Source organism: Zingiber officinale, chromosome 8B (assembly GCF_018446385.1).
Source record: "Zingiber officinale cultivar Zhangliang chromosome 8B, Zo_v1.1, whole genome shotgun sequence".
Taxonomy (NCBI): Eukaryota; Viridiplantae; Streptophyta; class Magnoliopsida; order Zingiberales; family Zingiberaceae; genus Zingiber; species Zingiber officinale.
In genome coordinates this window covers 49,233,339-49,305,427 of record NC_056001.1, presented here as the reverse complement: position 1 = coordinate 49,305,427, position 72,089 = coordinate 49,233,339, and the positions used below count along the sequence as shown (strand labels likewise).

At 35.7% G+C, this 72,089-nt stretch overlaps 1 protein-coding gene across 1 annotated transcript; it reads left to right on the top strand.

Moving 5' to 3' along the window:
* Positions 1–17,816: 17,816 nt before the first annotated feature.
* On the top strand, positions 17,817–69,806 carry LOC122017836 (probable inactive ATP-dependent zinc metalloprotease FTSHI 4, chloroplastic). Its single transcript, XM_042575542.1, has 17 exons — positions 17,817–18,189; positions 18,992–19,247; positions 25,750–26,125; positions 26,478–26,736; positions 27,920–28,051; positions 37,352–37,426; positions 37,486–37,611; positions 37,704–37,813; positions 37,891–37,969; positions 38,075–38,212; positions 38,439–38,550; positions 51,805–51,968; positions 52,074–52,179; positions 52,384–52,460; positions 68,484–68,627; positions 68,717–68,884; positions 69,530–69,806. Exons 1-16 carry the CDS (start codon positions 17,926–17,928, stop codon positions 68,858–68,860), a joined length of 2,562 nt encoding a protein of 853 aa, XP_042431476.1. The 5' UTR covers positions 17,817–17,925; the 3' UTR covers positions 68,861–68,884; positions 69,530–69,806.
* The last annotated feature ends 2,283 nt before the right edge of the window (positions 69,807–72,089 follow it).

Below are 72,089 nucleotides of genomic sequence, written 5' to 3'. Positions count from 1 at the left end.
AGGCCACGGGTTGGAAAACCCCGCCTACCAGTCGACTGCCAAAACATGCAGTCGACTGCCCTTCGTGGAAATTCTACCGTTGCAGTCCAACGGCCCGATACCAGCCCTCTGTTCGCTCCCAGTAGACTGCACCAGTCGACTGATGAAACCACCAGTCGACTGCTACAGTAAACCCTAATTCTATGATTTTGCCCCGAGTACATTCACTCAGCGCTCGTTCTCGTCCGACCAACCTAGACCTAGCCTTCTAGCCTCCTCCATCAGCCTTGCGTTCCTCAGATGCCTCCCCATCCTTCACGTCTTGCCTTCTGGAGCTTACATCGGCCTTGTCATTGTTGTCGGGTCTTCATTTGCCAAGAGGTTGCACCTCCGGGACTTCGTCCATTGACAAGTCACACTTGGACTTACGTTGCCAAGACTACATACTTGGACTTACACCGCCAAGACTCATCCTTGGACTTTCCTCCTTTGCCAAGATCACACTTGGACTTTCCTTGTTGTACCTGTATCCTGCACACTCATAATGCATATCAAATACAACAATAATTCTAACTTAAACTTTTGCCCAAACATCAAAACCTAGGGTCACTAGATTGCTCCAACAATCTCCCCCTTTTTGATGTTTGACAACCCGTTTAAGTTAGAGAAACATTATATCAATAATAATGCAAATAAATATGCAATCTACACATGCATAAATCATGGAACCTAATCATAGGCTCCCCCTTCACCTAAGCTCCCCCTTGAGCTAGGATTTATTGCAAAGGTAAACTTCTCTCCCTTTGCTAATAAATGAGCAATCACTCCCCCTTCACCTAAGCTCCCCTTTGAGCTAGGATTTCTTGCAAAGGTATGTAGGTTTCCCACTTAAACCTAAATTTTTCCCCCTTTGCCATACATCAAAAAGAGCTCCAACAATATCCCAATTATTGGACTCTTTGACCTCTAATGACCATAAACATCATGTATTAATCCCCCATAAGATTACATACATGTTCACCACTCTTTTGATCATTTTCTAATGTTGAAAAATATTTTTAGACCATATCAGTCGACTGCTATAAGTATCAGTCGACTGTCATCGTCAAAATGAGCTTACAGAGACATTCTGTGCTCATGAACAGTGTTACCAGTCGACTGGTAAAACCAGAAGTTGACTGGTAAAACCAGAAGTTGACTGGCCTCGTCAAAATGAGCTTACAGAGGTCCTCTGTGCTGAAAATTACTGTTACCAGTCGACTGGTAACTGTACCAGTCGACTGGTACTCTTTTTGGGCAAAAATCAGCCTTTTTTACCCACTTTCAGAAATGTGCCAAAAATTTCACAGACCTCTAAAAAATCCCAAATTTTGTGGAGAGGTCTATTTTATCCATGTCTACTTGGAAAAAATATATATAAAAATATATTTATCACAGATACCAAGATTGACATAAAATTTAACACTAGCTAAATGGTTCAATTGAACCTTGACCTAAAGTCCTAGTTTTGACTTCCTCTTGATGTATCTGCCCATACTAAACCATAATGCATCCCTAGCATTAGTTTATATGGCATATATACATCAAAAACTAATTTTCATGCAATATGAACCCAATTCATATTTCTATGCACGAAACATATCTCAATTGTGCCAACCCACTAGGTTAGAGGCTTAAGTCTGTCTCCTAACCATTTGACGCATTTGATAACCCATCTACCATGGGTCCCAAAGGCTCTTCCTAACCTTAGGAATCTTAACCTTAGTCACCTCCCTTAGTGACTCATCCACTATGGCTAGGCCACTTCGGTGCATCTCGGGTGACACTTGGCCTACAAAACTCACCTTCTTAACCTTAGACACATTGTCTTTGGTTAATTTCTTCTTGTCCTTAACTTTGGACATCTCATCCTTGCCATAATTATATGTCACCCTGGCATATTCCTTCTTATTGGCCTTAGATGACTCTCCATTATCCTTGGTCACACCTCCCTTACTAATGTCATGTACTACCTTAGCACTTGACCTCTTTTTGGTCTTGGAGGGACCTAATTTGATATTTTTGGGTCTTTGACCACCCAAATATATGTCAAGTCCTTTAGGTCCAATAATGAACCTCTCTAGGACTTTCTCCATTTCCTCAAGCTTTGTCTTCAAGGCTTGATTTTCCAATTCTAGGATTCTAACCCTAGAATCAACATGTCCATCATGGACATTCCTAGACCTACCCTTCCTAGGCATGTGTCTCCCCTTCTTGGGATTAATGCTTAGGTTTTCACCCACTTTCCTTCCCTTAGGCAAAGTGGTTTGGGTCTTATTAGGTCTACCCTTAGTGTATGATTTCTTAGGGTTATCTACCATGTTAACCTTATTTCTATCATTATACCTAAATTCATGATTATGCTTAGGTAAATAATCTACATTATTTCTAACAAGCATATAAGAATTGGAGATTGGATTAAACTTCAAAATAGGGATTACCTGTAAGACCGATAGGTTCGATAGAGGGGGGGGGTGAATATCGATTCGAAAATATAGAGTATTAGCGCAGCGGAAAAGTAAAGTAGACACAGTTGTTTTTTACTTCGTTCGGAGCCTGTGACGACTCCTACTCGAAGGCCCGTGGTCCTTGACCACTTTCGTTGGGCAATCACTAGCAATTCGAATATGATTACAGAATGAATACAGGAAATGCTTAATGAAACAAAGTAATACCGACAAGAAAATTAACCAAAAACGAAGAAGCACTTTGTCGGAGCTTTGTTAGCGTCGCAGGAACGTAGAGCAGTGGGACCAGCAGTCGAAAGTTCTCAGTTGATGATTGATTCTGAAGCTCCTGCCTGGGGCTTCTTTTATATGCTGTCCCGGGCGCCTGGAATGTGACGTAGCTGCACAAACCATGATGCTTCCGTGGCGCCCGGATGCCCTCCGGGCGCCCGGACCCTCTTCTCCAGAAAGTCCTTCTCCTGCAAGAAAAGGTTAGTCCGAGGCAAATGTACCCTGCAGCAAAGAATGTTAGCACAGTTTTATAGATGAGCAAAGTATGACTTAGATTCCGTCTTTCCGAGACCGGAATCTAGTCACGATCTCGACTTAGATATCCGAAATGGATCTAAGTCGGATCGACGCCTAATGTTCCCTACCCAGAACGTCCTCGCAGATCACTCCTCCGTGACTTACCTCACTTACCGCAGACGCTCTTGACTCTCCTTTGACCCCCTAGGTCGGTCAGCCCGTCGACCCGCTTGGACTTCTCGCCAGCTATCCGGTCAGCCCGTCGACCTAGCTGGACTTCTCGCCAAGCGTCCGGTCAGCCCGTCGACCCGCTTGGACTTCTCGCCAGCTATCCGATCAGCCCGTCGACCTAGCTGGACTTTTCCTGCACACTTGATAAAAGTGTCAGACAACAACAAACCTAACTTAACCTGATTTGTCATTCATCAAAACCTGAGTTAGACCGTTAGTGCTAACCGCACCAACAATCTCCCCCTTTTTGATGGAATGACAGCCTGGTTAAGTTAGTGATAAAAAGTATGCAAAAAATCAAGCATGATTTTTGAGGTTTTTAAGGTTTAAGTTAGTTTTTTTTGAGTTTGCATTTAGTTGCCCTAACTTAACCAACCTAACTCTCCCCCTTTGGCATTCATCAAACAACAAGGGTAAACAATCATAGCGAGAAATACTGAAAACAATAATACCTTGAACAATAACTGAGTTTTTAAATCCAAGAGAAGATCAAATTGACTTGGGGGGGTATAAAGTTTTGAAAATTTGTTGAAAGCATTAGCTTTTAGCTTTTAGAAAAAAATGCTAAGTTTAGATAGGTTAATTTTCAAACATAAGTGTATAAGGTCTAAAAAAAATTTATCAAAACAAGTTTCAACTTTGAAATGCTACTTAAACATAAGTTTTTCAAAACCAAAATCCCAAAGCTAAGTTTGAAAAGTCTATTTTTCAAAACTAATTGAAATTTATTTTTCAACACTAAGTGTACAAGATTCAATTTTCAAAACAAGGAAAATAACTTTGAGAAGCTTAGTTTGTAAATTAAATTTTGTAAAATTTATCCTTCAAATTAAATTGTCAAAATTAAGTAAAGTCAAATCTTTAAGAAGTAGACTCAGGACAATTTTCAAAGTAAAATTAAGTTTAAATCTTTACTTTTAGTTTTCAAAATCTTTCAAATTAAGGAGTATTGGTAAACGTAAGATGAAATTTGTTTTTTAAAATCAAATTTTTCAAAGTTTAAAAGTATTAGATTCAAAACCATGGTTTAAACTACTTGAAAAGTTAAAAAAATTTGTGAGTTTAAAAATTTCACAATTTTAACCTACTTATTTTTAAACTTTGATTTTCAAAATTAAGTTTAAAATTCAATTTGGAAAAATAAATAGTTATATTTCTCCCCCTGAATTTGATATTTAACTTCAACCAGCTGTCTAACCAATTAGGTACTAACTATCTATTAGAAAATAGTAGCTTTCACTTGGTTAGTCAGATTAAGTTAATTATAATCAGTCAGTGTTTGACTCGACTGATGAACTTTAATCTGATTAATATTTGAATTGTATTTAACGTCCAGACTTATACTGATGCACTGAAATAAGCATCTTAAGTCCAGACAGATGGCCTATGCATCTCACCCCTTTCTATGTTTATCAACCACAAGCAAGGTAAACCTAAGGTGTTGGTGAGATGCTCAAGAACTAAACCTATGGGTACATGCTTTCTAAGGATGTAAGACTAGTCTAAGGCCAAAACTGTTTTTGAAAGTCTAAAAATGGAAATTTTGAGAACAAACAAGTTTAGCCTATAAGTTGATAAAGTCAGTTTTGAAAATATTTTTGAAGGATCCTAGTCTATTGAGCAAGAACATATTCAATGTAAATTTGAAATGTCACTAGATAAATCCAAAATATTTTACAAATAGTGTAGCTATAGAAGTAGGTCATCACTAAAGCTACTGAGATGATGAAGGGGGTGGTCCAGATCCCAAGGATCGAAGAAGTGTCATCAGCTCAGTGTGGCGGGTGTTCCCGGCAGCTCGTAACTCGGCAACCTCTCGCCGTATGTCCCGATGAAAATCTGAGTTCTCCTGTTGGAGACTCGCCATGGCTCTCTCTAGTCCGGTCATACGGTCGGCTAGAGTGCGGGAAGCGTGTCGTGGTGCTCGAGCTGGGGGTGGTGGTGGAGCCGGTTCGGCTTCCTCCGGAAATAGTGCGAGCATGAACTCGCCCATCCGTCGGATCGGGCCGGTGTCCCCCTCCGCTAGTCATAGTCCCGCCATCTCTATCTACCGGATGCCGCTTAGGAAAAGTTCAGAGGATATAACATCGAACTCGGTCATATGGGCCACGTCTCCTCTAGTGACATCAATGTGCAGTGAGGACATATAGGCTGTCAGAATGTGACCAAATGGCATATGGACACGACTGTCAGTCACGTATCCGGCTGCGTAAATGATGGTGGAGAAGATATGTAGGCTAATGTCAATCTCCAATCTATGAATCAGGGCATAAAGTAGGAATGAATGGAATGGGCGCATCACAGCGATGTCCCGAGTGGTCAGTGGTAAAATGCAAAGAACTACAACCCTATAAAGGGCGTAGTCCTGGACTCTAAGTTCTACTGACCTAAACTGTGTCACAGTGGGATCTCTCTCTCCCAAAAAATACGAATACATCGTATCGAGAGTAATATGTGAGTAGGGATCGTCGAACGGTAGATCCCTCGGAGGATAGCACAAAAAGGGGCAAGTAGAAGGACACAACTCTAAAAACTCTCGGATAGTCGTAGGGGTAAATATGATATCAGTGCCTGCTGCCCTAGTGGTATAGGTGAAGTCATCTATTTTTACTAAGTTATTGCAAAATTCGGCACATAGACTTATGTTTATTGGACTGGTACATTCTACAAGGTTGCTTAAATTGTAGTGGCCTATAACCTCTAAGGCAGGAGGACATGACCTTAAGAAGAATGCTCTATCTATGCACGTAGTCCTAATGGCCTTATAGATGGTGGACTCAAATTTAATCCTAAGTTCGTCTGTGGGAAACCTAGGGTCTGCACTAGCATTGGAGGGTCCAGCACCAGTATTTGTTCGTTTCTTACTGTATATAAATAATATATAAAAAAAATTTTAGAAGACAACAACAAAAAATATTTTAGAGAGGGGAAGAATATTTTACCGAGGAGCCATCGAAAAAATATAGATTTGACGACCTCGGTTGAATCGCAACAGCGTCTTTACCGCACGAAAATTTTAATTTAGAGTACTTTCGCACTGAGGTTCAAAGTGAACCTTGGCAAAAGTGAGAATGAGTGGGGCAGAGGTTGGGGGCGCCTGCTGCCCCTTATTTATAGGGCACTCCGGGCGCCCGGACTCTTTCCGGGCGCCCGGGGTTGCTGGGGCGGGGCGCCCGGGACCCCTTCCGGGCGCCCCCGACGAGAATACCAGGGGCGCCCGCCCCTGGTTTTTGACCCTCCTTTTTTTTTTTTTTTTTTTTTTTAAGTTAAAATTTTGAAAATACTTTTTAAGTTTAAAAAATTTAAGTTAAAATTTGAAAATAATTTTTAAGTTTAAAATTACAATTTTTAAGTTTAAAATTTTGGAAATAATTTTTAAGTTTAAAATTAAAATTTTGAAAATAATTAAAATTTTTGAAAATAATTATTAAAATTAAAATTTTTGAAAATAATTTTTAAGTTTAAAATTTTGAAAATAATTTTTAAGTTTAAAATTTTGAAAATAATTTTTAAGTTTAAAATTTTGAAAATAATTTTTAAGTTTAAAATTAAAATTTTTGAAAATAATTTTTAAGTTTAAAATTTTGAAAATAATTTTTAAGTTTAAAATTAAAATTTTGAAAATAATTTTTAAGTTTAAAATTAAAATTTTGAAAATAATTTTTAAGTTTAAAATTAAAATTTTGAAAATAATTTTTAAGTTTAAAATTAAAATTTTGAAAATAATTTTTAAGTTTAAAATTTTGAAAATAATTTTTAAGTTTAAAATTAAAATTTTGAAATTAATTTTTAAGTTTAAAATTAAAATTTTGAAAATAATTTTTAAGTTTAAAATTAAAATTTTGAAATTAATTTTTAAGTTTAAAATTAAAATTTTGAAAATAATTTTTAAGTTTAAAATTAAAATTTTGAAAATAATTTTGAAAATAATTTTGAAAATAATTTTTAAGTTTAAAATTTTGAAAATAATTTTTAAGTTTAAAATTAAAATTTTGAAAATAATTTTTAAGTTTAAAATTAAAATTTTTGAAAATTTAAAATTAAGTTAAGCCTTATTCATCTCACCCGATCTATATTATCAATCAGGGAATCCTATGATTTTGTGAGATGAAATTGGTTTGATTACAGACTTTTGGTTTAACTTGTGTTAGATTCAGATTTAGTTTTGGTTTCCACAAATAGGCATTCTTCGGATAAACTTCTAAGCTTGGTGAGTCACAGGGACATCATTAGAAGTAACCAACCTTTCGAAGTTTTCCGAATAGTCCTATCCACGGAACTTAGTACTAAATCTTGGTCTAACTGGTTAGGATTCGTTTAAGGGTAGCTTCGGTCAGTTCCACTTGGCCAAATGCACCAGATCGAAGCCATATCTTTCTAGACATGCGATGCCCAAGCTTCCCTAACGTACTATCATCCAAAAACTTCACCAGTACCATGAGTCAAGTTAACTTCGGTCTCTTTTTAACCAATCTTGATTACCCTGTCGGGTTATGTTAGTTTTGGAGGTGCCAGCTATTCTGGAGCCTCTTCCTGAATTATTGGCCATTAATTTAGATTTTTGGGTTTGTGTCGATTCTTTTTATAGTTATAGTCAACTTGGTGATAGTCTAAATTTTGAGTTTTGAATTTTGATTTTAAGTTAAATTTATTTTTTAGGTTTTGATCTGATTTATTCAAGTTTATATAATGTATTTTATCTTTAGGTATATAGAATTGATTAAGTCCTACTTGCGTGGTTAAGCACGCTTTCGGGACCCAAGCTTGTTTAGTTGCTTTGTGTTGGGTTAATAATGATTTAAAGGTTTTGTTTGATTTTGACTTATATCCAAGTCCGGTTTTATTATAGCATGCCTTTTGGTTATTTAGAATTAAATCTAAATTTTTAGATCTTGTTGTGAATTTTTCCAACAATTCTTTTAACTTATTAATTTCACTTTTTAATGATAAATTCTCCTCCTCAAGTGTTCGGTCTTGAGTTGAATTCGAATTTTTTAATTGTTCCTTGAGGTTTTGATTTTCCTCAAGAAGCGATTTATTTTCATTTTCCAATTTAACTAATTTTTTATTTAAACACGAGATAATTCTAAAGAATTTATGATTTAAGTTTCGGTATACCTCTTCGGAACCTTCGGAAACGAGTGCGGACTCGTGGCTCGATTCGGGTTCGGACCCGTCTTCCGATTCCTCTGATTCGTCTTCCGTTTCAGCTTCGCGAGCCATCAGCGCGAGGTGACTTTGGTGCTTTTGCCTTTCTCCCTCCGATTCGTCTGAGGAGGAATCGTCCCATGTTGCTTTGAGGGCTTTCTTCTTTGTTGACTTTGGTTTGTCAAGTTTCAATCTTGGGCATTCGTTCTTGTAGTGCCCCTTTTTGTTACACCCGAAACATGTGACATTTCTTGAGTCGGCTGGCGAACTGATCTTCTGAAGATCCTGTTTGTTGAAGCTTCTCTTTTTCCTGGTGAACATCTTCCTTACCAGGTTCACCAGGTGTTCTTCGTCCTCAGAGTCTTGATCGGAATCTTCTTCAGATTCGGGCTTGTTCTTCTTTTCTTTAGAGGAACCTGCAATTAAAGCTACACCTTTCTCGACCCCGGCGTTAGTTTGCTCATGAAGTTCTAATTCACAAAAGAGTTCATCCAATTTTAATTTAGATAGATTTTTTGAAATTTTGTAAGCATCTACAATTGATGCCCACAAATTATTTCGCGGAAAAGCATTTAACGCGTACCTTATTAAGTCTCGGTTCTCCATTTGGTGTCCTATCGCGTGGAGACCGTTGAGGATATCTTTGATCCTCGCGTGGAGCTGACTTGCCGTTTCACCTTCCTGCATTTTTATATTAAAAATTTTATTTAACAGCAAATCTCTTTTTGTTACCTTCGCGTCGCTTGTTCCTTCGTGCAGCTCGATCAGTTTATCCCAGAGCTCCTTAGCGTTTTCATGCGGTCCGACCCGGTTCAGTTCTTCTCGTGTTAGTCCGTAGTGTAGAGTGTTGATGGCTTTGTTCTCCATTGATGCCTTTTTCTTTAAATCATTTGTCCATTCTTCAGGGTCTATTATTTTCCCGGAGTTGTCTACTGGAATTTTATAAGCCTTTGTGACACTCATCCATTGGTCGTAGTCTGTCTTCATGTAGACCTCCATTCTTCTCTTCCAGTACGAAAAATCATCCCCGTTGAATAGGGGAGGACGAACTGTGCTGAAGCCTTCTTGTTGAGACATCTTATCCTGCACACACTAAATTAACTAGAAAAAAAATTCCAAGACTTCGTCTTGGATTAGCAGTGCGGGAAAAAAAATAGAAACTCTAAGTGTAACGAAAAAAATCTTCCAAAAAGATAATAATATCAGTTTGGAATTAAAAAACCCCTTCCTCGATTGGTGGTTGCACCAAATCGAGCGACTGCTCCGATACCACTTGTAAGACCGATAGGTTCGATAGAGGGGTGAATATCGATTCAAAATATAGTATTAGCGCAGAGAAAAGTAAAGTAGACACAGCGTTTTTTACTGCGTTCGGAGCCTGATCCTACTCGAAGGCCCGTGGTCCTGACCACTTCGTTGAGCAATCACTAGCAATTCGAATATGATTACGAAAAGAATACAGAAATGCTTAATGAAACAAAGTAATACCGACAAGAAAATTAACCAAAACGAAGAAGCACTTTGTCGAGCTTTGTTAGCGTCGCAGAACGTAGAGCAAGGGGACCAGCAATGAAAGTTCTCGATTGATGATTGATTCAAGCTCCTGCACGGGCTTCTTTTATCCGTCCGGCGCTGAATCCCCGGCGCTGAATGTGACGAGTTGCACAAACCATGATGCTCCACGTGGCGACGACTCATGGATGAAATTTGCCTTCCGGCGCCGGATCCTTCCGGCGCCTCGCGCCGGATCCTCCGGCGCCGGACCCTCTTCTCCGAAAATCCTTCTCCGCAAGAAAAGGTTAGTCCGAGGCAAATGTACCCTGCAGCAAAAGAATGTTAGCACAGTTTTATAGATGAGCAAAGTATGACTTAGATTCCGTCTTTCCGAGACCGGAATCTAGTCACGATCTCGACTTAGATATCCGAAATGGATCTAAGTCGGATCGACGCCTAATGTTCCCTACCCGGGAACGCGTCCTCGCAGTCACTCCCCTCCAGTGACTTACCTCACTTACCTGCCAGACGTCCGGTCAGCCCGTCGACCCGTCTGGACTTCTCGCCAAGCGTCCGGTCAGCCCGTCGACCCGCTTGGACTTCTCGCCAGCTATCCGGTCAGCCCGTCGACCTAGCTGGACTTCTCGCCAAGCGTCCGGTCAGCCCGTCGACCCGCTTGGACTTCTCGCCAGCTATCCGATCAGCCCGTCGACCTAGCTGGACTTTTCCTGCACACTTGATAAAAGTGTCAGACAACAACAAACCTAACTTAACCTGATTTGTCATTCATCAAAACCTGAGTTAGACCGTTAGTGCTAACCGCACCAACATTACCTTCCCTTTTACCTTTGAAGCTCCCCCTTGACTTGTGCTCCTCTTCTTTTCCCATTTCTTTAAGTGTGCCAATTTCTTGAGCTCTCCTCTCCTTGGGCACTTTGTGTGGTAGTGACCCCACTCACCACATGTAAAGCACCTAATGTGCTTCTTCTCCTTCTTCTTCCTACAACTCATATTAGTTTCCAAATTAACTTTAGTGAGTTTAGGGTTTACCTCCTTTACCTTCTTGAGCAAAGGACACCTACTCTTGTAGTGCCCCATCTTACCACACTCAAAGCATTTGATGTGATCCTTTGTGCTCTTCTTGGTAGTTGAGGTGGAGGGTTGAGCTTCCAAGATCTCCTCTTCCTTGGATTGCACTTCTTCCTCTTCACTTGAAGATGTGGACGATTCCACTTCTTCCTCCCTTGAAGATGTGGATGATACGTCCTCATCTTCCTTCTCCTCCTCGGATGTTGAGCTCGTGTCAACATTCGATTGATCCTTCTCTTCTTGGACCAATGAGTCCTTCTCCTTGGGTTCCTCCTCTTCTTGGATTTGTGTAAGACTCTCATGAAGCACAATTACCTTTTTCCAAAGGGCACTTGCATTCTCGTATTCACCTATATTCAATATCGCATTAGGAGGTAATAAATTAATTAAAATTCTAGTTACCTCCTTGTCCGTCTCCAATTTCTCTCTTTGCTCATCGGTCCAATATCGACGTCGGAGACACTTTCCCTTCTTGTCCGTTGGAGCTTTAAACGATTCCTCCAACGCAATCCATTGGTTCCAATTCATTTGGAACCACATCTCCATGCGCTTCCTCCAATAGTCGAAGTCCTCGCGCTCGTATGGAGGTGGGATTCGGATGTACCATCCGAGAGGTCCCTCCGACTCCATCTTCTTCCTCTAGCCACTCTCTTGGCGATTAGTCCAACAAGAGCTCACCTAGCTCTGATACCACTTGTTGGGACCTTGACATCCGCTAGAGGGGGGTGAATAGCGTCTCACCCAAATCGTCACTTCCTACGCTTGTTAGTGCACAGCGGAAACAAAAATACTAACAAACAAAAGGAAAGCTAACCCAATGACACGTTGTTTAACGTGGTTCGGAGATGAAGCTCCTACTCCACGGCTGTCCGTAAGGTGGACGATCCCGATCCGTCCGTGGATGACTCCTCAGAAAACCTCTGGCTAGCTCGTGTAGCTCCTTGTGGGTGGAGAAACCTCGCCACAACCTTGTACAAGCACGTTAGATCACTTGGGCACTGGGAGACTCTAATTAGGGTTAACCACCACTAATTTCGTCAACTTTAACCAAACTTCCAATGTTTGGTTATATAGGCCACGGATTGGAAAACCCCGCCTACAAGTCGACTGCCAAAACATGCAGTCGACTGCCCTTCGTGGAAATTCGACCGTTGCAGTCCAACGGCTCGATACCAGCCCTCTGTTCGCTCCCAGTCGACTGCACCAGCCGACTGATGAAACCACCAGTCGACTGCTACAGTAACGCTACAGTACTGCTACAGTAAACCCTAATTCTATGATTTTGCCCCGAGTACATTCACTCAGCGCTCGTTCTCGTCCGACCAACCTAGACCTAGCCTTCTAGCCTCCTCCATCAGCCTTGCGTTCCTCAAATGCCTCCCCATCCTTCACGTCTTGCCTTCTGGAGCTTCCATCGGCCTTGTCATTGTTGTCGGGTCTTCATTTGCCAAGAGGTTGCACCTCCGGGACTTCGTCCATTGCCAAGTCACACTTGGACTTACGTTGCCAAGACTACATACTTGGACTTATACTGCCAAGACTCATCCTTGGACTTTCCTCCTTTGCCAAGATAACACTTGGACTTTCTTTGTTGTACCTGTATCCTGCACACTCATAATGCATATCAAATACAACAATAATCCTAACTTAAACTTTTGCCCAAATATCAAAACCTAGGGTCACTAGATTGCTCCAACAATAACTTCATGTAGGAGGCTTAGAACCAGGGTTGCACACCATATCTACCATCTATACACTCCTTTATTCCACTCCATGTCTAAGTTTCAGAATCTTAAATATTCTAGGTCCATCAATGAGTTTCGGCTAAAATCCATTGATGACTTTAGCTAGTTTTGATGAGACCCAATCCAAGTTCTATAGATTTTTATAGTGCTTCTCACTCTCATCGTGCCTTAAAGTCTCAGATTCAAAGCCTTTCTGCATAGTATATTTTCAAAAATTCAACCTAGTCCTAAGGTGATGCTTTGATGAAATCAACACCAAAATGGTGATGCGATAACAAAATCAGTATAAAGGTGGTGATACTTTGAAGAATTTAATACTAAAGTAATGATGTTTTTTTCAAAAATCAACACGGTGTTTTAACAAAATTAACACATCAAGATGGTGATGTTTTAATGAAATCAATATCTAGGTGGTAATATTTTAATAGTTAATTAATTTTTAATATATATATATAGTAAATTGTCTTTAGGAAAAATAATTACCCGACAACAACCTACTACTTATAATTTTCTTACATACAAGATCCAAGACTTCATTCCAAATGGATCTACGAACAAAGACACAAATTGAAAGTTTTTCTGGATTATCACAAACTTAAGACAACCAAATAGAAACTTATCCGTGATTCCCAGAAGGTCATCATCAAATATTGCTACTTATCAATTAGAAGAACTTATAGACATTGAACATAATTTAGATACCTTTTCTAACGAACAACTAAATACCCTAAATCCAAGGAGAATATATAATCAAGGACTATTATCTTTTTCTACATCACTCTATAGACATCACAGGACACAACCACTTCATCTACCAGATGGAGGTGAAGAAAGATTTATACTTATAACCGAAGAATCGGCACGAACACTTTTATAAAGAAAACACCACTACAGACATCTAGGACTAATAGTATTTGGCCTAAGAGGACTTACTAGAAAGAGTATAGGAGCCAAAGTATTTTTAGTTCTTTACAACTCAAGATTTTCTAACAATGATAAGGCAGTTATTGGACTCAATGAAGTAGATATAAATAGCAATTTGGGAATTACCTACTTCTGTCCAAACTTCAATATGACAATCCCAAACATTATAGAACATATTAAAATTTCAGTACAGGCCAAAGGGTATGGAGATTTTTTAAGACATAATATCCAAATAGACATAATCTTTCTAGGAAAAATAATGACAAATATTAACAATAGTTTTAAAGTCCAAATTATTAATATCATTGAGACCCTTACTACAAAAGACATTTATTTCCTCAAACCTATGGACTTTTCATCTACTTTACTTGCCAGATTAGATTGGACTCTTAATTTAGAGCTAAGCACTAAACCACAAACTTTACAACAAACGGAATCCATTATTTATAAAGATAGACACGGTAGCTCCAATGTAAGATTTCATAATTACAAACCCTCAACATCACAAGAAGAAGATCATGAAGAAGATTAAACTAATATGAACTTAATGAACATAGAATATATAAACAACAGTGATGAGAATAATTATTTATTTTATGATGACCTAAATAAATATGTTTACATCCTATTTGAAATAGCTACCTATTTCACTAAAGAAGATTTATAACAATTAGAAACCTTTGACCTTCTACACCATAAATTAGAGCCTGATTGGATGTTATATTTTGATGAGGACCATAATATAATCGCTAAAAAGCAAGATTACTTTTCAACAGTAAATCTAATTAATCCAGCCGAATCTAGTAGTACTAGTAATTTCAGACCATAACCATTACAAGTAAGATACACCCTGAAAGCTCTATGAGAATTATGGATTATGGAGAAGGACATCCTCCAAGAATAAAGATTACCCCATATACTAATAATAATCTTTTGTTGAGAACAATCGAAAGAAGGAGACCATCTAAAATTACTTATTTTGGCAAAAATTTGGTCCCATTAAATATTGGAGAATACAATGATCCACAACTTTATGATACTTATTTAGAATAATGGATAGTCTCTGTTAAAAGAGATTATCAAGCCAGACACGAACTAGACATAGAAATAGGAGAAGACATGATAAGGGTAGGGGAAAATTAGTTAAGCGATATTGCCAGGGCAACATGGGAAGCTTATAAAACTACATATCCTGAGAAAGTAGTCAGGATGGCCTCACAAGGAAATAACATACTCATTTTTTGCTATACAATTCATAGGTTATTTACCGCCAGAGACGCTAATGCTGGATTAGATATAAGACAAAGAGAAGCTATGAGTGATTTAGAATCATTACAACTCTTTAGTTGGAACTGGATTAAACATTTTTGTAATGACTTCTTAGCATTAACAATGGTATCAGGAAACTATTGTAACCCAGAACTAGGAGAAAGACTCTTTAGCAAACTTCCAGGAGACTTAGGAAAGGAAATACATAAGGTCTGGACAGATATGAATGTAGCACCGCAATACGATAACATTGGAGTAAGAATCCAACACATTATTTTCATACTTAAAGAAAAATGTACCTATATCCACATACAAAAACAACTCAAAAATCAATAATATGGATTTTGTAGCCAAATATATACCCCTCAACAATATGGTCTCACCCAACCTAGACCAAAACTAAATCATTCATCAAGAACACCCAAAAGATCGGTATCAAGGCCCAAGGCAATAAAACCCAAAAAGACCTACTATGTTAGAAAAAAGTAGAGAAAAGAAACTCTATCTAAATAAAGAAAAACATGTGCGAAAATTCAAACCAAATAAGACGTATGCTAATACCATCACATGTTTCGCTTGTAATGAACCAAGTCACTTATCTTTTGCCTGCCCAAATAAAAAAAATTTATATACCAGAGAAGCAAAACTAGTTACCTGTACAAATTTTGATTCAGTAGAAGTACAATCAGATGTTTCTGACACATCCTCCGTCTACTCTATTGTTTTTGTAGATGACGTAGAAGAAGTTATTCCCCCTTCTAACTATAGTCTTGTAAACTCCTTCTTGCAACCTTCATACCAGCAGTATAACTTGCATCCTGAAAGTCGAAATTACATACCTTATGATACACTAGACAGTCTAGAAGAATTATGGGATGAAGTTCCGTTTCTAGACATTAATTTAATGTTTAAACAACACAGTACAAAGCCTACAGAAGAACTTAACTGTCCACATGAGTGGATACTTAAAACAGGAACTGATAACATTCCTTGTTTCTTTTGTAGCTATTATCCATCTTTAGATAAGAGATATACCTGTAAGTTATGTAAGAAACAAACCTGTAATCTTTATCTTCAACAATTGTTCTCGATTACAATATCCATAAGCCAGCTCTCTAAAGGAGGTACTCAAAAATTTTTTATTAGAGACAAGAGTCTTTGTATTAGAAACTCGTATTTTATATATATATATATATATATATAGAGGTTTAGTTGATTCATTCAATTTAAATAAAAAATAGGCTAAATAGTTTTAAGCCCCCTATATTTTCTATTAAAGTAGTAGTTTGTCCTCCTGTATTTAAAAAATAACACTTAACTCCCTTTGCCCTGAAGTTAAAAAGGAAAAAAAAGAGTAAATGATCAAAATAACCCATTACTTTGCTGACCTAAATCTTAATTCTGAATGTTGAAATTATTCTGACTGAAACATCTTTACTGAAAAATAACCTCAGACTTCTAGATAAAAAATGGAAAAAAAATCCAATAGGACTGTTGAAAGCTTAACCTTAACCTGAATGTTTTGGAAGGTGAAGTTGTTGAAGTCTTGTGCTTCTTTTTCTATTTCATCCATCCACCAGAAGAACCCACTTCCATCATTTTTCTATATGCAAATAGTAGTTGACATCTATTAGATGTTAGTGATTTTGGATTAATGTGGTATATTAAGATGTTTGAGCACTAATCTTATTGCCACAATAGCCTATAAACTTTCTTTCTGAATTTTGTAATATCTTTGATGTGCGTATTGGTGTAATTTTGCCACACTAATACTTTACTTCTACTCAATTGTATGCCACATTTGATGATGAGAAGATTTTTAATGAACTTTATTTTATCTTCATTTGATTCTGGTTCATTAATTTAATAAAAATGACACTTTTTTGATTTGATGAGGGTGGTGGAATGAGTTTTTGCATGGTTATCTTGTTTATAGTTGCTGTTTTTTTATTGTTTATATTAGTATATGTATGAATTTTGTGAGATTTTTTTTTTCACAAGTGAGATTTTTGACCTAAACATAGATCATGTTTGGTTAAGGTTAAGCTTTCAACCGTCAAATGAGTTTTTTTAATTTATTTTTCAATTTTTATCTGAGATTATCTTTTAGTAAGGGTCTTTCAATTAGAATAATTTTAACATTCAAAATTAAAGTTTAGGTTAACAAAGTAATGAGTTGCTTTGATCATTTACTATTTTTTATTTTTAATAAAAATTAAATATTATTTTTTAAATATAGAGAGACAACCTGTTATTTGATAGAAAATAGAGAGGACTTAAAAGTTATTTAGCCTAAAAAATATATCTTTTACTTTAATTTACGGAGGAATATTTTTAAAATTAAGCAGGCTCTATGATAAATTTGAAATATGGGCCTTTTGGACATTTTAGAATTTTTAATATGCCTTTTGTAAAAAGCCTTCTTATAAAAGTCAAGTACATTCAACAAAATCTTTATTTGAACCAACTATCAACAGCAACTACGTATTATCCCATTAAACGGGGTGATGAATTTCACACTAAGCTAAATAAATTGAATTTCTATTTAAGTTCTTGTAATAGTTTAAAAGACTATGATAAATCAGACACATTAAATTTGTGTAAAAAAATAAACACTTATATATCTTATTTTTTTATTTTCATTTTATTATGTAAATCAGAAAACATTTGTAACGGATGATTAATCAGTCTTGATTTTGAGATCAACTCTCTATTAAAAAAAAATATCTATTAATCGATCGAAAATTAAGATTCGATCCATGCAAATTGAAAGGACGCTTGTATGTGATACATTGACAAGAGAACTGACAATTGTTATGTCTATTATTTATTTATTTATTTTTTTTCACGCAGGTAACAAGTATGCCATAACTATTGTGCTCAGGCCGACGTGAGTAAAAATGGGTCAACTTAGTCCATGCCCTATCTGAGCGCCCGCCCTCCTGTTAAACTGGCCCAAGGCAGAGAGATAAACAAACCCTGCTGGGCCTGGTATCGCCGTCTCAGGTCGCGGCGGATAAGCCGGCGACGCGATGGCTTCTTGGTCGCCGACACTGCCTTCTGCCTCATGCTTCTCGCCTTCCTCTTCTATGTTCCTTCCTTCCTACCGCCTGCTGACGACCAATCTCCGGCGCCAGACACTGAAGAAGCACCTATCTGTTACCGTCCCGGTGGATGTTGCTCATTTCCGTGTTCGAAGCTTGGAGACGAACATAACTCCTACAGGTGATGGTGAACTACCGGTTAACGAAGCAGCAACAGAGGGAGAGAATCTCGAGTTGCAGCAGGTTTTCGAGGTGCCGTAAGAAGAATGCTTTTACGTTCAACTGTAATTTCCCCCCTCTTCACCTCGAGCGTCAAACTCATGACGAAGTAGGAAGTGAAGAGCACTTGAAAACACCTTGGCTTCCAATTTTCGGTTTCTTTTCCTTTCAAATTTGGATTGGAAAGCCATTGTTTCCATAAGTTCAATTGTTGCCAGATGTTTATGATGATGTTGAATTGATCAGAGAGGCAGGGCGTTTATATTAGGTCGTCTAAAGTCTAACCAAATTGAAATTTATCATTTTTCTTCTGTAGGTTCAAAGTGCGGCATACATCCTTGTGCAAAAAACGGGGCTTATGCTATTTAATTTATTGTACTCTTTAAATCGTCTAGTGATTATTTATATACTGCAAGTTATAACTGTATGCCACTTTCGATCACATATGCCAACCTACTTGAAGAAATTACAATCGTTTGCTGCTTAGGAATATGCACTTGCGTTACTTAAGTTTGGACATTGAGAAGTTATGGCTTAGATTCTAGTTGAAACCTTCTACAAATAAAGAAAAACAATGATTGGACTGTTAGAATTCTGCCTAGCAAAATAGTCTGATCTTGTTCTACAGATCCTGAGACTTGGTTGTTTAACAACAAGCAGAGTGAACATACAAAATCTAGATACCTTGAACAGCCTAATGGAAGCTCTGTTAACAGATAGAGTTTGCCAGAATAATGTTTTTTTGTGTATTTTTTGAATCTGTGAGATTATTTGTCCTCTCAAGCTGTTGATATCTTATGCTTACTACTCAGAATATTTTGGAACAATTTTTCAGAAGTTGAAGGATTCAGAGCGACAACGCGTTGACAAGTTGGAAAAGTTTGAGAATAAAGCAAATGTGCAACTTGAGAGGCAGCTTGTATTGGCTTCCTCTTGGAGTAGGTCTTTACTGACTTTGCAGGGAAAATTGAAAGGAACAGAATGGGATCCAGTGAACTCTCACAGTATCGAATATAGTGAGTTTTTGAAGCTACTTAATTCAAACAATGTCCAATTCATGGAGTATTCAAATTTTGGACAGACCGTCTCTGGTATGAAATTTATCCTATTTGGTTTCTATCTTTTCGTTGTATTTTGAGGCTGGAAGAGTCATTCTTAGCTTATTTTTCCCCATTATTTACTTGAGATAGTAGATTCATTTTCATTTTGGATCTTGAGACATTTTCTTCCCTAATCATGCTAGATAAATGTTAATATAGGTTAACCCTTGTGTTATTTTTTAATGGCTTTCTCTTTGGCTTAAGTGATGATTTTGTTAATTATGCCATTAATGCATCCCCTGCTTGTTGGGGTTGCAATGTTGCAAACATAGTCCCATATTGAAAACACATGGGAAAGATCACGGGTTTATAAGAAAAAGATATCTCCATTGGCATGGGGCCTTTTGGGTAGAGCTCAAGAGCAAAACCATGAGGGCTTAGGCCCAAAGTGGACAATATCATACCGTTGTGGAGATATCTAAATTCTTTTCGATCCTACAATTGGTATCAGAGCCCGGACTACCAGAAGGTTTAATCGTCGACTGTGCAAAAGAGCTATGGTCTGATTGAGTCATGTGGATACAATATTGACCTCGAATAAAGAAAGTGAGGGCTCCTATGTTCGGATCAAGAGGACCAGATACCAGGCAGGAAGTTTTAGTTGTGGCTAGGCAAGGAAGTCCTAGTAGGTCGGGTGGACCGAGAGGCAGGAAGACCTGGTGGGTCGAGGATCGGACGTGGGAAGCATGTGGTCCTTTGTTTGAGGGGGGGGATTGTTGGGGTTGCAAGGTTGCAAACATAGTCCCACATTGAAAACACATGGGAAAGATCATGAGTTTATAAGAAAAAGATATCTTCATTGACATGAAGCTTTTTGGATAGAGCCCAAGAGCAAAACCATGAGGGCTTAGGCTTAAAGTGGACAATATCATATCATTGTGGAGATATCTAAATTCTTTTCGATCCTACACTGCTTCTGCTAATAGTCAACTTCATGTGATTTGTTATTTTTTCCTGAAAAAAATGTGTTCTGTTAGTTCAATATCAAATGTAAAGTCTTAATAATTTTAACTTTTTACGGTTGTTAAATATGTCTCTTCACCTTATTCTTGTTAATGATGCTGTTAAATATATCTCTTCACCTTATTCTTGTTAATGTCGTTTGTCATTAAGTTTATGATCTTTTGTGGAATTTACTAAAATCTATTTATCTATTCCCGGATTTGAGTTAGGTCACATTTTCGTACTAATGTGTCATTAGTTAAATATGTCTTCACTTTGTTCTTGTTAATGTTATTTGTCACTAAGCTTCTGATCTTTTATGGAATTTGCTAAAATCTGTTTGTCTATTCCTGGCTAGGTCACATTTTCTTACCGTGTGTCAGTAGTTAAATATATCTTCACCTTGTTCTTGTTAATGTCATTTGTTACTAAGTTTTAGATCTTTTGTGGAATTTATTAAAATCTATTTATCTATTCCCTGATTTGAGTTCAGTCACATTTTCTTACCAGTGTGTCAGTAGTTAAATATATCTTCACCTTGTTCTTGTTAATGTTATTTGTCACTAAGTTTCTGATCTCTTGTGGAATTTACTAAAATCTATTTATTTATTCCTTGATTTGAGTTTGGTCACATTTTCTTACGAGATCTTCACCTTGTTCTTGTTAATGTCATTTGTCACTAATTTTTTGATCTTTTGTGGAATTTATTAAAATCTGTTTATCTATTCCTTGATTTGAGTTTGGTCACATTTTCTTACCAGTGTGTCAGCAATTAAATAGATCTTCACCTTGTTCTTGTTAATGTTATTTATCACTAAGTTTCTTATCTTTTGTGGAATTTACTAAATTCTGTTTATCTATTCCTTGATTTGAGTTCGGTCACATTTTCTTACTGCCTGTCAGTAGTTAAATATATCATCACCTTGTTCTTGTTAATCTCATTTGTCACTAAATTTTTGATCTTTTGTGGAATTCATTAAAATCTGTTTGTCTATTCTCTGATTTGAGTTCGGTCACATTTTCTTACTAGTGTGCCAGTAGTTAAATATATATTCACCTTGCTATTGTTAATGTCATTTGTCACTAAGTGCTTGATCTTTTGTGGAATTCAGTAAAATCTGTTTATCTATTCCCTGATTTGAGTTCAGTCACATTTTCTGACCAGTGTGTCAGTAGTTAAATATCTCTTCACCTTATTCTTGTTAATGTCATTTGCCATTAAGTTTCTGATCTTTTGTGGAATTTACTAAAATCTGTATATTTATTCCCTGATTTGAGTTTGGTCACATTTTCTTACCAGTGTGTTAGTTAAATATATCTTTATCTTGTTCTTGTTAATGCCATTTGTCACTATGTTTATGATCTTTTGTGGAATTTACTATAATCTGTTTATCTATTCCCCGATTTGAGTTGGGTTACATTTTCTTAATAGGGTGTCACTGGCATAGTTGTCAAAGATCAGATGACATAGATATGGATCACCTGTATTTTCTTGGTATGGGCAAAAGCTTATACGATCTTTATAAGGAGATTGGTTATCCCATTGAAATTGTTGGATAAGTTTGGACAAACTCAAGATTCAGATTAAATTACTTAGAGATCAGTTATATTCCTCAAGGAAATAGATGGAAACAATTGAAAATTGGCCATATTGAGAGTGAAAATGGATGCGGTTGGTTGATATTTGAGTGTCTTAGGGTGACTAATAAACCTGGTGTTTTAGCAAGAAGTTTTATCCTGTTTAATCCTAGTAAACATGCATGAGAAGGCAGTAGAATCTTTCTCACTCTCTTTAATTTGAAGTTAAATTTTCAACCTCACCATGCTTAAGTTTTTCATGATATCAATAATTTAACCTTTTTAATGCTCCTAAACAATATTAGAGATCTAATATGTATAATCTACTATTACCTAGTAGTTTTAAAATATTATTTTTTCAAATAATGATAAAAATAATAATATGATAATATTAATGGATAATAATAATATGACATTACTAATAGTTTGAAAGTATATGTATTATTAGTTCTAATATTTATTATTGATATTTAGTGATATTTATTATATGATATTTGATGAATGCACCTCCTTATTATGATTGAACACAATTTGTTATCTCATTTGAAATTATTTTATTTATTTTTCTTAATGATTCCTATTTTACCAATCCTACCTATCCAGATGACCCATAATTATGTATGTTGACCATTGGCTCCAGATACATATACCAATTTTGACAAACAAGCTCAGTAGGCCATGAAGATAAAAGTAAAAATTTCCCTTTGTTTTATCTTTTATCTGAACTAACTAGCAGTAACTGAAAGTGCACATATGGACATGCCTGTCTTATCTTTTTGCTGATTGAACTGATACATCTATCTCAACGTTGTATTTTGTTAAGTATATGTCATAAACTGTATTTTTTACTTGATTTGGCAAAATGAGTACAGGAATAATGTCCAGGGCATGAGATTAAAGAAGAAAAAAAATAAGCCAATAGTATGGAACACTATACAGAATAACTATATTATATGAATGAAATGAACAAAAAAGATTTGGTTATTTTACAAGGTTCTTGGCATGAGATTTTTGGAATATGCTCCTACAGCTACCAAAACTCTTAAATTATTATCTTTCTCATAAACTTTCCAAGTTTACTAAAGGCAGCAGATTATTGCTAAGGTTTCAAAGGAAATGAGACTGTGATTGTACTGATGGAATTCTAACTGACAGCATATATTGGATATGCAATAAATGTTGGTGTGCTATATTAGATCATGCAGTTAGTTGTCTCTTAATTACCAACGTTCTAGAGATAAGATTCATGCAGAATTTGACATAGGAGTCTCCTGGTTGTTGATTCTTCTCTTAGTGGGTGAACATAGTGTGGGCATAGTCCTTCATCAAAGTTGAGAATTGGCAACCAAAATTGGCCTTTGGACAGGTTAAGAGTATGATTTATAGTGATTTGGGTAGAATTATCCATTTAACTTTCAAGTCATGGAACACTTCCATTGATACCTCCCATGTAACAAGATAGTAGTCAAAGGATGTAATGCTCATTGTTGATACTATGATCAATGAGTGAGGGCTGTGCGACCACCTAACCAATTGCTTAATGTCAAAAAGGAAGAAGCTTGAGTTAGAGTCTAATGGGAGGACACATGAACTTTAATTGATAACTAGGTGCAACCCTCAAGGCCTATAATCCATCACTTGGAGGATGCACTCAAATACTTGAAGTCACACTACAATGAGTTAAGAAAGGACGCTCCAAGTTTAATCTTTCTTGTATATAATGGCTTCACAATCTTTTGGTGAAATCTCATCATTGCATATCACGTTTACTTTAGTTCTTTTTGACTTAGATTTTTTTATATTTAATAAGACTATATCACTTAGATAACTAAATTAAAAATGTTTTTCACTCATTTTTGCTTCAATGTGTCTTAATTATTGGAATGATGTGTCATTTAATTGTCTCGCCTGGTGAAATAATGATTCAATCTAAGTTGATCTTGGTATGCTTCGGCATCAACCAAAGTGTGCCAAGTGTTGACATAGTGCGGTATTGAAATTGTATCATTCCATCAGAGGGCAAATTCTAGCATGGATCAATACTTTAGAATTGGCCAACACGATCCAATTTATTGGTTTTGAGCCAAATTAATTTATTCAGGAACATTTTCATGTATAAAATTTGGTTACGCACAAATGACAGGTTATATCATTTATCTAAATCAAAAGAATGACTGAGAATTTTAGGAGCTAACAACTTGTAATTTATTTACATTAAATTACCAATCTTGCTTGTCATTTTTGAAACATTTTCCTGATGCTTCATGTTTTACTTATTGCTACTAGCTAGTATATTAGATTTTAGTTGAATATATTTATTAGGAATGAGAGCCTTGGTATAATAGTAAAGTTGCTGCCATGTGACTTAGAAGAGTCTCAGAAACAACCTCTTATAAAGAATGGTAGGCTATGTACAATAGGCCCTTCCTAGGGACTGCATTAGCCGAAGCTTCGTGCACCGGGCTGTCTTATTTTTTTTTAATATATTTATTAGGTAAAGACATAAGTATTGTTACTAACAATATTTATGTTTCTTAAGAAATATGGCCATTATATTCTATCATGATAATTAATTGACATGCTTATTTAACATATGATGCCCTAAACATGGTCTCAGTGCCTCAATAACAGGTGGATTTTTAAAATATTGATAATTTTTTAGTTTTAAATAAATTAAATGCATCAAAGAAACAAACTTGCAAATATGGTATGCCATAAGCCTATTAAGTTGTTGCCACTAAATAGGGCAAAAGGTCATGGGTTCGAATCATGGAAACAGCCTCTTGCAAAAAGCAGGGTAAGGCTGCGTATAATGAATCCTTCCCCAGGACCCGCAGAGCGGGAGCTTCGTACACCGGACTGCCTTTTTTTTTATAAGCCTTTTTAGTCTCGTTACTTGTGCTGATGTGTTGCCACTTGTGACTGATGTGTTAAGCCATATCAATGCAGAAAATTGTTACTGAAGGATTTACTGACACAAATAATCGTCCTTTATAACCTTTTTTGTGCTATGCAGACCAGACCAAAAAGCTGTTTCGAATAATTTCTGAATACTTGGTTAAAAACCTTCGTCAAGCCTTAGTTTAATCCATTTTCGTATACTACACATGGCTATCAGAAACTTTGAACACAAATCTTCTCCTATGATTATGGTAGTAGATAGGGCTGAAATAGGTGAACTGAAAGTTTTAATTGACCGAATGCATATAACTGCGATACAACCAACGACACAACTTCTTATAGACTCCAATACAGACACTAGCTTTTGGAGTAGATCTTTGAAAGCTTCCTTTTTTAACCATGTGAACCTTAAAGGCTGTGTCAGATACACAGAATACCTCCCTTCTTTTCATAGTCCTTGTGGCTTCCAAATTATGTGTTGCATTGCTCAGTGCCTGCCTGATATGCTTTTATGGGTCATTAAGCGTCTGTTGAAGTGGTGATCCAATCAAATTTTACTTGGAAAAGATTAGACTTTTCCTAACATCTTAAGCTTTGGGGATGACGTCACTGATAAAATTAATAGTCCTTGAGAATTTGCTAATGTTATTCCTGTTGCACATAGGCGTTTTCGGGTGGTTGCATGCACATTTAAATAAAAGATTATAACTAGTCTTTTTATTGTTATGAAGGGATATTAAGGACAGGGAGCCTCTTCCATATCTTCCTTTTTGCCATCAATTTATTGGTTGACTTAGATTCTTATTTATACGGTTTCTTTGATACCTCTTCATGTCACAATTTCAGATTAGCCTCTCCCTTCTTCAGCACAATAACTTGTTATATGTCACAGTTCTCCTATATCTAGGCCTTTGATCACATATCCATTTTGATTCAGTATTATTTTTAATATTTATGCTAAGTTTTGCTTTATGAAGAAGGTGCATTCTTTCTGCTATATCTAAACCCTAAATATACTTGCATATATCTTTGTTTTGTTTTTTTAATTGGTTATGGTGCATTCTTTCTGCAGTGATTTTACCTTATAACAAAGACAAAAGAGATGGGAAAGAAAGTTCAGACAGAGAAATTGTGTATCAGCGCCATATTGTTGATCGGATGCCAATTGATGGGTGGAACACTATATGGAATAAATTGCATCAGCAACTTGTAAATGTAGATGTCATTAATGTGGATTCTTTATCCTCTGAAGTCTACTCGACCATAGCGACTGCTGTTGTGTGGTCTATGCGTTTTGCCCTTTCAATTGCTGTATATCAGTGGGTTGATAGTGTGACGAGACCAGTTTATTCAAAGTTGATTCCTTGTGATCTTGGTAAACCACAAAAAAGAGCTAGACCTTTGTTGCCCCGTAGGCACAGTGCATTAGGATCTTTGGGCAAAAGTCGGTAAGTGGAAACATGTTTATTCCTTTTAGTATCACGTGTACTGATAAACATAGATGGCCAAGTCACTAGAACTTTTGGAAGATTGTTTTTGCAAATAAAGACATGCTAAGATCATCTCCCTTTTATTGAATAATTATGATTTATTGAAGTGTCAATTCCTAGAATTAGCAGACATGCTACTTATGACATTTGAAAACAATAACTTAGTTATCGAGCTCTAATTTTAAAAAAAAAGTTTACATTATGAAGATTTTTGTTAAGTCCTGTTAATACTTATGGTGTTACATGAAGTGCAAGTTCTTATTTACTGAAAATCAAATCTTGATTAGATACATCTTTACTCATTTTTCAGGGCAAAATTTATATCAGCTGAAGAGACTACAGGTGTCACATTCAATGATTTTGCTGGACAGGAATATATAAAGATGGAATTACAAGAAATTGTGCGAATCCTTAAAAATGATGAGGCATTTCAAGATAAGGGTATATATTGCCCGAAGGGGGTTTTACTACATGGACCACCTGGAACAGGAAAAACTCTGCTGGCTAAAGCTATTGCAGGTGAAGCAGGTCTCCCATTCTTTGCAGCCAATGGAACTGATTTTGTTGAGGTGATGTCTGATTCTTTATTTTGTTGTTTGCATGTACCAAAACCATATCGGCACGGCACGATACGGTACCTAAACCGTATCGTTCCTGTCATAAACTGAAACTCCGATACAGTTCGAGATTTTAAACCATGGACTGACCTATTGGTTGACTAACTTGTTGGTCGGCCAGATGTCCCAATCTAGTTGACTAGCTTTGACTAATTCTTCCATGACTCCTACCTTCCACTTGCATTAGTCACATACATTAATTTTCTAGTCGACTCTTTCAATCAGCTGTTATATTCAAGTATAAATAATCTCTTCCAGTTTTCCCCATTGTTTTTATATGACCATTTATTTTTCTTGAGGGGTATAAAAACTTATGTCATTTAGGATCTCTCTTTTTTTTTTTCCCTAAGCTCAACATTAGTACCATAGCTCCCAATGATGTAGAAGAATCCCATATAGCTTATCCCACTGAGTGGCATAAAGGCTTGGTTGTTGTAGTTATTTTTGTAACCTTAACACCACAGCTCTATCTACTAAATCTTCATCTTCTAATCATGAACTAACATTTTTATGTGCTGCCACACAACAATGAAGAATCTTTTGTTATTTTTCATGGTATTTATCTGGTGTGATGATGGTCACTTGATCTCCTAGCCTAGCCTTGCAAATTGGGATACCTGTGTGTTGTTGGCTTCCACATGATTTGTAGGTGATGATCTAGCCTTATAACAAATATGATTTAATCCAGACTCATGCATGATACAATTTTACATGGTTTCAAGATCTATTCTAAACCTTAACCTTTTCATTGAGTTTGGATCCCTCATTGGAGGTTTTAGACTATACAACCGCTTGTTGCAAAAGCTTAATCTCTTATTGAAAAATATCTGCTTAAGCCTTTTTTGTTTTCAGCAACTATATTGTACAAGACACGACAGTGATTGATCAGACCTCAAGTGCTCCTATGCTCCTGTCATGACTATTTTCTTGACATGTTTTCTAGCCTTGCTCATGAGAAAGTGTTTCTCGTTGCCTCTTGTTGCCAACTTGCTTCACATTGTTTTGGTCATTGGTTTGCCTATGCTTCTCCTTCATGTTTAGATTCAGTTGTCAGTTATTACTCTGTTTTCCTTCCCCAAGTACCAGGTCCAATTCATGCTTAAGTAGCTTGCACTCAACATTTCTACGTTGGCAGATGTTTGTAGGTGTCGCAGCAGCTCGTGTGAAGGATCTCTTTACAACTGCCAGATCATATGCACCATCAATAATCTTTATTGATGAAATTGATGCGATAGGCAGTAAACGTGGTGGACCTGATATTGGAGGGGTAAAATGTTCTTTTCTCCTAATTCTTTTATAACATATTTTCCCTTAACTTGCCTTTTCATGCAAGGATGGCTGTGTTATGATGTTGCTGGGGTGTTAATTACTCTCAAGTTTCTCTATCTCACAGGATTTTGCACTTTAGCATTCCTGGATTTTTCAATTACATTCACCTTTTATTTATTAATTGTTTGGTTATACAGTTTAAACTTTAATGCTGGGCAGATCACTAATTTAATCAATATGTTGAAATTGATTGGGGGTGGATCTTGCATGCATGCATTAATTATTTGTGTGATAATTTTGCTTTGGGCCATTTTTTCCTAAAAACAAGTAAACATGCTGAGTATGCGGAGTGTGTACTGTTTGAATACTTCAAGTGCATGAAGAGAGAGGAGTAAAAAAGGATAAGGAGAAGGAAATGTTGGAATAGATAATTTTTAGAAGAGGAACATATTTGGTACTGAGAGAGATAGAGACCACCTGAAAGAAAAAATGAAAAAAAAACATAGACATAGGGATTGAGAGAGTAATTCACATGTTTTTTTTTGTCTCTCCTTTTTGTACCTTGTTACATGAGCAGAGTTTAACTAACTTGATTGCTTATCCAAAATATCAATCTAAGATCTTTGTACTTTGAAGATCTGGTGTAGGTCAACTATGAAAAATTGCTAGATCTTTAGAAGAAAAGAAGCTCATTGTGAGAATACTTCACAAGTGATGTAACACGATGGATGGATAAGCAAATGAACCTCACATAGAGGAACTCTAACATAGAGTAAAGCTAGTGAGAAGTTTGCAAGATGGCAATTACATGGACTATGGACCTCTTTTGTAGACCCAAATAATCTAAATTAGGGAAAGAGACACTGGAACATAATTAATAATACAATTGTCTCCTAATTAATTACCAAAAGAGATCAAGGTGATTGAAAATCAATTTGGATTTATACCTAAGGTTGGTGATAAAAGCTATACATCTTCTTAAATAAATGATTGAAAAGTATCTGGAAAAGAAGCAACATGTATACATGATATTTATTATCCTAAAAAATGTCTATGGCAAAGTTCCGAGAGAAATTATGTGAAGAATTTTAGAAAGAAAGGTGTTAATGTAATGCATATTGAGACAATAAGGATATATATGAGGATTTAATGATAAGAGTGAACACTCTGGTGGATTAATCGAAACAATTCTTATAAAAATAAGGTTACATTAAGGAATAACTCTAAGTCCATATCTTTTTACATTAGGTATGGATAAACTCACTTAACACATCCAAGATACATTATCATGGTGTATGCTATTTATAGATGATATTATTCTGGTTGATGAGACACGTGAAGAAGTAAATGCTAAGTTTGAATATTAGCAGAAGGCATTAGAAGTTAAAGATTGTAAGCTTAATAGAGTAAAGATAAAATAATGGTATTTAAGTTTAATAGTAGTAGACATAACAAGATAATTGTTAAGATAGGAGATGATGAGTTAGTCATAATTGAAAATTTTTAAGTATTTAAGATCCGTTTTGTAAAAGGATGGAGGAGTTGATAGAGATGTTTTCATATAATATAAGTATGATGATTAAAATGGATGAGGGCGTTAGTAAGGTATCTCTTAAACTTAAAGAGAAATTTTATAAAATGACGGTTGGATCTACTATATTATATGAAATTGAATGTTGTGCTGTGAAGTGAGTTCACGAGTAGAAGATGAGAGTTGCAGAGATGAGAATATTAAGAGGAATGTATGAATATACGAGGATAGATAAGAAATCAGAATATTAGAGAGAAAGTAGGGGTTGCACTAAAACTCTCATAGACATGTTTAAGATGGTATAAATATGCACTTAAGTGCCCAATATATACCCCAATTAGGCTATGTGGGAGCATGATAAATGCACACATTAATCAAGAACGAGGGAGACTAAAAAAGACTTGGTTAGTAACTATAAAACAATATAAAATGCATCTAAATATAGATGAAGATATAGTAGAGATCAAATCTATTGGTGTAGGAGGATCTATATAGCTGAGTTAGCAGGATAAAGGCATCTTAATTTATTCTCCATTTTTTTTCTTAAATTGAAAATGTCTTAATCTCAAATTATTCTCCAATTTGTTTAATTCCTTTTCAGCATTATTCTCCTATATTAAGAACACAACTTCAGATGAGTTGTCGGCTTTTCTTCTTGGATTGTCATTTCCAAGCATAGGGATAATTGCTTTACTATGTTTAGTAATGTTTCTTAGTTATTTTGTTTTTTTACTTTTCTTCTAACGGGCAAGAAATCAATACAGTTTGCTCCTCTTTTGCGCTTTGTGTTATTCCTTTTTGGTTGCTCTTTTTAATGTATAAGAAAACATCTGAGATTGTTATAAGGTAAGAATATTGGATGTGAACATGGTAACACTAAGGATGATTCCACAAATTGTGACAAAGTCAACATATAAAGAAGGATACTTAATTTCTCCTAGCAAATTAGTATACCCCTATTTAAAAAATTTGACTTATGGTTAAGTAAGTTGGCAAGATAAACAAATGAGCATTGTAATCAATCTTATATGTGTCCAAATAAAGCAGTTATGAAAGTAATAAGTGCCCTAACATAGGCCAAATAAAGTAGATATGAAGGTAATAAATGCCTCTAAAATAGATGTTATTAGAAAATTCAAATATGCAATATGAAAAATTATTGTATCACTTGGAACTTTATAATAATGATTTTGTTACTAATACTAACAGTATTGGTAGATATAACTCTCATATGCAAAGTGAGACTGAGACTTTCAGTTTGGTAGATAAAAGAAAATAAGAAATCTAACTCAGCTAGTCGACGTATATTAAAGTTACAAGTAACTATGAAATTAATCGTGTCAAGTAATATAAAAATTTTAAGGTGATATTGTTCATGATGTTTGTTTTGTTTTAGTTTCCTCTTATGATTTCTTTGGATAACATGAATGAGCTATGGTTTGAAAGACTAAGACATGGTTACTATCGGGTTGTTAGGTCTTTTTAGCTTGCATTGTTAATGAGCTCATTTAAGTGTCATTAGAAGACTTTTAAAATGTTATTAGAGAATTTTCCTAGTGTCGAATTATCAACTTTTTTAGCACAATTCTTTCATTTCAATCAATTGTCATTTCAATTGAGTGTAAGTGAAGTGGAGTATGAGGATATTGCCTTTGAGTGTAATTCTTTCAAGAAGATTGTTTTGTATATACATATTGGGTAGTTGTTTGATTTTTTTTCCCTTTTTTTCTTCATTTTTTTTGTTGTTCCTATTGTAGCAGTAATAATAATTTCTTTTTCTTTTTCTTTTTCTTTTTCTGGTGTTGAGGGTGGAGGAACTTTGTAATGGAATTTGAAAGAAATAATGATGTAGATATAAAAGTGGTGGACGAGTGGATGCATAACAAGGAGTTACGTCATTAGGTAACTAGTACTAAGAATGAACCACTTGGTTTTGGCTTTGATACTAATCGATGTAGCACTGTGAACAAATAGGCAAACGAACCTCCGATAGAGGAAATTCTCACACAGAAAAGTGAAAAATTATTATTGATTGCAAGATCACAATTACATGACTTTGGACTTCGTTTATATACTTTATTCTAGTGAATTAGAAATAATAATCCTAAATTAGGAACAATTCGCAAGACCATAATTGGGAATATTAATTACCAAAACGAAAAATATAAATTTCCTAAATTACCAAAGAATTCAATAATTTATGAATTGATAAACGTCAATTTAAAATTTAATTGAAAATGTGCCAATCTTAAATTATTCTCCAATTTTATTTCTTTCAATTAAAGATGCACCAATCTCAAATTATTCTCCAATTTGTTTATTTCTTTTTCTGCATTAACAAGTCTTTTGAAAATTAAGCAATGTATTGTGAGGTATTTTATAGTCTTCATTGAGCTTGTCTTTTGGTACATAACAATGTTTTTGAGACTTTGAAGTTCTAGTTTTCTTGTGTACTTAGTTTGACATCCCTGATGTGACTAGTGGGCATGTCTAATAGGTACAGTATCTTTTTTGGCAAATAGTTTTGACTTTCAAGATCTAGTTTGGGCACCTACTTGGCTTGGCATCAAACCTATGTCAATTGGCCGGCATAGGTCCCACAGGTCTAGCTAGGTTTATGACTGCCCCATCTCCTTTTGTCTTGTTTACCTGCAAAAATACATATGAAATATTAAAGAACCTAAATGACAAAACTATATTATTGTATCAAATAAGTTAATGGTAGAACCTCTTTTGTAAGTAAAATCAATAACAAATCAGTAGCTACATAATTCTTAGAAGTGTTATAAACTAAATGTGTCTTTTTCATCAGAGTTGTAATCTATAGGTAATGTCTCCTACCCATATTTTCCAAAAAAATTGGCTACCTAACAAGATTAACTAATTACAGATTCAAAGAAAAAATGCAAAAAAATGAATTAAATTGCACTTAAAAATGGTTAAATCAATTAACTTTGTAAGTTCTGAGTGAATCTGCAGGAGTTAATAAAAACCTCATATGGGCAGTACCTATTCTTATAATTAGTGTAGTGCCAATAAAGCTCCAATGAAAGGAGTGTAGCCACCACAGACTACTTACTCGGGAGTAGATGTTTGGGGGAGGCTGGTATGATCTTTGCCATATGCTCTAGTTAGACCTGACCACGGTTCGGAACCGACGGTTCGACGGTTCGGAACCGCCGGTTCGACGGTTCCAGGCAGGTCGACCCTTAACCTTAACCGCCCAAGACGGTTACGGTTCATGGTTCAGAACCGCCGGTTCACGGTTCGGTTTACGGTTCGTCACGGTTCGTCACGGTTCAAGATTAATATGTTAATAAAAATTAAAAATTAAAAATTAAACATTAAACATTAAAAATTAGAAATTAAAATTTATTAAAAAAGGGCTTGCACTTATTTAAGTTGCCTACGTATCCCTTTAGGGGAATCAAAGCCCACGTAGTTCTTTTACATTTTTATCCTTTTACATTTTCATTCACTTCCATTTCCTGTTCCTGTCGTATTTGTTCCTTCAGTATCAAAATCTCCAACTTCGTCATTTGAAAGTTGCACTCCTTGGATTCTTTTCTCCGCTCTGGTCCAATCGTCCAATAATGATTGGGCTTCCAATGAGTCGGGAGACAAAGTTGATCGTCGTTCATCTAATATGTTGTCGCCGGCACTGAACGTCTGCTCCACAGCAACAGTTGACACTGGACTAAAATTTCTTTGCGATCACGGAGAGAACGGGAAAGCTTTGAGCCTTCAGTGACCACCACTTTAAGATATCGAAGTTTTCGCTATCTGCTTCATTAAAATCAAAAGAAGTCGTAAAATAATTCTCAAGTTCCTGTGTGGAACTTGAGGATCCTCGTGGACGTTTTGTCCGTTCTTTTAATAAGAGTTGTGCTTTTGTAAGTTTTAAATTACTACTAGTAGTTTGTTGAATTTCAGAAATATTAATTTGTGTTCCATATTTTGCATAATATTGATTATAAATATCATATAAATAAATTCTAACATTATATATAATATTAACTGGATCAGGGGAAGAAGAATCTTTAATTGGAATTAAAGCGTCATAATATAAAGTTAACATTTCTTGTAAAACTTCTAATTTAAATCTAGGATCTAAAGCAAATGCAATTAAATAAATTTCAGGAATTAAATAAAAATATTTTTCCCATTTAGTTTTCATAGCTAAGATGAAGGAGATAAAGATTCATTATTAATATGTTCATTTAAAACTAATACTATATTAGAAAAATTTTCTAAAACTAATTGGCAAGGGGATAATAAACACCGGAAAGTTGTTCGGTTGCATCATTAAATACTTTTAAAATTTCACAAATACTACTACAAATATTCCATTGTTGTGAAAATAAATATATATTAGCATTAGTGTTTTGAAAAATGAACATAATAATTCTTTATATTGAAATGAATCTTGTAATAATTGGTATGTTGAATTCCAGCGTGTTGGTACATCACGTGAAATTTTTAGGTCTCATTCCATTAATTTTACAAAACCTACCCCATTGTTTCATTATAGATGGATGAGACCATAAATAAGAAATTGCAATTCTAATTGGTTTAATATAACTTTCTAAAATTTTTAAACCATCTTGAACACATAAATTTAAAACATGGCATACACAACGAATATGAAAAAATAAACCTCCAATAATAGGTTGACAAACAAATTTTAGATCATCTATACAAGCGGTATTAGAACTAGCATTATCTAATGATATTGAAAATATTTTATGAGTTAAACCATATTCTTCTAAAATTAAACATAATAATTGTGCGATATTATGAGCATTATGTGATTCATCAAAAACTCTATAAGCTAATAATTTTTTGGAGATTCCAAGAGTTATCGATCCAATGGCAAGTCACACCCATATACGAATGTGTTTGCCAATGATCACTCCAAATATCGAACATAAAGAAACTTTATTATCTAATTTACTAAATTCATCAATTAAATTCTTTTTCCTTGTTTTACTAATTTTTAAATTATACGAGTAAGTGTAGTCCTAGGAACACGTTTAGCACATGGATTAAGAGATTCTTTACAAAAATCTTCAAATGTGCATTTAGATCCAAAACTAAAAGAAAGATGTTCTACGGAAACAAATTTAGCTAATGATTCTCTTAATTTATTATCCGAATATAAAAATAAACCGGAATCGGTACTACCGCTAGTTGAAGAAAATCTTGATAATTGTGTTTGAGAACGGTCGAGTCCATATTCCATCGGGTGCTTCGTTTCTACATGTCGTTTCAACGACCCATAGCCGTTTGTAGGAAGCATTGCAGTGCTTACATTTTGCACGCATTTCTCCCGACGGAAGAGTGACCTTCTCAAAATGTTTAGTAAAAATAGAAGATTTTAGAGGAGGAAGTTCCCGAACCTTAGAAGTAATTGCATCGGTACTTCCTTGTGTGTCGGGTGTCGGATTCGGAAGATGCTCGATCTCATCATCGGTGGATTGAATGTTGGGGTCCTCCTCCCGCGGATTCATTATTTGCTTTCCCTTCCGAGCTCGAGATGATGCACCTCCGCGGCCTCCTTCCATTGTAATTGAAAACGAAAGCGTGTAGAGATTAGAGAATACGAAAATGAGATTAAGAGTAGAGAAGATGTGTGTGAAAAATGATGAAATAAGCTCTCTATTTATAGAGTTTTGATAGTAACGGACACTAAATCATAGCCATTGATCAAAAAACGGTCAAATGATCCTAACCGTTGAAAAAAAATACCTAAAAAACCCTCCCAACGGCTACGAACCGCCGGTTAACCGGCGGTTCCAACGGCTATGAACCGCCGGTTAACCGGCGGTTCAAGCCGTTTAAAAAAAAAAAAAAAAAAAAATTCTGCGGCTGAACCGCCGGTTCAACCCGCCGGTTAACCGGCGGTTCGCCGGTTTTACATCCAATGAACCGGAACCGGCCCGGCAACTTGCCGGGCCGGTTCCGGTTCGACCCGGCGAACCGGGTCAACGGGCAACCGGCCCGTTGACCCGGTTACGGGCCCGGGCCGGGTCCGGGCCAGACCCGGCCCGGGGTCGGGTCTAGCTCTAGTCAATGGTTTAGTGGACGCCAAATGAGATGCTCCTCATCCTCACCTACGGATTTTGGTGAACAATGCCCTGCAGCTTTCCTCTTTTGACCTAAGCTGAACAATGGTGCCTCATTAAGAGGGAACACAATTTTTGAATTTAGACAGGAAGGATAAAAGATACAGATAAAAGATACCGTGCTTTTATTTTCATTGCATGCCTTGTTTTCTTTCCTCTTGTGCATGCCACAAATTTGGCCATGCATACTGATACCACCACTACTATCATTGGGCCTGTTAGAAAGCGACAAAATTAGCTATTACAACCAATTAGAAAATTGTGAAGTCAGACTATTTATTTGTACTAATTTTCTGAATCAAGGCTATTCTGGAACCCACTTCTTTGCTTGGTCAAAGTTGATACGAAACTAGATAACTGATTGTTATCCCTTCAACATCTTGGTTGATCCACACGCCCCTTCTAATTGATGCTTCCTATTGCTGCACCATTTTCTATACGTCTCTTTTTTAAACCTCACCATATTAGCAACAGATGCCATGCTAGCAGTTTCTGCCACACAGCTCGACATGTTGGTGACTCGTGCCATGTCAGTGTCTGTTACTATGTACTGTCCCTTTGGAAATCACTATTGTCCCCTTGGAAATGTGCTTGTCCTTGAGCACAAAAGATGGCCAATACTCCACCTGATTAACCGACTACCAAGAAGTGTTTGCAAGAGACATATCTTTCCAATGAGTTAGGAGTTTCTTTGTGGGCATCTATGTTAGTCTAAGATGGTTCAGATGAAGGTCCTGGCTAGTGGTTAGGTCATCTAGCAACTTGGGTTGGTGCTCCCATGGCTCTTCATGGAATGCCTTTAAGCAAGACACATGGAAGCTTGGGTGGATTTTTGGACAAATCTGATAGTTTTAATGACAAGCTAGTTGGCTGATGAAGTTGAGTATTTTGAATGTAACACGACGAGCCACCATTTTCTTATGTGTGCTTGCTCAACAGCCCCAGGATATTAACATCCCCAGGATATCTGACGAAATGGTTGCAGATGTGGAAGCACTACCCATTTATTCACCAGGTAGCCTGGTGGTCACAGGTTCAAGTCGCGAAATAACCTCTTGTAATGTAGGCTAAGGTTGCATACAATAGACTTAATGTGGTTCAACCTTTCTCTGGGACCTTGCATTGATGGGAGTTTTGTGCATGGGGCTGCCCTTTATTGCACATCACAAAATTCTTCTTCTTCTTCTTCTTCTTCTTTTTATCATGATGTGTCTGGGCTTTGTTGCAAGTGCTGACAAATGATGTGGCGGGCTTCATCTTGCTGCAGCAATTCCTGTTTGTAGGCCTCAAGCTGTGCAGTTCTTGTGGAATAGGCCAATAGTCATGGCGGTTGCTGATCATAGACCACCTTGAATGGCGTGGCATGTAAAGCAGTGTGATTTTTTAGTGTTAAAAGTAGGACTTAGTTCAAGTATCCATTTTCACTGAGTCATTGGCTCATCACTGATGAAGCAAGGAAGATACATGCCAATGCAAGGATTTACCATGTAGGTTCGACCATCTGTTCATATATGGTCAATCAAACTGGTGATTGAGTTGAGTGCCTCATAGCTTAAAGAGCTTGGTCCAAAAACATACTTGTACATAAACAATCCCTTTCAGATGCTTATTATAATTACTTGCACTCACTAGCTTATTACAGGGTGGTGCTGAGAGGGAACAAGGCTTGCTTCAGATTTTGACTGAGATGGATGGATTTAAGGAATCAACTTCACAGGTCTGTATACTCGCAAGACTTTCTGTTAATAAACACATCACTATAATCAACTACTGCAGGTTTTGGTTATAGGGGCAACAAATCGATTGGATATATTGGATCCAGCTCTTCTGAGGAAGGGTCGTTTTGACAAGATTATAAGGGTTGGCTTGCCATCAAAGGATGGAAGATTGGCCATATTGCATGTAATAGAATTTGATATTTTGGATTATTGTGAACTTAAATTTTTGTTGTTATTCAATAACCTTTCCCCCCTTAAATTTATGCTAATGAACAGGTGCATGCTAGAAATAAATATTTTCGTTCAGAAAAGGAAAAAGATGTCCTCCTGCAGGAAATTGCTGAACTTACTGAAAACTTTACTGGAGCAGAGCTGCAGAATATACTGTAATTTCTTTATGGACATTTGTACTCCTTATATCAACCTTTTTGGGAATATTTGGCAAACTCATATTGTTGAACAGGAACGAAGCTGGAATTTTAACTGCAAGAAAAGATCAAGATCACATAGGACGAGAAGAGCTATTGGAGGCTTTAAAGAGGGTAGGTTGTTCAGTCCACTTCTGTCTAGAAATTAACTTTTGGCCGGTGGATTCAGTAGAATCTAGCATCTTCATTTACTGAGTTTTTTTTGGTAAACTTTCTCAGCAAAAAGGTACCTTTGAAACGGGTCAGGAAGACAATAAAGAAATACCCGAGGAATTAAAGGTTCGGCTAGCATACAGAGAGGCAGCTGTTGCCATTCTCGCATGCTTTTATCCAAATTCTCATCAACCGATTTTAGAGGTTTGTAGAGGGGTCCAAACTTCTAATTTTATTTCAAAAGCAATTTTCAACTTGTTTTCTGCCTACCATAAAGGTTGGCCTGTGAAAAGGCTGCTGCTGGACCAAATGTAGGTCCTATGCTGCCTCATTGTCTCTCCCTTGACCTCTCCATATGTCATGTTGGGTATCAAGACTGACAATTCCTTCTTTGTGGTTATGATGCATAGAAAAATTTTATATTTTGCAGACACATATCCGCACCATCCAGAGTACACCAAATATGCAGTACAGCAAGGTTTCAGGAAAAGCTTTCTTGAGAAAATCTGATTATGTAAACTCTATAGTGCGGGCTTGTGCACGTAAGCACCATTTTTATCCTTATCATGACTCAACAAGATAAGCTCTACTTTTCTCATACTTTGCATGACTGGTCTTTATGTTCTCAAAAGTGCTGTCGAGAAATGATGAATTTGTTACTCACACTTAAATTTGAAGGAAAAAGGAACTTCGAGCAACATAATTTCTTGTTAATCTACGCATATATCAGATGAGCATGCCTTTTTACAAGCTTTAGAACTTTTCTGAAAAACTTAAACCTTCCTTCATGACCACTATGTTATGTTAGATTGTAATGAATTCATAGTAAAACGTTAGTGTTGCCAATTTGATAGGTTTTGTTTTGATTGGCCCCCTATTTGATAAGATAAAAGATGATATTAATAAATTACTTTGGCACAAAACATTTCTAACTCAATCATTGATCACTTGTTGGCACTCTTTAATTATAGCAGAAGTATAATTGCACCCTTCTCCTTTTCAATATATCTTCAGGAAACAATTGTGTATCACACCCTTATACCATATACCTACAACAATCATTTAAAGACGAGAACCATAATTTGTGGGCATAAATAAGCTGATTGTAATCAGGATTTGAAATCTCGTACTATATCATACGAAATGGTCGAAATGCATCTTTCTGGTAAATTATTGAAACTTTGTACCATTTGGCACAAATAATGTCTACTCCTCTGCTTTGTCTCCTTTCTCCTTCAATCTCCAATCCATCACCGATACCATTTGTTGGATTGAGATTTTGAACCTTAATCCTATTATAATGCATTTATACTTGGGTTTCTACTTGTAGGAAATGATCAGATTCAAACTCTTAAATATCAAATATTGGCTCTCTATATTTTGATAAATGATGTGAACAAATAGAAGTTGTAATATCAAATATGTAAATATAGCATCAATATGATATATAACTAGCCTTGCGCCCACTCGCAAAGCTGAGCAATATGTATCATGCCTATTTTTGTTAGAAAAAAAAAAAAATACAAAATAAGTGTGTTAAGAAGTTTATGAAGATATCAATTCTTTGGAAGAGTATATAGTATGTCATTCCCCAATTATAGGGCTGTAAATGAGGTGAACGTTCGTGAAAAAACTTAGTATTTGGTTTGATAAAATTCATTAAATTCATTCAATAATAAATAAGTATATAAAATAAACAATCTTAAACACTAGTAAACGAAGTTCATGAATAATTTAAGAATAAATTTATTTAGTAACTAGTGTAAAATTAATTATAAATTTAATTCTTAATTTTTTTAATTTAAATAAATAAAAATATAGTAATTTATAATTTTTTATAATTTTAAGTTATTCATAATATGTTAAAAATAAAAAAATAATATAAGTTTTATGTATTAGATAAATGTTTGGGTAAAAATAAAAAGTGTGCCCTTTTTTAACGAATCGTTAAAGGGGTGCCCTACTTTGATTTATTATCAAAAGGGCGCCCCACCTCTTGGTACAATTACTCTTTTGTCCCCTATACATTGTTCGGTAGGGTGTGGTTAGTTGGCAAACCGGAAAAAGACCCAATACCTTTACGGTTTTTTTGCTTCTCGGAAAAACTCAAACATTTCGAACCCTCCTTAGCAATACCTTATTCGCTGATCAACTTCATTGTCCGCATCGCCTCGCCTTCCTGCCGCTATTCATCTGGAGTGTGTTCCCCCTGCATCTTATTATTTAGGGTTTAGATTTTAGTGGCAGTTCAGTTTCCATTTGAGTTCTTGAACATCTTCCTCCTCCATCCAAATGTCATTGTTGTAGCAGATACAACGTTGTAGCAGCTACACAATCGTTGTTGCTATAAGCCTACGATTTCATAGTTGCTGTAACGTGCTAAGATCAACGTTCTGGTCTAAGCACGTTGTAGCAGCTACGATTGCGTATCGTATGTTGATGAAATGACCATTATAAAGATGATCTCCTAGCATATGTAGGCTCTTCACTTTTAGATCATGGCGCAAGACACTTCGCAGATCATGGTGCATTTGTGTCGTCGGAAACCAACACCTTCTTTAGGTCCTGTGATAGTGCCCGATGATTCGACTTTTGACCCTTCCAAGGGGTCTTCGGAAGACTCTTCCCTCTCCCTGCCTCTTACCATCTTGGCAGGGCCTTCTACACTAGTGGATCCTCAGCCCGCTAGGTGGTATTTCATCTCTCAGCAATCCCTTTTCCTTGTATATTTTATAGTAAACTGCGGAAATCAGTCACATGAACTTCCATCACAATCTGCAAGCTCTAAGCAGTGCCCTTAGGCAGGATATTCAACTGCATCTAATTTTGGCACAAGTGAAAATCCTAAAGCAACAACGGGATCAAGCGGTGAGCGAGTTGAAGGTTGCCCTTCAAAGACTGTAAAAGATCCATGCCACATTTGCTAAGCTGAATGAGCAAGTGACAGGCTAATGTAGCTCTAAAAGAGGCCATGACGATTATTGAGGGAGGGGCTCACTTTAGAAGATCGTAGGGCCTTAGGATCATTTTGTTGATATTTTTTTTTGGTTGATGTCTTATAATGACTATGAAGGGGAGCCTTGGCGCAACGGTAAAGTTGTTGCCATGTGACCAAAAGGTCACGGGTTCGAATCCTGGAATCTTAGTCTTGTACAAATATGTTGAAGTAGCTACGGTTCTATAGCTGGTACAAGGTAAACTTGAGGTTGTAGCAGCTACGAAACCGTAGTTGTTACAACACGTTTTGTAGCTTTTTACACACGTAACATCGTAGCTACTACAACACGGTTCGTAGACTTGCACAAACAAGTTGTAGCAGCTACGGTTAAGTAGTTGCTACAATGTAGACTTGACGTTGTACCAACTACGTAACCATAGCTGCTACAACGCGAACTTGAATTCTTTAATCACGTTATAGTAGCTACTTAACCGTAGCTGTTACAATACAGATTTGTTCAAGTCTTATATGTAGCAACCATAGTCGATATGAAAATGAAATTAGAAATCAAACACTGAAAATATTTGAATATTGTAAATGTAAATGCATAATAGTAAACCGGTATGTCAAATTCCATGCATTAAATATTTACTTACATATTTCAACTCATACAAAATGTTTAGAATTTCGTTGAACCATCATCACGTTTATTTACATGTTTCAACTCATAACCATGTATTTAAACTGTTGGAGGATTCCTACCAGATCGACGATTATGACTTAGCAATGAACACCTTGTACACCTTTTACGAAATCTTTCCACTGCGTCTACTTTAATGCATACTTTTCGTCGTCTTCCTAGTTGTACACAACACCTAGGAGGGAGCAGATGAGGATCAGTGGGCCGATGTATCCAATACTCCTTAATTCTAGTTTTATGGATAACATCATTGTATGTATTTCTGTATTATAATGTCAAATAGTAATCTTCACAATAGTTGTAAGGATCTTGATGAGCATGCCCAATTGCGCACATTGCATGAGAACAAGGGAAACCATGAATGCTGAATACAATGTCTTTCAAACAAATCAACGACTTGTACTAGTACTGGTGCTTACTTAGAATTTTGTATTAGAATAAGGGTGGATACTGGAATGCATCTCCCAACTGCTGTACTTTTTTAGTAGATCTTCGACATACAGAGTCATCCTGGTTAATAATTTCTTACCGGTCTGCATACAAAGATGAAACCATTCAGGTAACTTTCTTTTGGCGTACTCTATCAAGCCACACATATTGGTAATTCATGTGCTGGCTTTAGGACTACATTTACACACTTTGAACCATTAATAGATAGCATGTGGTACCTGCGTTCAGGTACCACGTTCAGGAAAGTAGATATTAGCCCATTTCTCCTTCTCCACTTTGACAACCCACTCATAGCTCTTAGTGTGGTACATTCTCAACTTATCCATGCACTCATAAGTCAGCTCAGTGCATTCATGTGCCGTAGCCCATATCAACTTTACATCTCTATCTTTATAATCTGATTCCAAGTTCTTGGATAGGTAAACAATAACCGTGGTGTGACTCTGATAATACATCTGTCACATGTAGTATGCCAGGATTTCTAGCACTTATAATTGATATGCGTTTATTCTCTATTATCTCATTTTGAAGTTCGGACAAGAACCATGCCCAATCAAGCTTGCACTCGATCTTCAATTTCTGCAACTGCAAAAGCTATTGGGAATAATCCATTGGACCTGTCCACACTAGTTGCCATCATAAGAACTCCAAGATACTCCCTGTAAGGTGGCAAGCATCAATACTAATAACTGGACGTAGGAATTCAACAAATGCACGCATATAAGCTCCAATAGACCAGAAGTCACGTTGAAAATGACCATCATGTGTGGACCTTATGTTCAACATCGTCTGATTATATCCTATCTTTAATTCTCTAGTAAATGCATTGTATGATTCAACATAATCCCATGTAGATTATTATTACTTGGAGTTTAACTCTCAATGCTTTCTGATATGAAATTGTCATTCCAAATCTTTTTTGAACGTGTTATAATCATTTTTCGAGTGTACTTCTTACTAGTCATGACTTGTTCTTGAATCTCACTATCAACTCAATAACTAGTGCGGTTTTTGTGGTCGCTACCTTTCGTCATAGATGATGAGCATGTGTGCAATTTGTCTAACACAGCATTTCGAAAATTTCTAGGTCCTCTAGCAACAATTCCCCAAGCACAAGGCTGAGCCTTCCAAATAGACCTCATTTTATAACTTGTCTCCATATGTCTGGTCTCAACGCCTTTATATATCACGTAATCCTTTAAAGCTTTTCTAAATATTTTTTAGACCACTTGGCCAACTTTTGGTGATTTCCCACTACTCTCATCATCTACATCAGCTAAATAAATTGTGATAGTATCCTTAACGACATTAGGTTGGATTGTCATCTCAATTTGGTTTGACTAATTCACACTAAAGTTTTCAATCTCAACATCAGATGCATAGAAATCATTGGTGTTTGAGTAATCATTTTCTTGGTGCTCAAATACAAACTGTAGGGACGCATAAAATTAAAATAATCTTCATCCCCTTTTAGATCATATGCGTCTTCATCTAGTTGATGTGATGATCCATCTTCCTCCTTTGTTGTAATATTAATGTCGACTTGTGATGTATTTGAATATAGTGCAACCTCCTGTACGTTTTGTGCTTCTGACTCACAATGATGTCCTCTATTGATAGTTTGCCTAGTGAATGAAGAAGACATCCACTGTTGCTCGATACTATCAATATAAGATAGTAAATCAGTAGAGATTGGTAAGTCCCTGAAAACAAATAAAGTGAGTTAGAAAAAAGAAATAACACAAAATTATTTACGAACAACAAATAATTTATAATTTAGAACTACTAGCTACAGCGTTGTAGCAGTTACCAAATTGTAGCTGCTACAACGTTCTGTTCTAAGTATGTTATAGCAGCTACGAAATTGTAGCTGCTACAATTTGTAGTTGCTACAATGTTATGCTCTATAGTCGTAGCACGTTGTAGCAGCAACGAATCGTAGCTGCTGCAATACTAGAACACAGAGCAGCGATTGGGTAGTTGCTACAATGTTGTATCTGCTATGACAGTTGGATGTCTTTTAGGGAGGAGGAAAATGTTTGGGCACTCGAATGGGAACTGAATCAACACTAAAATCTAAATCCTAAATAATAACACGAGGCATCAGCAAACAGTTAAAAGATAAACAATAGAAGATTATCACATATATGGGGGAATACACTGCATATGAATGAGGGATTTCGAAGGAGGGTTTGAAATGTTTGGGTTTTTTTTTTTTTTTCGAGAAGCTCAAAACCCTAAATGTAATGAGTTTTTGCTTGTATGTTTGATAGCTTTAGACAAGCAGATGAACGGAGAAGCTTAGGAGGCGGCATAGGCAATGCAATGGAGTTGATCGGCGAAGATGGTGAAGTTGATTGGCGAATGAGGGATTTCGAAGGAGGGTTCGAAATGTTTAGGTTTTTTCGAAAAGCAAAAAACTACCTAAATGTATTAGGGTTTTTCCTGCCCACCCACCTCGACCAGCCTACGTTTAACGCAAACCGGTCTGCAAACTAACCACACCCAGTCGAACAGTGGATGGGGGACAAAAGAGTAATTGCATTAGGGGTGGGGTGCCCTTTTGATAATAAATTAAACTAGGGCGCTCTTTTGATGATATTTTAAAAAAAAAGGTGCCCTTTTGATTTTTGCCCTAAATGTTTAACCTAATTCATAAAGGACAACTACATTGTTAGACGAGCTCCATAAAAAGCTTGTGCTCGATAAATTTTTTAATAAATAAGCTCGAACAAGCTCGATGAGGAAATGAATAAGTTTGAACACAGTTAAGCTTGGCTCGACTCATTTACACCAGTACCCAAGTAGACTCTTTCTAATTGGTGGGACCAAATCTTCTTATCAACGTGATAACTCCATTGGCTATCATTGTGTTCTCTATTGGACTGAGTAGTAAGTGCACTGACTAATGCATGTCACACCCACCACCCAATTTTTCTTTTTTACTACTGACTAGTATGGAGTACAAGAACTAATGGTAAAGTAGTTATCAAAGTTGATATAGTAAACATAAAACTGTCCTTAAGTACATAATATAATTAAAAGGTAACTAAAAGCAGAAAATTATTTGATGGATCAGAAATTACTCTATGAATAGGTGATACAATAGTACACATTACAAGCAAGCAGAAACTCCTTATTTTTGAAGCTTCCAAAGGCACAACATACACGATAATTGGGCATCTGTTGGGGAAAGCTAAATGGAAATACGATGAAAGGTGATAAATAGTAGGATAATACAATAATAATACAAGCCATATTAAGATTGTAACCATAATAAATATCGATGTTAATGCCCCCTCATTCACATTTTCTTTATTTTAGATTGATCATGAGATATATGAGTTTCCCTTGCATTCCATCACTACATGGGGGAATATACACCCACTTAAATATGATTGCAATTGCAGTACCCCAATAACATGAAGATGCATATTCACTAACAGATTATACAACCCAAGGTTTGAAGTGTTGAGCCGTGGTGGTTGGTACGACGACATTAATCATTTTGCCCATTGATTGACATGCGAGATGCTTGACATCGATACCGACATCATAATCGCGGGAATATAGGGAAAAATAAGTAAAGAAGAAAGATCAAGGGAGGAGAGAAAAGAAGTAGCTATCAGAGAGAGAGAGAGAGAGAGAGAGGTGGGCTCTTCAAGTGGCGTGGGACGATGGGAATGTAGGTGGTGGATGGCTACTAGTGTGGGCTTGTGACAATTGCGGGGGAGAGGGTTGAGATTACGAAAGGGATTAGTGGGAAGAAGAAAGAGAAATAACTTAATTAATAATAAATAGCTAAATAATTTTTAACCTTACAAATATATACCTAGCCTAATTAAATCTATTTAAATACGATTGAACTATACTATCCTATTTATAAACTTGGTTTAGTTTTAGATAGACTAAAATATCCAACTTGAGTCTGGTTTCAACCCAACTGATCTTAATCACTATATATACTTAATGAGCTTTTTTTCAACCCTAAATTAACCTACATTCAACTGTAAACTTAAAATATTGATTTCATTTAGTTTATTTATTTATTTTAAAAAATAATATAAAATATACAAATTTAAATGAGATAAAATTTGGTATGTTTTGCCTTTTGTAACGTTGGGAGAGATCGAGATAAATTATGTTGGTAAGCAATTAGAAACTCATGGTATGAAATCTCATACCGTGTCAGATGAAATATATCATTTCAGTAAATCACTTAAACCTTATATCATTCGGTTCCAAGTTTTAAAATTTCAAGTCGTGCCATAGTTTTGGTCTTCAATTGGCAAGATGTTCTGGTATCGTGTCGACTTTCCAATGCATAATGTTGGTGATAGATTGGAGGTTGGAGGAAGGAGATAAAAACAAAGAAAAGAGACATTGTTATGCTGAGTGATATCGAGTTTTAGTGATTTATCGGAATGATTTGTTTTAACTTGTTTGCATGGTACTAGATTTAAAATCATGCTCGACACAAACAATGCCTCCTTATGCTTCTTCTCTTTCCTTCTTCAACTCCAATTCATTATCGGCATCATGCATTGAAATATTGACACGATACTGAAATAGTATTATTCCATTCAAAAATTGGAAACTTCGGTATGACTTGTGATTTTGAATCTTGAAGAAAATTATAGTTCGATGAGATCGTATCGAGCTTCTTGTCCACCTTTGTCTTTTCTCAGTTTTAGTTTGAGCAATAACAAATGGCTATGGTTCAACATATCTCTTTGATTAAATGAAAACTTATTTAATTAAATTAAAAAAAAATTATATTTTCATTATTTTTAATTTATTTAGAATATATTATGCTTGCAATAGACGTGAACTAATTAGGCAAGATTAACTTATCTGCTATGATTAATCTGAAAGTTTGGAGAAAGGTATCAGACGTAAATTTAGGGCTGTAGATGGACCAACTGCTTGCAATGTGCAGACTTGACATGACAGAAGCTCACTTGAGCTCAACTGAATACCTTACTGATCTAAGTCTGAGCCTTCGGTTTATCCTCAGTAGCTAAATGAGCCATGTGGCACAAGACAAATCCCCACTTTTCTAAGTTATTTAATAAACTTGTTTCAGGTTTATAAAAATTATCAAATTTATGTATAGGCTTGTAAACTCCGCCCATGACGACCGATCATGGCCTGTCCCAAGCCCGGATAAAGGAGGAGAGTTGCGTTAGGTTGCGAGCCAACGTCAAAACTATGACAAATATTCAATGAATGGATCCATTAAATTATTGTGCTAATATTAGGTTGTTCCCCGGAAGGAACGCGTTGCAGGGTCCGACTGTAACGTCTCGGCAAGGACCGCTACATCTCCAGAACTCGGATGTAGTGCTAAATATGCAAGAATTCGCGTTACAAGGTCCGACTGTAATGTCTCAGCAAGGACCGCTACATCACCTTGAGAACTTGGGTGTAGTGTTAAATATGCAAGAGTTCTCACACCATAAGTTGGATTAGAACAAATATGATAGGAAAACTAATAATCTAAGATTTGGAACATGGAACATAGGAACTCTCACTGGTAAATCAATGGAGGTAGTAGATATGATGATTAGGAGAAGAATTAATATTTTGTGTGTATAAGAGACAAAATGGATAGGCGAGAAGGCAAAGATGATAGAGAACTCGAGTTTTATGTTATGGTACACTGGAAAAAGTAAAACAAGAAATGGAGTGAGTATTATTGTAGATAGTTTGTTAAAGGATGTAGTTGTAGGAGTAGTTAGAAAAGGGGATAGAATTATAGCCCTTAAGATAATAGTGGCGAACGAAACTATGAACATAATTAGCGTATATGCAGCACAGGTAGGATTAGATGAAGCTACCAAATCAAGATTTTGGGAGGACTTAGATGAAATATTACAAAATATTCCATCAAATGAAATGATTTTAATAGGAGGTGATCTAAATGAGCATATAGAGTGAAAAATGAGGAATATGAGAGAGTACATGGGAGTTATGGGTTTGGAACGAGAGACGAGGAAGGGAAAACTATATTAGATTTTGCAATAGCATATGACCTTATATTAGCTAATACGTTTTTTTAAGAAAAGAGAAGAATAATTAGTCACATTCAAATGTGGGAATAATAAATCACAAATTGACTTTCTTATGGTTAGGAAGAAGGATAGAAAGATTTGTAAAGATTGCAAAGTCATCCTGGAGAAAGCTTAACTACCCAACATAGGGTAGTAGTGTTGGATATACGACTCAAACATAGTATCAATAGAAAGAAAATATATACGATTCCTAAAATTAAGTGGTGGAAGTTAAAGGATGGGAAGCAAAATATATTTAAGGAGAAGGTAGAAGTACAAGCATTAGGTGAAATATACGATAACTCTAATACAACATAGGATAAGATGGTATTAAAGTTGAAAATAGTAACTAAGAGCGTACTCGGTGAGTCAAAGGGACATGCACCATTAAGTAAAGAATCTTGGTGGTGGAATGACAAAGTACAAGACAAAGTGAAGGAAAAACGAATAGCTTGTAGGAAATTATATATTTGTAAGAACAAGGAAAATTTAAAAAAATATACAATAGCCAAGAAAGAAACTAAGAAAGTAGTGACTGAAGGAAAAAATGAAACTTTTGAACGATTATATCAAAAATTGAATACAAAAGAATGGGAAAGAGACATTTATAGAATAGCTAAAGTGAGAGAAAAGAAAACAAGAGATCTTAGCCAAATAAAATGTATTAAAGATGAATGTAATAGGGTATTAGTAAACGATGGAAAAATAAAAGAGCGGTGGAAGAGGTATTTTCATCAACTTTTTAATGAAGGTTTAGGTGATCAACTTAACTTAGATAATTTAAGTAGGTCAAGTGAACATAGAAATTTTAATTTTTATCGTAGAATTCAAACTTCATAAGTAAAACAAACTTTGAATGAGATGCACAATGGAAAGCCGTTGGACTAGACGATATTTCGATAGAGGTATGGAAGTGCTTAGGGAAACAAGGTATTGGGTGACTTACAAAATTATTTAACATGATATTGAAAACGAAAATGTCTAATCAATGGAGGATAAATACTCTAGTTCTCTTGTATAAGAACAAGGGAGACGTACAAAATTGTGCAAACTATAGGAGTATTAAACTAATGAGTCATACTATGAAAGTTTGGGAAAAAGTAATAGAAAAAAGATTAAGGAAGGAGACCACAGTGTCAGAAAATCAATTTGGGTTCATATCTGGAAGGTCGACAATAGAAACTATACATCTTAGACAATTAATTGAAAAATATCGGGAGCAAAAACAAGATCTACACATGGTATTCATTGACTTAGAAAAAACTTATGATAAAGTCCCAAGAGAAATTATACGGAGAATTTTAGAAAAGAGAGATGTTAGCGTAACATATATTGAACTAATTAAGGATATATATGAGGATGTAACGACCAGAGTAAAGACTTTAGGCGGAGTAACTGAAGTATTTCTAATAAAGATAGGGTTACATCAAGGATCAGCTCTAAGTCCCTATATTTTTACACTAATTATGGACGAACTCACTGCGCACATTCAAGACGCAGTACCGTGGTGCATGTTGTTTGCAGATGATGTTATTTTGGTAAATGAAACACGTGAGGGAGTAAATGCTAAACTAGAATCTTAGAGGGAAACACAGGGAAAAGTTTTAAGCTTAGTAGATTAAAGACAGAATATATAGAATTTAAGTTTAGCAATATTAAAAGTAATGAAATAATTGTTAAGATAGGAGAGGACGAGTTGTCCGAAACCGAGAGATTTAAATATTTAGGATCATGTTTGCAAAACGATGGAGGGATTGAGAGAGATGTCTTACATAGAATACAAGCAGGATGGGTGAAATGGAGGGAAACGTCGAGTGTTTTATGTGATCGTAAAGTACTTCTTAAACTTAAAGGTAAGTTCTATAAAATCGCAGTTAGACCTGCTATGTTATATGGAGCTAAATGTTGGGCTATGACTCGAGCACATGAGCTCGAGCACATGAGCAGAAGATGAGAGTTGCAAAGATGAGGATGTTAAGGTAGATGTATGGACATACGAGGATGGACAAAATAAGAAATGAGAGCATTAGAGAGAAAGTCGGAGTTGCATCTATTGAGGAGCAACTCCGAGAGACACGTTTAAGATGGTACGGATACGTACTTAGATGACCAATAAATGCTTCAGTTAGACGATGTGAAACTATGATAAACATGCATATCAAACGAGGAAGAGGAAGATCAAAAAAGACTTGGTTAGTAAGAATAAAACAAGATAAAATTTATTTAAATATAGATGATGATATAATAGGAGATAGAGCTCAATGGCGTAAAAGGATTCATACAGCCGACCCCACCTAGTGGAAAAATGTTTGGTTGTTGGTTGTTGTTGTATGTATAGGCTTGTAAACAATATTAAATGGACAATCTCATGCTCAAAGGGGTCATGATCTCATAAACTAGAAGTTATAAACAAACTTGTGATTAAGCCTGTTTCTAAGCATATTAACTATCCTCTATGGACAAACCTGTTTGTAAGGCATACAAGTACTTTGTTCATGAGCTTGTAAAGTACCCACCTCAGTTGTAAGCTTATGCATAAGCTTATTATTTTTTTTAACCCAGTTTGCTTTGCTTACAGCTTTAGTAAAACTCAGTTTTGCCACTTCACCAAGAATATTACTTGTCTCTAGTGTGCTTCATGTCCAGTGAAATGATTCATCAAATGATGTAGCATCTTCAGACTGAGTTCTAAAAAGTGCTCAGAAATACAAAATTTTAAACCCAATCTGTGATGTTAACTTGAAAGTTTGGAAAAAGCAATCTATGAACATAAGTAAATTTAGTGCTCAAATGAACCAAGCTGCTTGCAACTTTTAAGTGTTTCAGAGCCTGGCATGTCAAAAGCTGATCATTTGAGCTTACCTGGATATCTCAGTGAACCAATTCTGAGCTTTAGGTTTAGGCTTAGTATCTAAATGAGCCAAGCTGTACAAGACAAACCCCCCAACCTTGTAAGTTTGCGGACAATATCGTTTTGTGTTAATCAACAAACTCAAGGTTTATTTTATACTTGTGATCAGCTGAAAAATTCGTGATAAAGTGTGTCATAATCTCATGGACAAGTTGTAAACAACTTATGATCAAGCTTCTTCAGAGCTCATTAACAACCTCCTATGAACAAACTTGTTTTTAAGCTCATGAATAATACCATGGTTAAGCACACAAGTACTTCAAGCTCATTAACAATTTTCAATCAACAAACTGGTTTGTAAGTTCATGAGGGATGTCATGGTTAAGCACACAAGTACTTCATTTATGAGCTTGTAGTCATGCCAATTATACGCTCATGCATTGGCCTATTTGTGAACCAAGCTTGGTTTGTTTAGAGTTTTAGTAAAAACTCAGCTTATACCACTTCACCAAGAATGTTAGTGTGCTTCATGTCCAGTAAAATGGTTCGTGGAAATTGGAACTTCTGCAAACTGCGTCTTAAGTACTCAGAAATACTTCAAATTGAAAATTCAATCTGTTTCTTATAATTTATACTCTTTGCGCATCTTTTATAAATGTCTAAACATAGTAGTACATTGTAGCTTTTATGTTGTAGGAAGATTTTTTTTCTCTCTACTGTTTTCTTCTTGTACTAATTAATTAATTTTATTCTCAATGAATAAAACTTCTAATGTGTTTTTTTCTTGATATGTTACAACTGTAGCTAGAGTCATTGAAGAGGAGATGTTTGGGATTGATAATTTGTGTTGGATATCGGCGAAATCTATATCTGAAGCATCAACCCATGCACAACGCTTGATTCTCCAAACAGGGATGACAGCATTTGGCAAAGCATACTATAGGAATCAAAGTGATCTTGTGCCTAATGTGTGTACAGCAATTCAATGGCAAAATTCCCATTTGTCCAAAACTATGTTGACCCAATCACCTATCTTTTCTAATAAATGAAGAAAAGCATTTTCTTGACTGCAGCTTGCAGCGAAGTTAGAGGCTCTCAGGGATGAGTACATGCGTTTTGCATTCGAGCAGTGCTTGTCTGTTCTGAAAGAATATCGTTCAGCAGTAGAGACAATTACAGGTATTTAGATTAACTTCTTCCTTCTAAATATTCTGGATAAATAATTTCTTGATAGGCTATTTGTATCAACTAGACACAAAAACCCAGCAAACAGGCCAACGCTATGTAAGATTAAATTTTATTATGTTAAAGGCTGAAACTGTATCAATACTGTTAAATCCTATGTAGTCTGGGACTGAAGTATTTATTATTTTATTATGTTAGATGTTTTGCTTGAGAAAGATCAAATTAATTCTATGGAGATCTGGGACATCTATGAAAAAGCACCACGAATTCCTCAAGTACGTATATTGTCTGCAGTTGCTTCGTTGCATGATGCTTTTCTGATAATTCTGGAAGACTGCTCTTGCGCAAATGAAAAACAGAATATTTATGATGTCTATTGCTTGAATTTTACCTTTTACTTGTTAACTTCACACGCTTTACTTTCTAGTTGAATATTATGTTCACTAATATACATTTGTTCATGGATGATTGTTGCCATTATTATCAAATTTGGATCCTCTAGTTAGAGAATCCATGTATTGGTTAACATTGGATTGGTTTGATCAGTGAAACCTCAACTGGCTGAAAAAGTAAAAAATGTGAAAAAATAAATAAAATTATTTTTATATGAGATTATATATTCAATTATTAATAATACAATCGACAAACAGTGTGATACTTATAATATAAAATTAATAAATAATGAAAATAGATTTTACCCAAATATATTGAAATAATATCTTTTGTATAGAGTATGTAATAACACTAAATTATTTATTTATTTTTTAATTTGTTATTATTGGGTCTAATTAGGTCTTAACTAGATTTCATCTCCTTTTAGTTGAAAGAAAGACACTTTTAGGTTGTGATCTAGAGATTATTGTGTTCCCTCTCGATCCATATTAACCTTGCTTGATTAATAGTGAGTGTGAGAAAGATGAGTGACACATCAATTGTAACAAGTGATAGTAATGTTTAACTACTGATTCTTGATCTCTTAGTGAATCCCGAGCACAATGCTATGAAGATAACAAAGACTATTATCTTCATGTACATGTTCTTTAAAAATCAAGATTAGATTGATGGGAAAGCTAGATCAGTCCTTTTTTCCCCTTAAAGTTATCTCAATTTGACCAATTTTCAGTTGATTCCATCAAAATTTCTAATATAATCTAATTAATTTATAGCTAATTTCTTAATTTTTTTCTTTTTATTTTTTTAAACTGCTCAATCTTTGTGATATGTTGATTTGTGGGCGATTCATATTGGTATTTGATTGATTTTGCCAACTATGATTGTTACAAATCTAGGGGCTGGAACTGTGAATCTGGCTATGTCTAAACGTTGATTCTGTGTAGTTGCATCCCATAATTTTTAATCTCATTTTATCCCTCCTGATACAAGCATGACAAATCAACACTGAAGTAGCACTAGAACATAGCTCTGTCAAAACCATGGTAGAAGGAAACAAGAGGCAGTGACGGTACTAGGGGAATTTCAAGGAAGCTCTCACAATCTATGGGAAAGGCAGGTGAATGGCTTACAGTAAGTGGGAATACCAGAATAAACAAGTTGAACCATTCTTGTTTGTCTAGGAAAAACATCAAAGAAAGCATTTGGTGTATGAAACAAAATTGAGACCTGACGTTGACTGGTAAAACATCAGATGGATGAAATAGGTAAGATTTTCTCTTCTAGTTATGAATGATCAGAAACAGGGGTTCTACATCCCGTAAATGGTAGCATCTCAAGGAATAGATACCACAAATATTATATGTCATCAAAGAAAGCATTTGGTGTATGAAACAAAATTGAGACCTGACGTTGACTGGTAAAACATCAGATGGATGAAATAGGTAAGATTTTCTCTTCTAGTTATGAATGATCAGAAACAGGGGTTCTGCATCCCGTAAATGATAGCATCTCAAGGAATAGATACCACAAATATTATATGTCCACGGATGATGATAAGTAGCATTTATTTGCCTCTGTTGCATGAATAGTTTATGTTCGACCTTTACCACTTTGTTGCCATAGGTTGGCATCAGAACAAATCCATTTTGCTGAAACTATTATTACAAACTTTGATGACTATTTGATAGAATGGATCATGGCAGCTATACGATGAACTGTCTAAAATATCAGTACCTTTTTGAGGTTGTGCATCTCACAACTCGCAAGTGCAGAAAAGTGTCCTGATTAGTGATTGAAACCAGATGTAAAACTAGTTTTTGAATTTTAATTGGTTATGGACCTTGACATCTTTGATGGACTTTCTAAAATGTACTTACCTTTTTCAAGTTGTGCAGCTCATTAGTGATAAAACTTTAAAGCAAGAAATATTATTAACAAGACAGGCATATGATATGGTCCTATGCTACTGGCTACGATAAGTAATGCTGATTGAGAAGAGAAAACACATCTCATATAAAAATGGAGAAAAAATTGGGCTAAAGGTCACTTGTCAGGACCGAGGTTAGACTTCCATGTACCAGGAGCTACTCCACTTATTGATCCACTTATTGACAGCATAATAAAAGGTAGCCAATAATTATAATGACAATGAATGTCTCAAAGTAAATAGGAATTGTTCAACAAACATATGCATTTATTCCTTTTGTTAAAAGGAAGAGGGGCAACCCGATGCACGAAGCTCCCGCTATGCAGGGTCCCGGGGAAGAATCCATTGTACGCAGCCTTACCCTGCTTTTTGTAAGAGGTTGTTTCCGGGATTCACACCCTTGACCTTTTGGTCACAAAGCAACAACTTTACTATTGTTGCGTCAAGACTCCCCTTCTTTTGTTAAAAGGAAGTACAACAATAATGTACATTATCAAAATGCTAAATGAGATGATTGAAATAAAACATTGAAAGCAAAATGTGACATTTTTCAATCTATAAATCTCTTAACAATTCTATACACTAGATGAAATCAACTAAGATATCAAAATCTTAAGACAGCCAAGAGATGAAAAAATAGGACTATATGTCCTATTGATTCTTTATTTCTTGATAGAGCAAATGTACCAGAGAGATTCTATAAATACAAGGTAAACAAGAGAAAAGTAAATGAAGTACATATTTCCAAGATGACATTAAAGGAAGCTAGGGAGGTCCAAAGGATATCAAAGGGAAATGGGTAAGCATGCTTGCAATTAATATTTTATGCCCAACTTGTCACGTAGCTCTTCAAAGTTATTGCATGGGAGAGCCTATGTTGCATGGATACGGATACGGGTATCGTATTGGATATGACATGGATACGATGATACGAAAAATTTTAAAAATATAAGACACGATACGGCTAGGATACAACGATTATTAAAAAATAAAAAATATTATATATATATATGTATCGTATTAAAAATTAAAAATCCTAGAATAGATAACCATGTTCATATTACATTAACCATAATATCCATTACAAACAAAAAGTAAACATAACAAAATGCAACACACCAAATACATCTTAAATAAACAAGTAAAAAAAATCAAACATCCATATCGGTCTCATCGCCAACACTGCCTTCGTCAGTAAATAAGACCGACTCCAATTCAGGTTCATCAAGAGATAAATTGGCAATTTCAAGGATACCAGCACCCTTCATGTCCATGGAATCAAATCCATCTGCTCCAATATCCCACATCTTACTTTCTCCTTCATTATAATGTGGACTCCTCCTAGATAAAAGACGAAGATTATAGTGAACATATACCAAATCTTCCGCTCTTTGTGGTGTTATCTTGTTCCTCTTCAATGAGTGTATGAAATTGTAGGTGCTCCAATTTCTCTCACAACAAGAAGAAGATGGGTGCCCAAGTAGCTTTAAAGCTAAACTTTGAAGAGTTGGTGTAGAAGCACCATGGATAACCCACCAGTTAATTGGAGACATCAAACCTCGATCACGCATTGAATCATTATCAGAAAAATCATCAATGACAGTTGAAAAAGAAGCAAAGTCCTCATTAACACTTCTTCGTTCGGATGAGTTGGAGTAATATCTTTCAATGCACTTTTTCCTTTCCCTTGAAACTTCGATGTCCCTACGAGGAGGAAGACGATTGGGAGATTCTTGGAGCCACTTATGACTATAATACCTACATAAAAAGATTGATAGTTTGACATCATTCATGAACTAATATTTCTAATTTGCTAAAACTTTGAAAGTTAAAATTTTTTACAGATTTACCTTGGATTCAAAGAATGCGCCAAACAATGAAGAAGTGTATTTCTTTTATTCCATCATTCCACTAGAATATTATGAACAACCTCATAAAACTTTGAATCTCCACTATGAGGCCCCTTTGAGATAGCAACTCTCATTTTTTCTATCATTTCATCCCACCACTCATAAACTAAATGAAGACAAGGTTGATCAGTGTTCGCTTTCCTTAGCCTCTCATAAATTGGACTTGTGAAAGCAAGTATATAATCAATTTTTTCCCAAAATTGATCATCCAATATCTTGTACTTCACTACTCTGGCCTTCACTCATCATCCTCCTTGTACAAATCCCATCTTTCACTAATCATCATGTTTTCAAGACATTTCTTGATTTGTCTGAACCTTTTAAGCATAATGATCGTGGAAGCAAATCGAGTATCTGCAAGTGATAGCATCTTCAAGTTTGAGTTATCGTTGAACATGGATAATCTCATATTGTGATTTATGATAAAATTCTTGATCATTGAAGCATCATTTGCTACTTCTGCTATCCACTTGCACTCATCAAAGACTTCTTTGTTTTGTAGAGAGTCAGTCGGTGCACAAATATTCTTCAAAGCAAGATTCAATGTGTGCACAACGCAAGGAGTCTAAACTATGTGTGGGTATTTTGCCTCAACGAGTAGCCCTTTGCAAATAGGAGCATTATCGGTGACCACTTGGACAACATTCTGATGTCCCACTTCATTTATGACATTAATGAGCAACTTAGAGATGAAAGTTTTATCCTTATACTCACCTTCACAATTTATCGCCTTCAAAAACATAGGACCACTTTCACACACGGCCATGATATTAATTAGCGGTCTTCTTTGCACATCCGACCACCCATCACTACAAATACTTAACTCCCTTTTGTTTCCAAGCAGCTTTTGTTGGCTCTAAAAGCTTTCCAATATGACCTTTTTCTTTTTGAAGAAGTGAAGTTCTCAATAAATTGTATCCAGGTGGAAGATAACCTGGAATTGTTCGTTGAGTAGCCAAACTGAAAGCACGAATATAATGAGGATTCCTAACAATATTGAAAGATAATCCCCCAAGTGTAAAACAACCTTGCAATTTCAGAGTGGAGCTCATCTCTGGCATTCAAGTTAAAAGATTTTTTAAGCAGGCCAAGTGGTCCTTTCCTCTTTGTTGGATCATCATTTTGCAAAATACCACTAGAACAAAATGAGGATTTTGAAGCCATATTTGATGATGTAGATGACGAAGGCAGCGGAACTCTTTCTGTTTAGAATTCTTCTTTCTCAATTTCGCATCATCAATAAGTTGTTGCATACGTTTCATTTGATCCATTGTAACAGCCGTATAACCTGCAATTCCAGCACCTTTTTGTTTTAACAGGTGTGCTTTTACCCTTGAATATGATCCTTTGCACACTTTACTACATATATTGCATGACCAAGTGACATTTCCTCCTCCAACTGCCTTTTCCACCTTGGTTACAAATTTCCACAAAGGAGAATAATCAACATCCTCCTGTGCACTCTCATTTTGAAAACTTTCCATGGCAAATAGGATGAAAATAACAATTAAGAAGCAACGGAGGGGAGCCTATTGTTAAACTTACCATAAAATTACCAAAAGCAAAAACAAATTTGTGATCTCAGAAGAAAAAATAAAAAAGTAAACTTGCCAGAAAGAGGGCAGCGATGGCGGGTTGTTGCGAGTAGCGACAGGCTTCTGGGAGCAGTGCCAGGCTACTGCTGGCTTTTGCGAGCGGTGGCGGGTTGCTGTTGAGCAGGCGACGTCGGGCTTCTGTTGAGCAGCGAGCGCAGGCGACGCCGGGTTTCTACGAGCAGCGGCGGGCTGTTGCTGGCTTCTGCGAGCAGCGGCATGCGACGAAGAGAGGCGGAGAGCGTAGGCGAGCGCTGACGAATAGCGGAGAGCGTAGGCGAGCGCTGCCGAGCAATGATGCAGGAGATGGTCGCGATGAAAAAAATTAATCAGGAGCGGGAGAGAAATTTAGGGTTTTTTTTCATTTGAATAAGTAGTCCTCGTAATTTTATTATTTTTCAATTATACCCTCGAAATTTTTAATTTTTTTGCAATTGTGCCCAAACGTGTCCAGAAATGTGTCTCATCCGTGTCCTAGCCGTGTCTAACTGGTCAAACTTGTAAAAAGTCAACGACACGATTTTTGACCGTGTCCAACACGCGTATTTATGTGTCCGTGTCCGTGTCGTGTCCGTGTCCGACACTTCCAAAAAAATATTTTTAGGAGTGTCCGTGCTACACTGGGGAGAGCCTTTGTGAGAATGTCAACTTTTGGATGTCGAGAGAAAATGTATGAGTTCCATGTTTCCATTCATCACATTCTTTGAAATGAAATGTCGGTCAATTTCAATGTCCTTAGTTCTATCGTTTATCGCACCGCAGTTTAATTGTCGTCTCTGTGGAAACTTTGAGATCATTCATAATTCTTTGGATTCATATTCCTTCATAGATTTCAAGAGCAAGAGCCATGTATTCAGCTTGAGTACTGCTTCTAGCCATTACGGACGACTTTTTGCTTCTCCAAGTTATCAAATTTCCCATTACATACGTGCAGTAGCCAGAGGTTGATTGTCTATCATTAACGTTTCCGACCCCATCAGTGTAAACATGTATGTTTGTGTCTTCAGTTTTTCGGAATAGTAGTCGTTTGCCCAAAGTGCTTTTAAGATATTTAAGAATCTTATAAATGACTTTCATGTGTTCTTTTGTGGGATTATTCATGAATTGACTTACCACACTTATAGAAAATTCGATATTGGGTCGAGTGTGTGATAGGCAAGTCGTTGGTATCTCCCTGTCTGTTGGTGCCTGGTCTTTTTTAGAACCAATTTTATTGATCCATCTGTTGGGGTATCCACTCGTTTACATCCAAGCATTCTAGTTTCCTTTAGTAGATCCATAATGTATTTTCGTTGTGGAAAAAAAATACCTTGTCTCGATCTTGCATTCCATTCCTATGAAGAATTTTGGATCTCCAAGATCTTTGCTTTGAAATTCTCTTGTGAGGAGCTCCTTCAGTAGAGCTATTTCTTTCTCGTCGCCTCCTGTGACAATGATGTCGTCGACATAAACAATAAGAACGGAGATTTTATTGATGGTCGAGATTTTTACAAAGAGTATGGCTCGCTTGACACTATTTATACCCGTGTTTGGTTACAAATGTAGCAAACTTGTTAAATCATGCTCTAGGGGATTGATTAAGGCCATACAAGATTTGTGTAATCTGCATACTTTGTTAGGGTATGGTCTGATTCCATATGGAATTCGCATATAGACTTCTTCATCCAAGTCTTCATTTAGAAAGATATTTTTAACGTCCAATTGGTGGAGTTGCCAGTTGATTGCGGCTAGGGAGGATCTTGATTATGTTAAAGTTTAGCAATTTGAGCGAATGTCTCTTGATAATCTATGCCAAAAGACTTTGAGTAACCCTTTGTGATCAGTTGTGCCTTCAATCTTTCAACTATTCTGTCCGCCTTGTGTTTGACTTTGAGTTTACACTTTCACCCAATTGTCTTTTGCCTTTTTGGTAGTTCGCATATGGACCAAGTGCTATTTTTCTGCAGTGCTCTTATTTCTTCATTTGTTGCTTGTTGCCATTTTGTCTTATTTAGAGCTTCATTAATGTTGGATGGGACCTTAATGTTGTTGGAGGCGGTTATACATGCTTGATATTTTGAGGATAGCCTTTCATAAGAGATGTAATTGGAAATGTGGTGCATTGTTCATGATTTGCCCCTTTTCCTTAAAGCAATTGGTATCTCCAGATCTACTGTGGGTAAATTAGATTCATGGTTTATGGTCGTACCTGTGTCATTAGGATCTGAATCTAATTCCAACTTTCGGATTGGTGTTGAGCGTGTTTTTCGTTTAGTATATACACGAACTTCTTCTAGTGGATTAGATTCGGTAGGGGCTATGTTTATGTCACGAGTAGGCTCAAGCATAGTATTTGTGTCAGCAGTAGGCTCAGGAACAATATTTGTTGCATGGATTATTTTAGGCTCTTTGGGATGATATTCTCTCAAGTTGTTTCGGACTTGGGGTAGTATGGTTGATTTTCAAAGAATGTGACATCCATGGAGATGTAGGTTTTCTTAGTGGTAGGTGAGTAGCATTTGTATCCCTTTCGAAGGGATGAATATCCAAGAAAATGCATTTGGTGGAGCGAGGGTCAAGTTTGCCCCAATGATATTTGTGGATGTGGATAAAGGATGTGGACCAAAAGATTTTGGTGTGTGGGAGTGACTGAAGAATTTTGGTGTGGGAAAGATTGGAGAAGACGTTGAAATGAGTTTTGGAAGTTGATGATGCTTGATGGCATACAGTTGATGAGGTATGTGGTAGTCCGATGACATCGCCCTAGAAGTTTTTGGGTGCGTTACAACAACAACAATCAAGTCTTTTCCCATTAGGTGGGGTCGGCAAAAAGGGCAACCCGGTGCACAAAGCTCCCGCTATGCGGGGTCTCGGAAAAAGATCCATTGTACGCAACCTTACCTAATTTTTGGGTGCGTTAAAGGAAAAATTAGAGAATGAGTTACTTCCAGAAGTTTGTTTTTATGTTTGACAACTCCATTTTGTTGTGGAGTGTCGACGCAAGAACTAAGATGAATGATACCTTTGGAGTTAAAAAAACATTCCTAGGTTTGAGGTGAAGTACTCTTTTGCATTGTTGTTTTTTTAATGAAAAGGTAAATATATATCATCAAATGGAGAAGACGTTGAACTGGGTTTTGGAAGTTGATGATGCTCGATGGTATACGGTTGATGAGGTGTTGTGGCAGTAGAGATGACATCGCCTTAGAAGATTTTGGGTGCGTTAAAGGAAAATATTAGAGAACGAGTTACTTCCCGAAGGTGTCTGTTTTTATGTTTGGCAATTTCATTTTGTTGTGGAGTGTTGATGCAAGAACTAAAATGAATGATACCTTTGGAGTTAAGAAACACTCCTAGGTGTGAGATGAAGTACTCATTTGCATTGTCATTTTTTTTTATGAAAAGATAAATATATATCATCAAACATGCACAGATATACAAAAATGATCATGGAGCCCCTTATATCATGTTTGACGAACTGTTAGATTTGGAAGGGGAACCGTGATTGCGTACATATGCTCACTCATGTACCATCTCTCATACTCTCTGCTATGCATGTTGGCAGTCTGCTCATCCTTAATATGAGATATCGAAGATGAGGTATCAATCAGCGCCGCCCATGATCTCTATCTATACTACTTGTGTCTCATCGTTATTGGCCAGCCTTGTGCCCTCCGTCCCAACTCCTCTATCACGAGTGTCTTCATATCCTTCATATCATGTGTCTCAATCATGTGTCCGGGAGTCGTAGATGTCTCCCCTAATCTCTGTTAACCTCCTCCCGTGTCATGGGTATGGGTCGCCTGATGTCTCAAAGTCCTATGATGTCACTTTTAGCATGTGACTAGCTGTTAACGGATTTGATATGTCTTTATCACGAGCCGTTTGCTGTGGACTGGATAGGCCTTTGTGATGGACCTATGCACCCTCATGGGCTTTTTGGCAAAGCCCCAATCATAAACGCATTGTCGATTTTAAGTACTTAGATAGATGTATGAAATTGTGTTTGGATTATGAAAGAATTTTTTGAATAGGGAACCGATGTCAAATTTTTCTTTCATTAGAAACAATCAGGTGAGTCGTGTATGATCATCAACAAAGGTTATGAATCATCAATTTCCCGTGAGAGTTTTGATTCGGGATGGACCTCAAACATCGCTATGAATGAGTGCAAAACGTGTGGATGGTTTATAGTGAATTTTTTGGGAAGGGGGCCATGTATGTTTAGAAAGTTGGCAAATCTCATATTGAAAGAGCATATTTTTCATTAAGGAATAGATTTGGAAACAACTTGACAAGATAAGCGAAATTTGGATGACTTAACTGCTAGTGCCATAACATGATTTCGGCTTGTTTCCTAAAAGTTAGATGACAACTAGATAGAGGTGGAATCTCGTGAATAATGTAGAGTCTTGAATACAGCTCCGCACTGTCAATCGTCTTCCCCATCCTATATCCTGGAATTCATAATGATGAGGGGAGAATTTAACACGACATTTTAAATCATGAGTTATTTACCGATGGATAATAAATTGCAATCTAGTGTGGGAGCATAAAAAATGTTTTTCAAATATATGTTAAATGTGATTTTAGTTGAACCAACACTGGCGATTTTAGCCATTGCTCTGTTAGCAACAGGGATATTTGACTTGTCTTGTCGTGACATAGTTATGGAATAAAGATATATCACCTGTCATATATTTTGATGCTCTTGAATCAATAATCCATTGCCTAAATGACTTGGTTTTATTTTAAAATATTGGGAAAATACCTGAATGAGCTTGTTGACCTTGTCCATGACAACACTAGAGGAAGCTGTGATTTTGCAGTAGAGGTCTGAGATAACTTTGGACATGACATCTGATTTCCACCTACTTTAGAATTAGGAGGGTTTCTTAATGGAAGGCAAGGATGAAAAATTTCTTCATGATGAACATCAATTGGTTCATCCTAATAGAGGGATTTGAAGCCCCATCGGATTGCAAAGGAAAATTCCTTAAGATAAAAAATAGACTGAAGAGCATACTAAAAAATTTAAGAGAAACGACAAGGTAACCAAACTTTTGATTAATTTGGTGCCTAATGATATTTTGTATAAATTAGGCAAATACAAGTTTGAGAGATGCTCAATATTCGAGATGAAAGATGAAAAAACCTCTATCTCAAGGATTGAGGGGAGGTTAGGCCATTGACACTAGAATGAGAAGAATCTTTGACATTCGGAGCCAATGAGGAGGAAGCTTATACCATCTCTATGAGCAGAGATAGCTTAATTCATGAAGGTGAAACAAGTGTAATTTTTAGACATAAAAATTATATAATATGCTATGAGTGTAGGGAGTAGGGACATTATAAGAGCAATTGTCCAAAATTAACAAAGAAAAGGCTTTAGTAACGCCCAAGGCAAAGGAGAAGTCAAAGGAAGTTAAATTCTTGATAAAAAGAGCAAGGGGCATATAGTATGCTTCTTGTGTAAACAATGAGGACATTATTGGAATCATTGTCCGAGAGGGAGGAATTCAACTAAGGACAAAGGAGGAAGCTCAAACATAGGGAGAACTTCTAAAGTCAAATCTAAGGTATCATTTCATAATGTAATTCCATTATGCCATGATAAAAAATATGCTAGAATAAGATTTTATGATTTTAGTGCTCATTATCGCAAAAATTAAAAATTTGATACACCTAATGACAATTCTAGATTTTATCATGCTGGAACTATGTTACCTAAGTATAGGAGGGTAGTGAGTGATCTAAGCAAAAATCCTAAGAAAGGTTAGATATATCTCAGAAAGAACTAGGTCCAACCAAGATATGAAAAATAAAAAATTAAGGAATTAGAGATGGAAAATCATATTTTGAGGTCAAGATTAAATAAATTGGAGAAGCCCCTTAGAAAAATGACAAATGAGGTTAAGGGGTCTAAAATAAAATCTAGGGTTAGGTAAGTAAGGATTATCTATCTAATGATGAGAAGAGCTTGGGATACAATCATACAAACCTAAATCTAAGGAAAGTACGCCCTCATACTATAGAGTTCTATATAATTATGAAACAAACTTTAGGTCTAAGAGTAAATTCAAGGTTGATAGGGAGATCATATCTAGTGTTAATTTTGATGAGACTAGCATGGCTAAGGCTTTTAAGAAGCCTAGAAAAGTCATTAAAAAGGTATATAAGGAAGTTAATCCTAGTGAGTACTTGGTACACCCAAGGAGCTTCAATAGATATTGGATTCCTAAGAGTGTGATCCCTTCACACTAGATGGGTATAAGGTGTGCTAAATTAGATTGAAAGAGTAGTTAACCCAATCATGGTAAAATTGATTTTTTAGGGTATTTTCAAGGTATAACAATAATGAAATTTCAAATCTTATCTTAGAGGACTTTAGTGTGCGTCAATAAAAATTGAGTTTTTAAGTCGATCAAAAATTGATACAGTAGGATAAAATCCAAAAGTGTGCCAAGTTTGAGATTTTTGGCGCATTTAAGGGAGTTGGTCCACTTATGTCAAATTTTGTACTTGACATAACATTAAATGATATTAAACGAAAGATTTATGTGTTCTTGCTATTTTATTTATTCTTGTTGATACCTATCATGTTTTTGTGTGTCATGAAAATTCGCATGTCATCTCATATATGCCTACTTGTGATCATCGTTTTTATGCTACTTACTTTTTGTTTTGAATGTTATCATGATGCTTAATTCGATGTCATGTCATACATGCATCATTGATATGTCATGTTATGCATGTATCATTCGGAGCATGTTACATTTCTTTTGAAAGATATGCATTTAATATGTGCCATGCTCATTCACATGCAAAAATTTAAATTTCTTGTAATTAAGGATAAATGACATTGTTTGACATTCTAGATAGGATGATCAAATTAGTAATGTCTATATATAAATGCATAATCTCATAAACTAAGAAGAATCATTTTACATCTCATAAAAATCATAAGATGACTTGTGTATATTGAGACACATTAAATATAAGTGAGATGTTAGAATGATGAGCTAAGTTTAAGGTGTTGACTCGATGCAACTAGATGAGCTAAGTATTAGTAAATGGTATGAACTTTGTGTTGACTAATCATTAAGAAAACTAATATATAAGTTATATGCATTTAACTCATAGATCTTGGATAGAAATTGATTTTCAAAAATATTTTAAAGTCATTTTGGAAAACCTTGCTAAACTATTTGTTGATACAAATCACCATTGATAGTGTTTATACAAAGTTAGAGTGAAACGCTGAAGATTTTAATAATTTTTAATTCTGTGTCATTTTTTGAAAATGATGGGTGTTTTCTTAGACAATAATTTTCCCTGATAATATATGATATAAGTAATATTTGTATGAGTTTCCATAATTTTTCAAAATTTTGAATTTTGGATAGAAAATTATTAGAGAACTGTCAACTCTCTGAGAAATAGTAGTCAATTGTTAAGGTTATAAATCCATTACTGGACAATATCAGTCAACTATTAGTAATGATTTTAATTGAATCTGGTTGTTTCTGTTATCCTTGTTCATTTCGAGATATCTCAACTACTTTAGCCCTTTACATGCTTAGATAAACATTCAAAGAGAAATTTCTTAGTGAAAATAAGGAGATGATAAAAAAAGAGGAGAACAAGGAATTGAGGGGGTGTTAAGATGCTGAGGTCGTTAATTGAGATGCTTTCAGTAGACTATTAAGTAGATTGAAATATGGTTGTTTTAGTCATTTAAGATTACTCCTAGGTATTTTAGTTATCCCTAACCCTCTAACATGTTTGTATAATCATTCAAAGGGAAATTTTCTTAGTGAAAATGAAAAGGGGTGTCAAAAGGAGGAGAACAAGGAATTAAGGGGAGGTTAAAATTGAAGGTTGAATTTTTAACCTCATTATATAGAATTTGGAACTTCCGAAAGGTTCAAGGACACCAAAATATTATTGGTGCAATGATTAAACTAAATTATACTTTGAGGGGAGGTCTATCTTGAAGGCATGAGAAATAATTTAGAAAGAGAAAGTAGATTTCCTTAAAGGGAGAGACTTCTCAGATTACGGAATGAAGTTATAATCTTGAAGTTAGTATGCTCAAGGTTGAGCTTTGGAGAAAAATGAAAGGTAAGAAACCTCTATTGAGATGTTGGCATGAAAGAGGAGAAGAGAATTAGAAGAGATTTTTTGATGTCCGCCAAAGGAGAATGAAGTTTCCAAATTCACATATATCAATAAAAGGAAACAAATCCTTCTATAATATTGAGAATTTAAGGGGGCATCATATATCAGTGCAAATCAAATAAAAAGGACAAGAACTTCTATTATTGCTTTTTGGAAAGGAACCCCTTTTATGTTTGATAAATTTACATACCACACAAGTCACAATGAAAATCTTCAAACCTTAACCCTATTAAATAAGAGAACATTGTCTTTAAAATAATAAATGAAGGATGACCAAGACGGAAATGTTTACGCCAAATGAGATCATTATTTGGAATAGAAAAATAAAACTCTGAGAAAACATGTTTGACAGTAGATAAGTATGTGGCTGACACATTGAGATAGTAGAAGCCACCCTTTTTATAGAAGTATAATTTTCTTCTGTGAAATCTGATCCTGAAATACACAATGAGAGGGATCAAAGAAGACATTATAATTCATATCACGGGTTAGTTTGTGAATAGACAGAAGACTAGTGGATAATTTCGGAATATGAAGTACATCTTTTAATAAGGACTCAACTGAATGCGGCCAACACACCATGGTAACAAAACCATCAACAATAATGATGTTTCTATTGTTAGGACAAGGTGAATATGTTGTAAAATGGACTTGGGAAGGTGTCATGTGATCTGTAGCTCTGAGTCAATACCCAAGCATCTTGTATAAATTGATCTAAGGCATGTAATCCATGAGAAAGTGACTTATTGGAGAATGCTAATGAACAGGAGCCAGTGGGCTACTCCAATGACCTCAATAAACTTCAAAGTTTCTCAATCTTAGCTTGATTAAAGTAACCTAGAGTATTCTCTCTAGGAGGCAAGGATATTGGGTCGAGTTTTGTGGGATAACTTTTATGGAGGAAACTTGATGAGCTCGCAGTAGAATGTTTTGATCACCTCGCCGACCCTATTCTCGGCTCGAAATAGTTGGATTTCCATGCAATTTCCAGCAATGATCCTTGACATGTTTTGGCTTTTTATAGTAAGTGCACCAAAGATTATCTCGAGGGTTGCTTTGGGATGTCTCCTTAGTTTTGCTTCGGTTGGTATTCTCTTGCGCAACCATGACAGATCCTTCGGTTGGGATGTCTTCCTTTCTCCAATATTTATCCGCTATTGATCAATGAGATCATGTTGTTTGATTCCTCTACCATAAATTGCAAGTTAGTAGGGTAGAAGGCAAACTCTGTTTCGCCATTCATTGGTGTAATAGGTAAGAGGGCAGAATCAGCTCTTCTGTTTTTGGACTCTCAGAGATTTTGGCAACTTGCCCATGCCTTGCAGGTGGCATGAGTGTGGCACATTGTTACAAGCACAACAAGAAGGGGGGACTACTTGGGAATAGAAAGGGAAGGGGGCTGTGTTTCACAGGATAGGAGGGAAATAAATATTGATATCTATAATTTCCTATTCAATCAAATTGATCTGGTACAATTTGCTTGAAGTCACCAGTTCACTCGTTACTATCAATTTGTCTCTAATTCTAACTCCGTTAACCCATATTTCACTCATTTTGAATTGACATCATGTACACAAGGTTACTCCCTTAATTTGCTCAACATGCCATAAGTTAGCCTCAAATTAACATTTTAGATTTCTATACCTAAAAAAAGGACAGTCCGGTGCATGAAGCTTCCGCCAATGCGGTCAAGGGTCTATTGTACACAACCTTATCTTTTTTTGCAAGAGTTTGTTTATGAGACTTGAGCACGTGACCTCTAGGTCATATGACAGGAACTTTACCATTGTGTCAATAACTTTATCATTGTGCTAAGACTCCTTTTGTTAGATTTTGATACCTAGTTTAATTTAACTAAAAACCATGATATGGTAGAGCAAATAACATGAATTGGCTAATGAAATAGGTAAGAGTAATCATAGAACTGCAGGGTTCATAATAGCTTAATTTCTTTTATGGTTTATTGGTAGGTATTAAAATATAACTTGATTTGAGAATAATATTTATCCATGGAAATAGTTGATAAATAGCCATAACCATGCATTAGATTGATCAATTGAGAATCAACTGACTAGCATTAGATCATTAATGATGTTAGGAAATTTAAAGAAAACACAAGAAAGATTAGGGCCACAGGAAATTAGGTTAGAATTGAACATGGATTTGGCAATCTACTCAAAATTGGTGAATCACTTACGAAACAATAATCTTGGTATTAGTTTATGGCTATATGTTTTCATGTTTGCAGTAATCACATCTTACCCTTGGGTGTTTTGTTGCTTCTTTTCAAGTACTTTGCCTATTTATGTTGCGCAGCCTCCGGTACGACCAGTTGATGAGTACGGAGCACTTATTTATGCTGGAAGATGGGGAACCCATGGCGTCTCTCTTCCTGGGAGGGTTACATTTGCACCAGGAAATGTTGGATTTTCAACATTTGGTGCACCGAGGCCGTCAGAGGTAATTTAGTTGTGCATATTGAGGGTGTATATTAAAAGTAACACTTGATGCAATGATGCTAAAATTAATTATTTTTCATGCCACTCCAGACACAAATCATCAGTGATCAAACTTGGAAGTTGATAGATGGTATCTGGGATGACAAAATCAAGGAGATCAAGGATGAAGTCTCTAGGCAGATTGAAGAAGACGCAGGACGACCACAACTTTTGATGGCTGACCACTTTCTTTAAGAATTAAATATTAAGGATATAGAGGTATCTAAAGAATGCCATATCATGGCACCTGTGCTTTGGACTAAGCTAATTCTCATCTTTTGAATAGGCTGGTAACTCTCTATTAGCTTAACTGCAAAAGTAAATATCATCGTCTTAAGCTTCTTATGTTATTCATAACTTGCATCACCAGTGTTAGCATCTGTTTATTTCAGGCAAAAGTTGACACTATTAGTTTATGTTATCAGTTATCAATTAGAATAGGCAAAGTAAATATAAGTCGATTATTTTATAGCATTTGGTGGTTTATCTGGGATGGACTGCACCCTAATTTCTATACTACTATGGAAAGATAGTAGTTGTATTTTCTGGGATTAAAACAGGAGAAATTTGTTTGATGTATGCTCGATGATAATTTTGTACCATTATTGCATACATGTATACATTTATTAATACATTTAACATGTGAACTACCAAAGACATTTTCTTTTTTGTTAAACGCTCATTCTAAATTCTGTATCTATTTGAAATTTGAATTTCTATCCTAACCAAATGGAACAACTGTGATGAAGTTTGATTTATCATGTTGCTTCCTTCTGCTGATTTTGGCAGTTGACTTTTAGATGCAAATGACCTTTATGAGAAGATACAAGGCCTTGGATTGAGTATAACTTCATTCTCTTGCAGGTAATCTACAATGCTTACAAATGAAAAAAGATTCACCCAAGTGATCATTTGCACAATTTCAGAGTTGCTAGAGTTTGCTTATATAGCATCTTCCAATGTGCAAGTGACTAGACAGTTGGAGAAAAAAATTTAGGTAGATATTTTTGTATTATATGTATGATGAATTGGGATGGAGCTCATTCCATCCCAACAAGTGGCACTTTTAATATACACCATGGACCTTTGTAATACCGGTAATGTGTGTGATTCATAAGCTTTGATTATCCCAGTTTCAATACTCCTTCACGCTCATCATGGTTGATAGACACCTAATTTGACACCATGTTGAATGATGGAGTCCATCCTATCCCAAATGACTAATGGCCCATGGTAGCAATCCAGTTCCACCATTAATATCTTGGGATAAGTTATTGATGGCCAAATATATTCTTGATGAAGATTGATGCCTTGGCTGTTATTAATTGTAGCAAAAAGTAATTATGCTCGTCTTAGACGCTCCGCACAGTCACAGTCTGTCTTTAGTAATATGTAGGGAGGTAAATCAGCTTATAGTCTTGGCTGTTGTTAATGAATATTGCTTTCACTTGCCTAGTCCATTCCATGATTGATTCTGCATCTCCATTGTGTTTGCATAAACCAGCATTGGTTGCCAATAGAGTATCTTAATGTCATTTACTTTTGCATCTTCATTGTCTGTTTGACCAACTTCAGACGGGAGCTTGTCTCTTCATTGTCTGTTTGACCAACTTCAGACGGGAGCTTCTCTTGGGCCACGGTGCAGCACCAAATATGTTCCAATGGTTTTCAAGCCTTCGCGTTTTATTTTCTGTTACAGTGCACTGTAAGATACATTTTTTTCCGGTTGGATGATAACTTGGGATGGTTGTTGGGTGATGAGATACTTGTACATTTAGATTTATTTTAGTGATTAATGGAAAATTTTTATGGGATTGGATTGGTCACTTTAGAATTAATTAATTCCAAGAATTAGAATCTAAATTATTTATCTAAACCCTAAACTCTAAACCCTATATATAAAATCTCAAGAGCAAATATTTTTTTTCTATTGGTAATTTAGATATTTATAGGTCCGATTTTATAGAAAATTTTAACCGATAAATAAGATAAATTTAAAAGTGCTTACGCAGATTCATCTAATCTCCACTAAAAAAAATATTTTTATAATCAGTTGGGATTCAACTCATAAAGTGTTGATATGGACTTGTGCCAATCTATCTATTTGCCAGAACGGTCGAATGGACGTTCACACACGTTATTCACACATTGTCATGCCCTATGGCATATTATGTTATTCATTTCGGCTTTAAAAGGAGCGGTTAGTTTTTTTCTAAGATTAAAAATGATATAATATTTTTTATATTAGGTCTATTGTTAGATTTGAAATGATCTTTCATAGTGAATTTAATATTTTTTTATATCATGTCTACTTTGAGTCTAATATAATTTAATATCAAATCCAACATAAATCTTATATAGAAATATCATTCCTACTCTAGGTTTAATATGGAACATATCAAGTCCAGTGTAAGCGTGATATAATCCAATATCAGGTCTAGTATGGACCTAATATTTTATCATATTAGGTTCAGCGTGAATATGATATTTTACCATATCAAATCCATCAGGAGATGCATTAGAAAATAACAAGAGAGAATTTAGGAGATTGACAGGAAGAATAAGAAGAAAATAATACTATATTTAGTACTCTGATAATTTTAAAATTAGAGTACTTCTTTGATAAATAAAGAAACACGTTATTCCTTTTTGTATTCATTTTAGTAACGAGATATTCTCCTGTTGAAGGGAAAAAAAATGAAAATATGTTAGTACAGCAGCAAAATTGAATTTGCGAAGAATATTAATAATTTAAATATTATTAATCAAAAGTTGAATATTATATAGATATGATGTAATGTTTAGAGACATGAACCTATTTTTTTTAAAGTAATTTAAATTAGGAAAACACACTAATCATAATTGAACATGTAATTATCCTCTGATAGTTTGCCAAAATAATTTTTTTGATCATTTTAAATTATCAAAGGAAAAATTAAATTTGAAATTTCATTGTATTTGTTCTAACCTTGTTTTCCAATTGTTTTATGCACTAATCTCTAATTATGTTCAATTTATTTCTAATTATGTTTTTTTTTTGTTGTTTGCATTATCCTTCATCGTTGAGGAAAGCTCAACTTTATTATTGACTTCTCGTTCTAAATCATCAAATAAAAGCAAAGAAAATAATGGCTTCACTTACTATGTTGAATAATATTTTTTCCAATGCTCCTTTCAGACGTCTTTTGAAAAATAGATTTGCTTTTTTTTTTCCCTTTAAATTAAGGCAAGAATGTTGTCTAGGACCTTTATTGAAATCATGGGGCTTGAAAATGGTAATGGTGAGGATGAATCCACGTCATATGGCAAAGCCAACATACGAAGAAGGATGCTTGAATTTTTCCAAGTAAATTAGCATATCTCTTAATTTAATTTTTTTTTTTTATCTAAATCACCTGTCTTCAATTCCAAACTTAGATAGAAG

What these genes read in the sequence shown, in the direction of transcription:
- LOC122017836 (XM_042575542.1), top strand. Translation starts at nt 17,926, where the DNA reads ATGGCTTCTTGGTCGCCGACACTGCCTTCTGCCTCATGCTTCTCGCCT. An exon ending in GTGGACCTGATATTGGAGGG is followed by an intron (nt 28,052 to 37,351) that starts GTAAAATGTTCT and finishes AGCTTATTACAG; the next exon opens with GGTGGTGCTGAGAGGGAACA. An exon ending in AGCAGTAGAGACAATTACAG is followed by an intron (nt 52,180 to 52,383) that starts GTATTTAGATTA and finishes TTATTATGTTAG; the next exon opens with ATGTTTTGCTTGAGAAAGAT.